The sequence below is a fragment of the Oculina patagonica genome, chromosome 2 (genome assembly GCF_052425735.1).
Source record: "Oculina patagonica isolate OP01 chromosome 2, crgOcupat, whole genome shotgun sequence".
Taxonomy (NCBI): Eukaryota; Metazoa; Cnidaria; class Anthozoa; order Scleractinia; family Oculinidae; genus Oculina; species Oculina patagonica.
In genome coordinates, this window is record NC_135759.1 from 39,489,884 (window position 1) to 39,555,873 (window position 65,990).

Consider the following 65,990-nt stretch of genomic DNA (forward strand, 5'->3'; position numbering starts at 1 on the left):
GTGTAGAGAAGCCATCTTGACTATGCCGGCACGTTTGATTCCGGCTCGGAGAAGCTGGACCCAAGCAGGAATAGTCGAATGGAACGGTATTTTCCGGTTGTTCCGATTTTCCGGAATTTAAGGACAACCTCGCGAGGTTGTCCCAAAATTCCGGACTTTATTCCGGGCAATTTCTGTTCCATTCGCTTCCCAACCCGGAATCCCCGGAATTTTTGGTTGAATGGAAAGTGCCCTACAACTTTTGGTCTCCAATCCTTTACTCGTCTGGCAACAAAAGAATGGAACTCTCTACCCAATTTTATAAGGTTATGTAACTTCTCAGACTTCAAAAAGCACATCAGCAAAGCCAATTCATGAAACATGTAAATAACAATTTTATAATAAGTTAATATAAGTCAATGTAAATATGTAAATAGCAATTTCTATTTTTTTAATTTTTTTGTTATCAAATATTTTGTTCTCGGAAGTATTAGCTTGTCAAGCTACTCTGAAATTCGAGCTTAAATAAAGTTTATGATGATGATATACCACTAGGAAAAAGGAAGCTTAGCAATGGTAAAAGACAGAGATTGTCGGCTCAGTACTCTGCCTGAGTGAGAGAGGAAGCTCACCGTTGTACTGTTAAATCATCGTGCACCTTTTCGTAGGAATGATTGCGTGATGAGCCAAAAGAGCATCTGTCTACACCGATGATATAAGTGAGTGAATTTTACAGAATAAATGACTCGCAGGCTATCATGAGTTAAGTAACTGTCTGGAACGCCAAGACGGGACAGGAAGATATTTGGCTCAAGCTAGATTATGGCATACAGACCGAGCGTTGGTCTAGTTTATCGTACCATCGTCATTAAAATTTAATTGTTAAAACAAACTTGAAAAAGTGTTTTGAATTACCCGCAGTCGTTAAATGAAATGTTGGTGTGAGCGGGGCAGGGTGGATTTTTCCGGAATGCTCACGCCAACCCCTCCAGGCTGACACATTTCATCCCGAGGGTAATACTCTCTGTAGGGTTATACCATGTTATGGAAGACAAGGTTTTTACATGAAGAAGATTAATGGCTTAGCAGAGGTACTAGGTCATTTCATGACAGCAAACTCAGATTCTGACCACTGTCATTTTCCTGGTAAAGTTTATATAACACACGACTTTGTCCAAAGCCGCAGCTAAAGCAATCTTCGTTGGTTTAATTTTAACTTTCAACTCGCAAAACCATTCGAAAGAGTTGTTCTTGTCGCGAGTCTTTCACTCTGTCATCAAATAGCATTTAAGAGGTAACTGAATTTACTGCGTACAGGCCTAGGACAGAGCAAACGGTCATAAGAAATACACTATAGGAAAGATACGAGCCCGCGTTACATCTGTCAGTTGTACAGCACGCGACACCACAATCTTCACCGCTTTCCTCGCACGCTTTCTTTGCCGCTTCACAAAGATCTTTGCTGGTGCACGAGGCCGTTACTGAGTGGATATCCAATCCCGTGCCATGTCTTCGTATGCAGGTATCAAGTGCGCATGTCTTTACGTACTTGGCTTCGTTTGTTTCCATTTTTGATTTTGAGCAAACGGTATTTTCTTCAGATGGTTTGCCAAATTCTAAACAGGAGTAGCACTTGAGACTGTAAACTGAAAATCAAAGAGAAAATTACCTGTTAGACACTGCGGTAACAGTGATAAAATTTGGATTACTAAACTTGGTTACACTCGTGACCAGAAGGCTTGATTTTGCTGGCTTTTGTTGTTGTTGGGGCAAAGCCCGCACATTGGCGTCGACTGAGGGATTTATTTCGCGAGTAGAAATTACTGCGGCTACTAAATTTGGCGATTTGCAAAAAATCGCAAAGATTATTTGCCGCAATAAATAGCAGCCTTAAGGTAATTGAATGTAATAAATGAATTCACAAAAAAGAAGAATCAAATTTGAAATTATCAAGCCCCCACACGTACGCATTGCGGACCTATTTTTTTTTTTGTTTGTTTGTTAGTTATTTCAAGGTTTTTATTTTCTGGAGCAGAAAAACGCGTAGTATGGCTTGTCTAAATCTCACCTAGGTCGTTGTGCATATTAATGAGGCCGTGCACGGTTAAGCTGTTCTCCGCAAAACCCAAAATGGTCCTGATATTGTTAGGCGGTGACACACATACAAAAACTATACAACAGTGAACATGAAAGGAATCCATATTTAGCGTTGTATTAATTAGCCCTCTTTAAATATTGAACTATAATTTCAATTTGTCAATAAACATATTTCCATTAAAAAATGTCATGAATCGAAATAGTCCTCTTTTTAGGTACATCCCTTCTGTTAAACTAGGTAACTATGTTACATGAACTGCTCGCTAACATTTTTAAACAAAGCTTCGCTGAAGTAGCTTGCCTGAGCTGCTCAAGTTGAGCAGCAGACAGTAGTAATGTACTACACTCTGAGGCAAATTTGCCTTAGAGATGTAGTACATCACTACTTCCAGTGCTGGATACAAAATATGGGACAAAAATGGATTCAAATATTGGAATCAAATATTAGAATCAAAAACTGAAATTCAAACCCTAGAAAACCAAGCCTGTTAAACCAAGCCTGAAAAACCAACCCTAACTCAACCTTAGGATCAAAATAAAAAAATCTCTTATACCTTTTTCAAAATTTTGGATACAGTGCGTTTAAACAAGCCTTGAAATCATAACTGAAATATGAATCTGGAAAAACCAAGCGAAGCAGATTTTAATGAGTCTGGCACCGCAGATCGTAAGATCGAGGAGGGGGATGGGACGAATGTTAAAAAATCACAAGGCCTTGGTGGGTAAAAAAGCTTCGTAAGAAGCTTTTCGGGCCTTGTTTTATGATGTTTTTGAAATTTATTTCAAAAATCACCTTATTTAAAAAATGCTCTTATACTCTTTTTTAAAAATCTTGCATCTTAGTGCGTTTAATCTGATTTTTTGTTGTAAATGATGCTGTTATTAATATGCTTTTGTGTCAAAAGATGTCTCCATTTACCGGATAATTTATAGTTATAATTATTGCAAATGACACAAAACCATTCCTTTTTAGATGCATATAAAGTCTTGGACCTTCTTTTTGCATCCATCTTGTCTTTTTCAGTAAAATATCTTCGAACTTCAACCATTTATATATATACTTTAGAAATTTTTATATATTTTTAACCGACAGTTATGGTAAATTTTTAATGTTATATATTTCTTGTGATTCGTTATTTTTTATATATATTTATGACTTTTTTAAAATTATGGTGATTAATATTTTATAGTTCAAGGTTAAACATCTGCATTATTGTCATGGTTTCATAATATTTGGTTCAATACAATAGATTCGAATGTTCTATTGTTTATATTAACTAACCAATCATATTACAATAAACTTTTATACAAACTTTTATATAAACGTTTGTCATAAAATAAACTTTTATTCTCAGAATTGATTCAAGATGCCAAAAATGGTAATAATTTCGATACCCGTGTTTCTAATCTCATTTGCTTATCATAAAAATAAAAATAGGTCTAATAAAAATGCTGATTAAAACGCACTATTAAAAGTTATATAAAATTATAATGTTTTATTATTATATAGAAAAGTTATGTTAGATAAATTTAATTATACTGAAATGTGGGATCTGATGACAACAAATCGTATGAGCGTTGAAAAATGGAATGAATTAGAACGTGAAATGAATAAAACATATAAAAAAAAACTGAATAATAACCTTTACCATATCAATAAAATAATTGATAAATTAAGCACTGAGAATAAAATTTTGATTAGTGATAATCAAAGGGAAAAAATAAATAAAATCTATCAATTAATTTTTGTAAATCGTAGTGCTATAAATAAATTTATAACAAAAGACAGAAATATGAAAAAAGAAAGACATAGGCTTATAAGTATTCGTTATTTGTTAAAGAGGATATTTCAACATCTAGATATACCAAGTGATTATATTGAAGTTAGTAAACAACAAAAAACACAAGAATTTAATCAAAGATACTGGTCTGATATATGGTTCATATTGGGCGAAAATATATGTGATATTACTGCCAACTAAATTCTTGTTTTTATATTTTGATTGATATATAAATATATTTAATATATATTTATATATTAAATCCTTCATAGAAATCCAGTTGTTAAATTCATTAGCTATTTCTTTTTATTAGTTTTCTTTACTTGACGGTTTTTTGTCCCAAGGCCAACTTTTCTTTTACCAGCTATCATAGCTTGAACAGCTGTAGTGCGTTTAAATATGTTGTAAATCCTTGATTGGTATCCAACTATTAAATTCATCACTATAACCTTTCCACTTCACTAAAGCTTGTTTCTTCTTATAGTTCCGCCGAATTACTTTATCAATACGAAATACTTCTTGTTTTGCTTTCAATAGTTCGGACTCGTAAAAGCTACCTTGTATTTCTTCATTATTCAAATCTTTTAATTTATAAGTTATTGGATTAGTGTATTGGATCTTATCAACGATGAATATCTCTTCTGACCAATTAGGAGTATAGCCTTTGTCGAACACCTTTCGTTTATATTTAGATATTCGGACCTTATCACCAACCTTAAATTTGGGTATTGCTGATAATGGCTCTATATCACCGTATAGGTTAAGATATACAATTCCTTGATTTTTTTCCTTTGAAGCTTCTGTTGGTGTCATCTTTATTGAACTGTGTTTTGTATTATTGTATTCTTTTACCAGTATGGGTAGCATTTCAAGATACTGTGTGTTACCTTGAATAGTAAACTGTTTGTACATTTTATTTTTCAAAGTTCTATTAAATCTCTCAATAACAACAGCTTTACCTTCATTAAAAGTGGAATACATCTTAATATCATTTTGCTTTAGCCATTCCTTGAATGTTTTGTTATAAAATTCAGATCCCTGATCGACCCAGAGAAATTCAGGTTTACGTTTGTCATTAATGACAATATTGTTGAATGCGTTAGTTATTGATGTACCTTTCTTATCTTTCAATTGTATAGCCCAAGCGAATTTACTGAATACGTCAATTATAGTCAATAGATATTTATAACCTTTATTCCATTTTGAAAGTTTATCCATAAAAACTAAATCTGCAGACCATATGTCGTCAATTCCATTTGATATTACTCTTCTAGTTTTAAATTTTCGTCTGATTGGTTTATGTAACTCATCGGCTAATTGTTGAGACCAATCATTTTTACTCAACGCCGTTTTCCGTTTTTTGTCTTCTTTTGTTTTACACCCATACCTACTTTAGCCTTGGTAGCAATAGTGTTCCTTGCAATAGCATGACCCCATTGTCTGTCTTTCCATGGGATAGCATCAAGGGCTTTTACCATCTTTTTATCAGCTTCGTTTTTGCATTTAACCTGATCTTTTGAGGGTTTATTTGCACAGACGCTGTAATCTACATCATGTTGCATCGATACAGCATCTGTTTTACCAGTTGGTGACTGATATATTTTTAGTATTTTACCTGTATTTGGATCCCATTTTACCTGTTTTTTAAGAGGATTACCCGGGCCGGTATATTTATGGCCGGGCATAACAAACCCTTCTTTTGGAGCTACTTTCAGAATAGCTTTGTGGATATCAAAACCTCTACCGCTTTTCTTTTTAATGAATTTGCTTTTATTTTTTCTGCATATTGAGCAAATACTTTTTTCCATCAGCTTGTTATTTTTACTTTTGACTGTCTTTGGATTGATTGAATTAGTTTTCATTTTACACGAAACACAGTATGACTGACACATATATATATATTGATTAGATATTAATCACAGTATTTATTCCTCCATTTCCCTGCTTTTTTATCCCAAACGGTTCCAGAGCATGACGGATCTTGATGCTCACTTGGAGATGTCCAGAATTTCTTTGAGAATAATCCGGTTTTCGTGTTGAAGGCACCTTTTGCGATGTCTCCACTCCAATACTTTTTGAACAGATCTTTATCACCTCCTGTAGCACCCATGATAAAGGATGCTACGTCTTGAGCCTGCTGAAACCCTGGGATCTTATTGCCGATTTTATTGTTGATCGATTCTCCGAGTCCTTTACCAGATTTGTTGCTTACAAAACGGGTTTTAGTGATTTTGCATTCAGCGCATATGCATTTCATCATAGTTCGGCCATTTTTGGTTTTTACATATCGCTCGCTATCAGGTATGCATTCAGTCTTTTTTTCTGTTTTACACAATACGATTTGACCATTATATATATTGATTATACAATTTCATCAAAATTTTTTTTACAGCTTCTCTTTTCTTTATCAATGAACAAAAATTCGAAGGGCATCAGTTTGTCAAATAAATTGGGATCTATTCTGTTTTCTTTGCCGATCAGATTGGAATGGTTTTTTGTGGCTGGTGGATATAATAACATATGTGAACTGTTCAGTCTTATTTTCTGAGGCACATCATAGTAACTTTGACTCAAATAAATGGGAGTTATATTATGATGTCTTCCGTCAGTGAAATGATTCGCTATTTTGGATTGAATTTTGTCACAACAATTTATCAAATCATCGAAGACCACTATTTTTCTGTTATTGTTGGGATATTCTTCAGTATCCATTATTTTATCAGCAGTCTTAATCTCTAACACATCATAACCAACCTTTTTTGATATGTCATCCATCAATGATTCGAGATCTTTTATTTTGTCTTGATGTCTATTCGGAGTATAAAATATTATCTTGTCATAAAACACGAGCGGTTTTCTCAATATGTGCATCAGAAGGTTTGTTTTACCAGAATTGCTTTGACCGCAAATGAGCATTCTGAATTCTTCATTCAAGAAGTTATTTAAGCTTCGTTTTTGGGCTTCTTTTTTGATGTTGTCATAGTTTGGAATCTTCATCAATATATATATTGTGTACATTAAAATATCTGTCTTCCAGCATTTATGTCAATTGATATATTAATTTTGTCATTTATCTAAACTATTATATATGGATATCGAAAAATTCAGAGAGAATCAGAAGAAGCATTATGAGAATAATCTTTTGAAAAGACAAATCAGAAAACAAATAAAAGACACACTGGATGAAAAACAATCAAGACAATTTGAAAGCAAGGAATTATTCAAACCCGTTATAACATCTCAGAAAGAGGTGAAAGAAACCATCGATAAAAAACAAGATAAATTAATTGAAAACTTGAATGAAAAACAAGAAAAATTAATTTCAGCTGTTGATATGTTGAATGAAACAATATCATCATCTGGTTCACAAAGTGGGGTTCAAAGTTGGTTAAGTGATTTACCATCAAAATTTGATCCTTTAGACATAGTACCTGAAGAAAATGAAGAAGAAGATGAAGATGAAGAAGTACCAAAAAAAGAAGTCGTTGAAGAACATATCTTCAACCAAGGTGAAAAAAACATCATAAGAAAATATGGATTTGATCCTGATTTGAATGATATTCCAGATGTAAAAGAAGTTAGATCAGCAATATCTCATCTTACTGGAAAAAGACGATCTTCAAATCGGATTATTAAAAATAACGCAAGGAAAGATCAAGAGATATTGAGTAAATATCGCACTGTTATAAAAGGAATCAATTTGAGGGAAAAAAAAGGTGAAGGTATCAGGTCTTACAAACAGCCGAAGCGGAATGCTTACAAGATAAACAATGGACAGTATGGTGGTTTACTCATAAATATGCCAAGATTAATCAATGAAATGGTCATCGAAGCCGTGAAAGATGGCAAAATGGTTTATGAAGACATTGCTGACAAATCACTCGTTGATCTCATCACAAAGAGGTTTAATCCGAAGAAAAAGTATTCATCAAAAGCAATCAAAATATTCAATAATCTCAATATGTTATCAAACATCCCAAAACACAGATCATCAGGGAAATCAAAACTGATTGGAGGTGCAATCATATACTCAAACCCAAACGATTTGATGAAAAGATTGACTTTGTTGACTGGAAGCAAAAGGGCTGGTAATACAAGTATTGCTCTCAGAAATGAAATGTGGCAGATCATTGATTATTTACTCAAACAAGGTGTGATAGCTAAAACACAATACGATAAATTTGTCAGGACTCAATTAATGTAATCTAATGATATAATGGAAATCCCGATGTTTTTGGATAGCAATGATGGAATAAGAGATTCAATGTCTCATGATTTCACCATCAATCATGTGCCTGAAATAGTCTTGGACAGGAATAAAACATATTATTTGGCTCTTTACAGTGCTGAAATGACTTATAGCTGGTTCAATGTGTCTTCAAAGTATGGAAATAACAAAATAAAATACAGCAAAGATTCTGGAGCAAATTGGGTTGAAATCGTTTTCCATGATGGAAATTATAGTTATACAGACATTAATGCTTATATTTCACAAATACTCGAAGTGAATGGTGATTTAAACGATAAGGGAAGAGGTATTTCACTGAAATTTTCATCATCATTATTGAAAGTGTATATCGAATTGGAAGATGGATATAGATTAGATCTCAGAGAAGGTGATTTCTCAAAACTGATTGGTTTCAATAAAGAAATCATCACATCATCAAAATATGGACACAATGCTCCTAACATAACGAGAAATGTAGATAACATTTTCATTCATTGTAATCTTCTGAGTGACTCGCTTGTTTCAGGGATGCAAGGTGATGTACTTTATCGTTTCAGTGTTGCCAATTTGCAGATATCTTATCCATTTGAAATAAAAGAAACAATACCTCGACCCCTTTTCAACAAAATCAATACCAACATCATCAAAGAATTGAGGATATATATCACTGATGGATTGAACAACCCTATCCATCTCAATAATATACCAATTAACTTGACTTTGCTGTTGAAAGAAGTGTGATATTATATATCGTATTCGTATATGAGCAGAATCAGAAAAGTGAGAGATATGAATACCGGTATGTCATACTACATCGACATTGAAACCGGTGACCCAGTTGATGATCACAAAAAAGGAGGTGGTATTATGAACAGTTTGATTTCCACTGCAAAAAAATCATTGACAAGTAAAACCAACAAAGATTTGGCAAAAAAAGCCGGTAAAAAAGGAGTACAACATGTTGCACATAAAACTGGCAACATCATCAAAAATAGACTGAATAAAGCAACCAAGAAAGAAACAGAAAAACTGAAAAAATACAGTGAATCAGAAAATAAGGGAGATATGATCGTCAGCTTATTACAATCACATCCTGAAAACAAAAAATTCCAACCAGAAAGAACGAAAAAGACGGAAGAACAATTGAGGAATGATATTCTCAGTCTGGAATTCGACAAATTAACCAACATGTAAAATAATGTAAACCATTATTATATAATGTCTTTCAGAAGTTCGAAATATTGCAAACGATATGAATATGTCTCATTTGAATTACAAAATCCAATAACATTACCTGCAAACAATCAATTTCAAAAGAAGAGTGGATACCGTTTCGTCATTGACAGTAGCAGTGAAACTCATCCTTTTGACTTGTATAATTCATACCTTTCTGTCGATTTTAAAATCACAAAAATGGATAACACTGGTTATGATGTTGCTGATCGGGTTGCAACCGTCAATTCCGGTTATTCACTTATCAATCAGTTGAAGGTTGAATTCAACGGAGTGAATGCTCTGGATACACCAGGGGTTAATCATGCTATCAATGTGAAAAATCTGACTGAATTATCATCAAGTTACACTAAAACAGTCGGACCAAGCATGTTTAATTACCCTGATACAGCCGTCGGAGCTGTGATTCAAAAATATACAATGAGAGCAGTACAACACGGTGCAAACAACGCTGGTAATGCTTATGAAGTAAGAAATTTCGTTGATGGAGATAATGTAAACTACAATGAGGGTTTCGCAAAAAGAAAAGCATTACTCACGCAAGCTGCTGAAAATAACATCATACTACCATTGAACAGATATGGTTTTTTCAACTCTTTTGAGACAGAAATAGCACCCAATGGTAAAGTAACCATTGATGTCAATCTTGAAACTGATAACAATGTGATATTTCGAAATGGAGGTGATCCTGGTAGGTTTATTGTCACTAGGCTTGTTTTATGGGTACCGAAAATGATATTCAATGCTGAGGGTGAGCAGATATTTCTTCAAAAATATCTGAAGCCACACACATGGTCATATAACAAAGAAAGGATAGAGATTTCTCCGTCAACAACAGCACGTCAAGGTACATTCAGGATTACTTCTTCTATTCGTAAACCGAGACATGTTTTCGTGTGGGCTCTTAATGATGCAAAAATGAATGATCAAACACAGAATCCGTTTCTATTTAATACATATAACATTGCCAATGCAAGAACATTTTCAAGTGCAAGGCTTGAGTTGAGTAACGGAGTGTTTTATCCAAATGAGGAATTAAAACCAGATACAGAGATCGTACAAGCATACAGGACATTGATGGAATATCAAAAAGATTTCAATGCTTATTATACTTCCCCAACAATCACACTGAAATCATTTCAAGAGTTGTATGGGCTCATCTATTTTGATCTTAGAAACCAAGAGGAAGAAATCAAAAGTGGTTCAACCAAGATCCAATTAATTTACAATTTATCTGGGAATCCAAATGCAAATTACAGCCTCTATGCTTTGATTCTCCATGAAGAAGAGCTTAGTGTTGATATCGTCAATGGTAAAGTTCTCCTCAAAGCTTGATTCGTTAATCAAATGTATTTTATATAATGTTTATATATATGACTGAATACAAACCATACACTGTATCACTCAGCGGAAACCAGAAATTGAAGCTCACAAAAGCCATCATGAACAAATCTCCAATAACACTGAGGTTGTCGTCTAATGAGTTGTCTGGAAGCGACAAAATGTTTCTGACAAAAACACAGATCAATAAGATCAAAAAATCGAAAACCCTCAATAAAGGTGTTGATATAAAAATTTCAAAAACACAAATTTCTCATATTAAACCAATGATACAATCGGGTATGGGTCTTCAAAATAGACCGTATCCACCTTCAATAAAAAGCCAAGGACAAGGATTGCGTAACAGACCATTTAATATCCACGATTATGCCCAGTACAAAAGCCCCCCTTTCATTGGTACTTGGGATCAGAAAGGTTCAGGAATAAAAAAAAGAACCATGAAGAAAAAAGTAACACAAACAACCATTCCAATAATTGGATTGAGATTGTAAATAAACCAAAATTCATTAATAAAGCTTTGAGCGATAGAGATTTGATTAATTGGTGTGATTATTTAAAAATTGATATTACCGGCATATATAGCAGAAACCAACATATGCCTAAAAATCATAGTCCATGTATTATCAATTTAGATGATTTGAATAATGCTGGAACTCATTGGACTTGTTGTATAAAAGGTAAAAATGACAAAACATTATGGTATTTCGACAGTTTCGGAATGCATTACCCCCAAGAATTTGAAATGAGAGCAAAGAGAGATGGTATCACCAATATTCTTTTTAATAATTCTCAATATCAAGACCTCAAGTCTGTTTTATGTGGTTATTATTGTCTTTATTTTTTACACCAAGCACTTGTATTCAAAAAAGGATATTTTGACATCTTGAAACCATTATCAATGACAAACACCAATCACAATGAAAAATTCATCAAGAACTATTTTGAAAATATATAACATAATTACATATGGGATTTTTTGACGGCAATCATACTGCGAATGCAATAACTGGTAGTGTTGGAAAAGAAGGACCAGCTGGGGTTGGTTTTAAACTGACGGACGATGGCAATTATGATATGGATAAAAAGAAAATATTTGGGTTAAAGACTCAAGATGACGTAGCATTTGATGCTGATCTTGATACATATGCAAAAGACTTGAGTAGTGCTGTTAACAAGAGATATGTCAACCAATTTTTAATGAAAAAAAACAGTGATGAAACCCATTTTGATTGTGTTGGACTTTCACTTCAGAACACTGAAGCTTACTATGATGGGTTGTATAACGACTTATCAATACCGAATGTTGAATATGTAAAATTAGAAGACAATAAAGTCAAAACAGAACTAAACAACAAACTCACTGATAAAGCCGATCTTAGTACCAATAACGAACAAACGTTTAACAGCATAATAAACGTACCGAAATTCGATTCAGGATATAGTAATATGTCAAATGTGATGAATAAAGAATATATTGACTCCAGAAACGCGCTTAAAGCTGATAAAACATATGCCGACAATACTTTTCTAACGAAGAAAACAGGTGCTATTTTGGCTAATACCCTTCAGAGCAAGGTTTCCAAAATATATGCCGACAGTACTTTTTTAACGAAGGCTGTTGGTAATGGCTTAGCTCAGAGCATACAAAATAGGCTCAATATTCACGGTAGTAACATGATGGAGGCAAATCTCGATATGGGTGGGTATAATATAACCCATCTAAAAACCCCAAGCAATAATACAGACGCTGTAAACAAAAAATACATGCTTGATTATGTTGGTGAAAGTCATGTTCAATCAGCTAATGGTGAAAATAAATTCAAATATATAATGGATGATCCCAATGCACAAGTGAGTGAAGAAGATGATGTCGAATTGGGGAATGTTGTAACCTTTCAAAATTCACCACATAAGGTAAATAAAAAGGTTGTTGACATGAAATTATTGCTTGACAGTTCTAAAGGCTATTACAGTTCAAGAATTGGACTAAATCTGTATTTATTGACCAATGATCAATATACTGCTGTTCTTGAGATTATGTGGGTTAGTGATGATATTGACCCTGACAGTTTGGAAATATATGGCACATCATCCATAGAAACTATTCATAACGTTAGCAGAAAAACGTTTAAAACACAAAAATATGTCAGATTGATATGCCAATTCACAAAAAGTCAAAGCATCGGAAACAATTACTTGTATCTCGATTTAGTCATGAAAAATAAAACAGGAAGCTCTTATGACCCTAAACTACAGACATATTTCACTGTTTATGGAATATCTGGTCATCAATCCAATGTCGAACCAAGTATTTATGATCAAATATATTATATAGCTAATGACCAAATTAATTTCAACACAGCGATCAATATGGATAATAAAGCTATTTATGGTATTGAAGAGGGAAATAGTGATAGCCAAGCCGTCAATTATAAACAACTGAATAGCTTCAATGATAATCTTAAGGCCTATCTTGAAACAAAAATATTATCACTCCAACCCAAAAGTTATTATAATGAAGTGTTTGAATACTTTTTTGATTTATTAGATGTATCGAATTTTACTATGTCAGATAGCAACGGCAGTGTTGTTTCTGGCTTAGGTAGTAATCTCGTTTTTCAAACTACTAAATTGTTAACAGAATTTGAACCAAAAGGGGGCTTTATAGGTGTTTTCGTAATTAATTTAAATGAAAATATCACTGAATCAAATGACTACACTATATATATATCATTCAAAAATGACTATAAACTCGGTGATAATAAAAGAATTAAAATAGAATTAGGCAACGAGGGTAGCTTTCATTTCCCATGGATTAAAGTAGAGAATAATAAATTAGCACTTGAATATGATTTAGATTCATATACAGAGCAAATCAGAGATGTTTATATAACTAAATTTTTAAACCTCTGGTATACTAAAATAGGGAATCAATTTAGAATCGCTGTTTGCAATAATGTTATGAGTATTGATCAAACATTGTCTGGGTTTAATATCAATGCATCCAACATTAAAATCAGTTCAGATTACTATGTACAAAGAATCGCTTTTAGTAAAACTGCATATCCGATAAATGGTAGAGAGTATCATAAAATCCAATTTTTAGATAAAACAGGGGGTGTATTCTTCGAATAAATTATCTAACTCACTATTTTATGAAAATCAATTAATTGTATAAACAATATATATATATGAAAGCTGTAGATTTAATACATGAGATACTAAAAAGTATTGAACGATTGATCCAAAATATCAGGAAATTATATAACAGAATAAAAAATAGAAAATCGAATGAACGAAACATTGTATAATCATATAACATATGAGAAGATATATGATGAATTTTAATCACATATCCAACAAATTATCAGAAGATAGAGTGAAGGAATTGAAGGACCTGTATAATAATTACCACCGATTACAGACATGTTATAAATGGAAGTATAAGAAATTGAAACGTGTTTATCTGTCTCTGCAGATGTCCTCCATTGGCTTGACTGTCATAGGTACTGTTGTTGGTAGTATCACTCTTAATCCTATTGTTATAGGTTGTTTAACAGGATCGGGTGTTTTGATTCATGGTTATATAACAAAGAGTAACATATCTGACAAAGTGAATAAATGCAAATTTGCATACACAAGTTATGAGAAAGTTTGTATACAGATAAAATGCTTCTTGAGAGGCTTACCATCAGACGAAAATGCTTTTCTGACCGATCTAAAAGTGCTTGACGACATAGTAATTGATCAATGCCCCACTGTAGATGAATATGTTAAAAAATATTATAAAAAATTCACTTCAGAATAATCTTCATAATCTCATCAAATTTCAACAATAAAATCTCACCCCAATACCGATCATTAAACGCTAGTGTTTTTTTTGATTCAGAAATCTGTATAAAATCGCAGGGTATACCGAGCATTTTAAACAGCTGTCTTATAATATATTTCGTTGAGATCATCCTCTTTCTTCTTTTATTTATAGATGGAAGAATAGTATCGATCTCATGAAACACTTTGTAAATCTTATCGCGCTGATTATGAGACAATTGAACTCCATTTTTAATACATAAATCGTTTAAAACATTCTCAATGTGGTATTTACGATGATATACCGATTCTCGCCGTATTCTATGCATATTTTCATAAAAATCAATGTACTCACTGACATAATCATAACTATTAACCAAACCGCAATTTAGACAGACATCCATACCATTTATATTTTCTATATCCTGCTTACTACAGCATTGCTCAGCATCCTTGATACCTTTTATCAATAGTTGATCACAGAAAGGGCATATAGGTTCTTTTAAATTTTTTAATTCATCGTGGATTTCAGAATTACAAACCATTATATATATAACACACATAACTTCACGGCACAGCTGTGTTTGGCAGTAAATTTCAGAATAAACTTTTTGAGTAAACTTTTGAGTAAACTTTTGTGTAAACTTTTGTGTAAACTTTTGTGTAAACTTTTGAGTAAACTTTTTGAGTAAAATTTGTTGAAATATGATTGGTCAATAGAAATCACGTCATTAAAAACATTGTACTCATTAATCATTTATAACTTATGGCTAAAACCGTAAACTGAATAATTATGTATTTAATGTTGATCCTTACGAGGCCTTCCCCGTCGTCGTTTCTGGTCTTCAGGTATACACTTTAAACGTACATGATTTTTGTCTTCATTTGATATGTCTGAAGATAGCATTTTAATAATACAAATATTTGTTTTAAGGATGCTCTGAATACAATACATTTTATTAATGAAGGCTATATCATTCGAGCTTTGATCAGATTCTAAAAGGTGTTTGATATTTAATGTTATATCAGTCATTATATATATATATTAAAGAAAATAATTATCTGTTTATATCTAAACGCACTATAAAAAACTGAGGGAAATCCCCATCTCTTTTTTTAATTGTTAGAATCTTCTCAAAGGTTTTCAAAAAGCATTTTAAATATTAATCATGTCACTACCTGTGGGATACCATACTTGATTTTCATATTTCAGAATAATAATCATATCGCAGTTGTTTTGATGAAAATAGACTGAATTTAGAACTATTATTGATATAAAGAATAATTATGTATCTTATATTGAGGAAGGCCTTTGAGAGGCTGATTGCACAGCATATTAATAGCTGTTATTGTTACTTGTACTATCGGTAACCAAATATATAATTATATCTGGTTATTTAAAAATAAGAATTACTATAAACTGATATAAAGAAATATTTTATAATATAAAATAAAGAGAAAATGGCTGGGAAATGCAAATACGATAATGACGATGATCGGATAAAAGCTATTCGAAATTCAAAAACCAAATACATGCTTAATAAACAGTGGAGATGCGACGTTTGCGATTACGATAGCAATCTAGCATCCAAATGGATGCATATGAGAACTAAAAAACACATCACAAATAGTATATTAGATGGTCTACGAGAGGATGATCGGTTTGAAATAATCGATGAAGAATGATACATATAATCAACACATCATGCACTTTTACAATGACTAAATATATAATATATCTAGTTATTTAAAAAAATGAAAAATCAAAAAAATTATTTTACTATAAAAACACTTAAAGAAAAATTAATTTACTATAAATATGAAAATGGAAAAAAAAAATTTTAAAAACCCGCTAAAAACTCAAGATGTGATCTCATCAGTACTCACATCTAAAAACGCTATTAAAAATAATATCTCTAATTATAATATGGAACAAAATACCATTAATCATAATGATAAACAATTTTTTATAAATAGTGTTGATAACACTCTTGGTGCTACTTCGGATGGAGATATACTCAATATTCCAAAAATGAAAGTAGTTAAACCGGCTATTGATAAAGATGGATATCCTTATTTATATATCGCAGAAAAAGACTATGATAACCCTTATGATCTCAAGAAAAAGATATTAGTTAAAGATTTCGTATTTAGGACATTTTATAATGAGATTCCTGATGATAAAGTCGTTGTAAATGAAAATGGTGACAAAAATAATAACAGTATTGGTAATTTAGTGTTGATTGATAGCATCACAAAGGCTGAACCCAAACTCGTAACCAAACCAAAACCCCAAAACAAACCAATAGTTGAACCAATAAAGAAAGCAACAAACAAACCCAAACCCAAAACTAAAACAATAAGCTTTATAAAAAAATTATCCAATGATTACCTTGCTGATGCTAAAAAAATGGGCTTTTCATGGATGGATTTGGTGAAAAAGATTAGCCGACAAACAGTGATTAACAAAGTACATAAATATCGAAACGATAAGACTTTGGATAAGGCTATACGGGACAAAAACGATAGTTTAATACGTGATGCACAACTCAGTCAAATGGAAGATTCAATTAGAGAAGCTCACTTTAAACAGATGATGAACAAAATTAAACAACAACACAAGAAGCTGATTAGCAGTCAAAATCCAATTTCAAGAACTAAACTCACAAATGAATTTAATTTCGATGACAGCATTTATGATACAACATCCAATGACCAGCCTCTATTTAAAATAACTGAAATTGGAAATACCGAAAATAAAAAATTCAATGCTTACACTAATGAGTTCAAAATAAATGTACGTAAAAATGCTATAAGCAATAAAAATGAAATTTTTAGTGTTTTTGAAAAAAATAGTTGAAATGGCAATAAAGAAAAGACAGTTAAAAGGTAATGACAGACTCAGATTGGTAATTTTAAATGATGAATTAAATAATCCTATATCAACAAAAATGATAAAAATTTCTGATTTCAAGTTAAATCAACTCTCAGACATAATCAATACTTTAGAATATAAAGAGATAGATTTAGAAAATTGCATAATAATTATTCAATCTGTCAAAATACCCAGTGGTAAAGGAAGATTGTATTTATCAATACAAACAGTGAATAGAAAGCAATGTATTATCACCATAAAAAACACCGACTCAATATGCCTTGCTAGGGCCATTGTAACAGCTTATGCTAATTTACACCCTGAGAATTACACCACAACTCAGTTGAAAGATGGGTTCAATAAAAGCAGAAAACTACAAGAAATTCAAGCCAAAGAACTTCATAATAATGCTAATGTTGAAATTAACGATTATGGAAATTCTTTAGAAGATGTAAATAGCTTTGCATCACATTTAGATATTGAGATTAACATTATCGATTCTGAGCAGTTTAATGAAATCATATATACAGCTAATAATGGTAAAATTAACAAAATTTATTTATACAAAACACGGAATCATTTTGATGTCATAAAATCAATGACAGCTTTTCTAAATGTAGCATATTACTGTCATAGTTGCAAAAAAGCTTATACAAGACGTGATAAACATAAATGCCCCCAAAAATGCCTTTCTTGCTTTAAATATTTCCCAGACGATAATAAATGCAATGGTAAAGACGTTACCTGTAAACACTGCAATCGTGTTTTTCATGGTAAAAGTTGCTTTAAAAACCATACAAGAAATCGATCGAAAAAAGATGATGATGATTCAGTGTGTAGCAGTGTAGCAAAATGTTTAAAATGCAATCAAATCATCCTAAAACCATATATTAAAATACATAAATGTGGTTACAAAATGTGTAATAATTGTAATAGCTATTGTGAAAGCAAACATAAATGTTTCATGAAAAAGATCAAGTGTAAGGGTGGAAATTGCATCAAAGATAACAAAAATCCTTGCAGATTAAATAAAAACATAAAACGAAAAGATTATTGCTACTCATGTAGAACGTATAATGAAAAATATTTATTTTTCGATTTCGAATGTACACAAAACACTGGAACACATGAAGTTAATTTAGCTATCGGCCATGATTTCAATGGTAATGAATCAATCTTCAATGATATTAATAGTTTTTGTAGTGGTATTCTTAATGAAAAATATAAAGGATACACACTTCTGGCTCACAATTCCAAAAGGTACGACACCCATTTTATTCTTAAATGGTGTATTGATAATGGTTTTAAACCTTACTGTATTTACAATGGTGCAAAAATTATGATGATGGAAATTCCACAATTAAGAATCAAGATAATCGACAGCTTAAATTTTATTCAGCAACCATTATCATCGTTTCCTAAAACGTTTGGTTTAAACGAGCTGAAAAAAGGATATTTCCCACATTATTTCAACAAAATTTGTAATCAAAACTATATAGGAAAAATACCTTCTAAAAAGCATTATGGGTATAATCAAATGAAAACCCATGATAGACAAAAATTTTTACAATGGTATAATGATCGTGTTAATGAAAATTATGTTTTCGATTTCAAAAAAGAATTAATTGAATACTGTAGGTCAGATGTTGATATATTAAGAAGATGTATGTTAAAATTCAGGCAAGATTTCATTAAAGAGGAAAATATTGACCCACTAAAATACATTACAATAGCCGGTGTTTGTATGGCTATTTATAGAGGTAATTATATGCCAAAAAATACCGTAGCTGTGGTTGATAATGTTGTTCAAACAGAAAACCATAGTGCAGTCAGTATTGCATGGCTTGATTACATAAGTAAGAAAAATAAAATTAAAATTCAACATGCCTTGGAAGGTGGTGAAAAAGTTATCAAATGCAACTATAACAAATTAAAAGTAGATGGTTTTTGTGCATCTACAAATACTATTTATGAATTTCAAGGTTGCTTCTGGCATGGATGCCCAGATTGCTACAAGGCCGATGTTATCAATAATAAGAATCAAAGTGATATGGGTACTTTGTATAATAAAACACAAGATAAAAACAAAAAAATAACAACTGCTGGTTACAATCTTATTGAAATGTGGGAATGTAAATTAAAAAAGGATAAAAGTTTTCAGAAATATTATAAAAATGATTGGTATAGAGAAGTGGTTGGGCAACTAAACCCTAGAGATGCTTTCTACGGGGGGCGTACAAATGCTACCAAATTATTGTACAAATTCAAAGAAGGCGAATGTGGTAAATACGTTGACTTTTGCTCCTTATATCCTACGGTTCAGTTCTACAAAAAATATCCCATTGGTCATCCTAAAAAAATAATATCACCAGAAAAATACGATACAAAATGGTATGGATTCATAAAATGTAAAATTTTAGCTCCAAGAGAATTATACCATGCTGTTCTACCTCAGAGAATCAAATGTGAAAAGGCTGAAAAGCTAATGTTCCCTCTGTGTATATCATGTGCTAAATCAAAACAACAAGAAAGATGCCAACATAGTGAAAATGAACGAGCATTTATTGGTACATGGACAACAGATGAGGTCAATAAGGCCATTGAAAAAGGCTATAAAATTATAAAAATATATGAGGTTTGGCATTTTGAGAACTCATCTGATGATCTATTCAAAGGTTATATAAAAAAATTCATGAAGCTAAAACTTGAATCAACAAAATATAATTTTAAAAATAACAATGACGAGATGATTTTTAGAAATAAAGTTAAAAAGAATTTAGACATTGAATTAGGTGAATTACATGAAAATTCAGGTTTACGAGCAATTGCAAAAATGTGTTTAAACTCACTTTGGGGAAAATTTGGCCAACGAAATAACATGAATCAATGTAAATACGTGACTGATATAAATGAATTTTATCAAGTAGTTCTCGATGATACAATAGATAATTTAAACATAAACTTCATAAATGAAGAAATGGTACAGATGAGTTATACTTATAAAGATCAGTTTGTTGACAATAGCTATAATACAAATATCTATGTAGCATGTTTTACGACTAGCAGTGCACGGCTAATGTTGTATGAAAAACTAGACTATTTAGATAAACAGGTATTATATTTTGATACAGATAGTATTGTGTATATCGAATCCAAAAATGGTAAGACAATAGAAACAGGTGATATGTTAGGTGATTTAACAGATGAGTTAGACGGCGAATCTATAAATAATACATTCGTTTCAGGAGGACCAAAGAATTATAGTTTCATATATGGTAATAATAAGCAGAAATGCGTTATCAAAGGTTTCAGCCTTAACCACGAAAATTCCCAAATACTAAATCACACAAATATGATTAAAATTGTAAAAAACGAGATCAAAGAACTCACATTAGTAAATGAAAATAAAATAACCAGACAGAATAAACAAATTGTAAACAAATATGAAGAAAAGGTATACAGCTTTGGATATGACAAGCGCGCAATAAAATACATATCGGAAAGATGTATTGAAACATATCCTTATGGATATTAAAGACAAACTCATATGTTTATCCTTGGTTATGATCCTAGGTTTTGATCCAAGTTTTGTTTAAACGCACTAAGATGCAAGATTTTTAAAAAAGAGTATAAGAGCATTTTTTTAAATAAGGTGATTTTTGAAATAAATTTCAAAAACATCATAAAACAAGGCCCGAAAAGCTTCTTACGAAGCTTTTTTACCCACCAAGGCCTTGTGATTTTTTAACATTCGTCCCATCCCCCTCCTCGATCTTACGATCTGCGGTGCCGGACTCATTAAAATCTGCTTCGCTTGGTTTTTCCAGATTCATATTTCAGTTATGATTTCAAGGCTTGTTTAAACGCACTGTATCCAAAATTTTGAAAAAGGTATAAGAGATTTTTTTATTTTGATCCTAAGGTTGAGTTAGGGTTGGTTTTTCAGGCTTGGTTTTACAGGCTTGGTTTTCTAGGGTTTGAATTTCAGTTTTTGATTCTAATATTTGATTCCAATATTTGAATCCATTTTTGTCCCATATTTTGTATCCAGCACTGGAAGTAGTGATGTACTACATCTCTAAGGCAAATTTGCCTCAGAGTGTAGTACATTACTACTGCAGACGAAGTTGAGACTCCGTCTTAAGAAACAAAAATATAACTTACCAGCCGTGATAACTGCACAGAAAATGGAAATAATCAGTACGAATCCCTTCATTTTTTATGCTTCTCAATATCGGCTTTTTAATGCAGCCTTACCACAGCAGCGCGAACAATTTCGAATCTGTCACCTTTTCAGTGAAGTGACGATTTAAGTCGCAGTCGGCTTTAGCCCATAAGATTCTGTAGTTACAAACAATCGGGTAACCATTCAAAAACGCAACGCAACAAAATAAAAAGCCGCCACAATGAAGCTTTTTAATCCCAAACAAAGTAAACAGAAACGTAAGTAATTATTAAAAACATATAGGCACTTCCAGACCTCATTCTCAAAAATCTTATTATCCGCGCCAAGAAAAATTGCTTTCTTCTATACATGTATTAGTTTTGGTTTACTATTAGGTCACCGTACCTTCAAACCCCAAAAAATCAAGATCTTTCCCGAGTTTTGATTTCAGGAAGGATCCAGTAGTCGATTTTTCACCATTTAAACCGTCGATGGTCAATGTTAAATTTGAATAATTTGTTCTACTTGGCGTGAAACCACAAGTTATATGGTACCAGTCGTTTTTCACAAAGTCGTATTTGTGTTCTCATATCACACCTACTAATTAATGGCCATATTCCAAATCTCAGTCGTACATTAAGTATGCAGATGAACCAAAAAGCATTGCTCGTCTTCTTTGTGAATACTGTTTTGACAGTAGGATGTCAAATCAATTAAATATTACCGCCAAAGAACAAATTCAGGTTTTATGGTATAGGGGGGATTTTGACGCGAATATCGGCTAACAAAACATTGTGTTAAGGTCTGATTCCCTGTTGGCCAACGTTGCCAGCAGTGTTGCCAAGAAACATCTGAGGTTGGTCAGGTTGGGTGACGCTACCACCGGTGTTGCCGGACAGCATCTCTGGATGTCGGTCATAATTGTATTGACTTCCAACAGCCAGGTTCCCTGAGTTGATTCCTTGTTGGATCCTGAAATTGTCACCGTTGTTGCCAGACGACTTCTCAGGACGTCGGCCTGTATGGTGTTTAGGTTTAGTACCGATGTTGGGTTTTACCGAGTTGGTTTCTTGTTGGAAATGTCGGCCTTTCTTGTGTTTGGGTTTGATAGCAATCTCAACATTTCCTGTGTTGATTCCTTGGTGTCCTACACTGCCAGAGACATTACCAAACGAGTCGGTACCATGGTACCATGGGTTGTTCCGTCGGGTTTCTGAAAAACAAAATAGTATGTTTCAACTGAATCACATTTGAAGTTTGTCTTAAACATCGGGGACTCGTTATACGGCTTTTAACCCTTTGACCCCCAAATTTTCCTCAAAAACGCGTTTTTTTAGCCGCTAAACTGAAATTTTGGTGCTATGGTCTGGAATTTACCTCAACTTTGCTAAAGAAGCACTTTTTTACACTCCAGCAACATTTTCATACAGATTCTGTGTAAAAATGTACAATATTTTACTTTGGTGCATGCGCATAAGCCAAAATTTGGACTTGCTGAACCGTTGCAAATTTTTTTTTTGCCCCTTTTGCTTCCTTTTTTTTTTTCGCTTTCTTATTCTCGTTACTTTCTACTCTTCATATCCTATCTTTTGGCCAAAAAAGTTTTGACATTATCAATGGAAAACCCTGACAAGGGGACCTTGACCAATTACAGGTGTGCTGGCCTGTTTAGCAACGATTTTGCACCAAAAATGGATTTTGTTTTTCTTTGATTAGCTCTGTCAGAATGCAACTGATATTCAAAATGAACAGTCCTGTAGAACGGTCGATTTAAGCTCTATCAGATTCTTATCACGAAATTCCACTGACGTGCTAATTAATGACGTCACAAGTGAATCAATGACTGCACCTCCAAATAGCGCCTGAATGCGCGTTTAGGAGTGAAAGGGTTTAAGTTCTTCCACATATTAGTCCAATACGAGACCCCTTTACTGAGGACAGCCTGAGAAAATGATATATGAACTCACGTTGTATGATATCAAGAGAAAATCATTTTCTCTTGATGATATTGAGTCCTTCGTTACAAAAAGAAGCAGTTTTTAAAGGGAATCTTGGCTGAAACACAGTTTTAGCTTCAAGTATGACTTTTTAACATTTTTATTGTGATTACAAAACAGATTATTTACAAACACGCTTCTAACACTAATTAATCGGGCGTGGCCGATTTATATGTTACCCTTTGGTCGTCCTAGACGATAGTCTCCTGTTTGCTAAAAATAACGGGGATAGCCTGGGCCAATCGGTTTCACTTCAGTTTTGACAGTAAATCGTTGTAGGAACACTGGGTCGACTTTTGGGCTAATCTGCAATCTGGTTCTCTTCTTTGCTTCGGCGGGAAGACATAGAAAATAGCTTAAGGGGTAAAGTACTAATAATCACCATTGTGAAACTGTAGTTGCTTTGACAAGTTGAAGCTATTTTTGTAAATAAAAGGCGTAACGTCATTCATGTCACGCAATGTTTTTGTGGGAAACTTTGAAACTAGACGCTTTGCTGGTTTCTACAAATAGCAGTGTGATCTGGCGGTACATTTTTTTGAGGCGGACTCCACTTTAAAACTATTTTTTATATATTTAGCAAGAAGTATGTCGATTTTCATTTCCCCACAGTTGGGCGTCAAAGACGCCTGTCACAAAGAGTAGAATGTTTGCACAACTTGGTCTTGGAAATATTTTAGATTTGACTAGAGACGTTAGTAAGACACTTCTCAAGACGTCAGCAAAACATTGGCAATGTACAGTATTGGTGTGAACTTGAATGGAATTTTTTACGAAATCAGTAAAGCTATCGAATAAAAAGATGACTTGAAAATGAAAACTTCGAATAATTATAATTAAATACCAATTGAATTTTAGATGAGAAATTCCGGAAGTGACATCTGTGTTCAAAATAGGAATTTTTGTACAACTTAAAGTTCCGAAAAAAAAGACCACATGTTTTGTAAAAATCACAGACAACCATGATCAGGAAAACAAAACAGGCCAATGGGTTTTATTCACGAAAATACAACTTTCTTTAGAAAGATTTGTAAACAAGACAATGGAATCGAATTATATTTCACACGAAATTTGCATACATTTGAACTTGGAAAAAAGAAGTATCTCTGCCGAGACATAATAGCGAGACCTTACATTAATAATTATTGTATTCTGATCTGATTGTTATTTTTTATGCATTAACTATTTAAAGAGGGTCCTGATGGGGTAAAATGGAAACTGGGATTTGCTTATTTTTACTGGGATTTGCATATGTTTTTACTGGGAAAATGGGATTTGGGTCAATGGGACTGGGATTCACAACCAGAAAATGGGAATGGGAAGCACGTCAGTACATGGAAAAAAACATATATTTCAGGCTCAATAATATTCCTCAAGGCATAGTTACAATGTTGAAAACTCTGAAACAAAACTAACGCCTGCACGTAAGTGTCTTTCAAGTGGCGGTCAATTTTCCTGTCAATGATTTAGTTACTCAGCGGAATAGCTATGACTGAGCATGCTCAAACTAGTGTAATCTAATATGGGCGAAACACATCCTCGTACCCAGGGTCTTCGTTCCCTTTGAACAGCGGTCTGGAAACGATCGTAGAATTGTATAAAAAGATAAGAACCATATTGATAAAGGAAATTTTAAAACTTTATTTTGGCTCATTTTGACGAAATTCAGGATTTTCAAAGACTGCCAGTAAACGGCTGTATCTTGTCTGTCTAACGATTTTGCTACGGTTTCGAACGAGCTAATTTTTCAACATGATATCATGGTAGCGGGCAGAAGTCGGTTCGTTCTGAATTTTTCAATACGGTATACAAGTTACAGGTCAATATACAGACCCTCTGTACAGTAAAAAACGCTTTGGGAACAAACCATTGTGAACTTATTTTCTATGTTGATCAGTAAAAGTCCTTAGTACGACATGGGGTTTGTTATCAAGTTCGTTAGTACGTTAATACTGCAAGGTGTATAACCTCAGAGAATTATTATCAAGTGTGTTTTGTTTTATTAACGGTTTATACTCTAAGGTCTTGGTATGGGAGATCAAAATTAAGGCAAATTTCTGTTATTATCTGATTGCTTGGCACAGATTAGTACGATACTGAATTGTTTAGGAAATGTAAACAAACATTAAATTGAATGAGAGTAGAAAGGGAGGGACAGGTGGGGTTGAAAGGCTAAGGAGATGAAAAGGGAGGGAGAATTAAAATCCATGCTTGGTTATATCATGCAACCTTTGACTTCTGTTGTTTTCTCACAAGAACAAAACTTAAGGTGGGGTTCTACCTGAATTTGAATGGAACTTTAAGAGATTTAAAGAAGGGATTGAAGAAAAGAATGGAAACACCTCCAAACAGTTGACCCCCTCGCAAGAGCACTCCGGGTTGTCAGGAGACTGTTTGGTGTCCGTCCACCAATTTTTAACTTCAAATTCAAATTTTAAAATCACATCAAATCTCCAATATTTCTAATTTGTCTAAATTTTACTAATCCTTTGAGAAAAACTATCGCCTCCCAGACATCCCCCAAAATCGTCCAAAATTTAACAAAATACTGCAAAACAAATATATATGGGATAAGTAAAGCTTTTTGGATTTCTTGAAACGCGGCTGAAATGGTTTTCAGTGTTTTCCAGCCCTTATACTTTGGGTCAGTACTACTATTCTTTCCCCAGTTGCTATTACAGTAATGGTATGAAACAAATACCTAATCATTGGTCAATAAATTGTGATCATTTTCTTGACAATAGTAGTTACCTGATTAGGAGTTGTATACTGTTCCATTAAAGTGTAAGGGCTGGAAAATACTGAAATGCGTCAGCCACCTAAAGCGTTGGAAAAATTGGTCTTCAGGTAAAAACCCCGCCTTTATTAAGTATTGCGAAAAGGCTGCACTTTGCTAAGTGTTACAAATTTATATTTTCAAGACGTCTAGTTCAATCGTTTATTTGTATTGTGCGAAATATATTTTTATAAATTGAGATCATTATGTCATTAAGTAATAATGCAATCTTGAAAACATTCCAGATTTTCATTTTTAAATAGAAACACAAAAAAATTCAAATTTGGGAAAACAAGCCTGTCAAAATGACGTTGCCGTGGTGATTTCAAGTTACTGGCACAATAACTAATCCTACCAAATTATTGCGAGATAAATTTTAGATAAACGCGCAAAGTTTGGCAGCGTTTGGTTGAATCTTGAAAAAGTAATAAGCGTCCAAAGTCAGCGCGGGCTTCAAAAGCCCCCCCCCCGCCCCCCCCCGTCCTGAATAAGTTTAAGTGACTGTTTTTCCAGTGATTTTTACTGTACTGTACCCTGCCTTTCAAGTCAAAACAGATAGCTAGTTATTAAGCGCCCGATTTTAAGCTTCTCAAGCTTCTCAAACTTCTTGTTACTAATAACAACAGACGTATTACCTTTAACTAAAACTAATTACAAGTCACATTTCACAGACCTTATTGATTTTAACCTTAGTGAATTTAACCTACTAGAGTAGCACCTAGAACTTATTTTGACTGTATCTCCCTCTGCTTATTAACTTAAAGTGCCTATGAAGTAAAAAATATTTTGTGTTTTTTGTAGCTTATTATGCCTACTTTTCGGAAAGCCAAAAAAAAAACTGCCTACTGCGCCTTATACACTATTACCATGAAATGTCGTTTCACATGACCCAATAAGATTAATATATTGCGCTGCTGACTTTTTCATTGACGCAAAACAAAGCACAAACGAGCTTCCCCATTCCTCTGGATTATTCCTCGTTTTTACACGAACGAAACCGCCAGCTACACAGGCTACTCATATAAGAAACAACAATCACTTGCGCTTTTTTGATAAAAACCGAGCAGGGATAGACCACTAGCCAACAGTCGCTCCCATCAGAATAAATATCTTGAGTTGTACTTAAAGGGACTGTGTCGCGGCTAAGTTGATTTTATATTATTAAATTGTGTCCTATATTCGCTATGAAACTAAATTTATGAAAAGAAATTAATTCTATGATTCTAAATGACAAAACCGTAGCTTCATTGCAACCAAATGTGTCTCCCGGGCATTATAATTAATCGGGCGTGGCCGATTTATAGTTTACCCTTTGGTCGTCCTAGACGATAGTCTCCTGTCGGCTAAAAATGACGGGGATAGCCTGGGTCAATCGGTTTCATTTCAGTTTTGACAGTAAATCGTTGTAGGAACACTGGGTCGACTTTTGGGCTAATCAGCAATCTGTTTCTCTTCTTTGTACAACTTAAAGTTCCGAAAAAAAAGACCACATGTTTTGTAAAAATCACAGACAAACATGACCAGGAAAACAAAACAGGCCAATGGGTTTTATTCACGAAAATACAACTTTCTTAAGAAAGAGTTTGTAAACAAGACAATGGAATCGAATTACATTTCACACGAAATTTGCATACATTTGAACTTGCAAAAAAGAAGTATCTCTGCCGAGACATAATAGCGAGACCTTACATTAATAATTATTGTATTCTGATCTGATTGTTATTTTTTATGCATTAACTATTTGAAAGTGGTTCTCATCGATGAAAACAAAACGGTTTTTCGTTCACTGCTTAAAGTATTTATAGACGTGAAAACATTCGCTTAATCAAATTACATTCTGCACGAAATATTTTGTATCCATTTGTCCCGAAACTTTGAGGAAATTGAAATCTTTGTGGACTTCAGTACTGCATAAAAGCAGTTCATAGAATTGAATAAAAAGATAAGAACCATATTGATAAAGGAAATTTTAAAACTTTATTTTGGCTCATTTTGACGAAATTCAGGATTTTCAAAGACTGCCAGTAAACGGCTGTATCTTGTCTGTCTAACGATTTTGCTACGGTTTCGAACGAGCTAATTTTTCAACATGATATCATGGTAGCGGGCAAAAGTCGGTTCGTTCTGAATTTTTCAATACGGTATACAAGTTACAGGTCAATATACAGACCCTCTGTACAGTAAAAAACGTTTTGGGAACAAACCATTGTGAACTTATTTTCTATGTTGATCAGTAAAAATCCTTAGTACGACATGGGGTTTGTTATCAAGTTCGTTAGTACGTTAATACTGCAAGGTGTTTAACCTCAGAGAATTATTATCAAGTGTGTTTTGTTTTATTAGCGGTTTATACTCTAAGGTCTTGGTATGGGAGATCGAAATTAAGGCAAATTTCTGTTATTATCTGATTGCTTGGTACAGATTAGTACGATACTGAATTGGTTAGGAAATGTAAACAAACATTAAATTGAATGAGAGTAGAAAGGGAGGGACAAGTGGGGGTGAAATGCTAAGGAGATGGAAAGGGAGGGAGAATTAAAATCCATGCTTGGTTATATCACGCAACCTTTGACTTCTGTTGTTTTCTCACAAGAACAAAACTTAAGGTGGGGTTCTACCTGAATTTGAATGGAACTTTAAGAGATTTAAAGAAGGGATTGAAGAAAAGAATGGAAACACCTCCAAACAGTTGACCCCTCGCAAGAGCACTCCGGGTTGTCAGGAGACTGTTTGGTGTCCGTCCACCAATTTTTAACTTCAAATTCAAATTTTAAAATCACATTAAATCTCCAATATTTCTTATTTGTCTAAATTTTACTAATCCTTTGAGAAAAACTATGGCCTCCCAGACATCCCCAAAAATCGTCCAAAAATTAACAAAATACTGTAAAGCAAATATATATGGGATAAAGCTTTTTTGGATTCCTTGAAACGCGGCTGAAATGGTTTTCAGTGTTTTCCAGGCCTTATACTTTGGGTCAGTACTACTATTCTTCACCAGTTGCTATTACAGTAATGGTATGAAACAAATACCTAATCATTGGTCAATAAGTTGTGATCATTTTCTTGACAATAGTAGTTACCTGATTAGGAGTTGTATACTGTTCCATTAAAGTGTAAGGGCTGGAAAATACTGAAATGCGTCAGCCACCTAAAGCGTTGGAAAAATTGGTCTTCAGGTAAAAACTCCGCCTTTATTAAGTATTGCGAAAAGGCTGCACTTTGCTAAGTTTTACAAATTTATATTTTCTAGACGTCTAGTTCAATCGTTTATTTGTATTGTGCGAAATATATTTTTATAAATTGAGACCATTATGTCATTAAGTAATAATGCAATTTTGAAAACATTCCAGATTTTCATTATTAAATAGAAACACGAAAAATTCAAATTTGGGAAAACAAGCCTGTCAAAATGACGTTGCCATGGTGATTTCAAGTTACTGGCACAATAACTAATCCTACCAAATTATTGCGAGATAAATTTTAGATAAACGCGCAAAGTTTGGCAGCGTTTGGTTGAATCTTGAAAAAGTTATAAGCGTCCATAGTCAGCGCGGGCCTCAAAGGCCCCCTCCCCCCGGCCTGAATAGGTTCAAGTGACTGTTTTTCCAGTGATTTTTACTGTACTGTACCCTGCCTTTCAAGTCAAAACAGATAGCTAGTTATTAAGCGCCCGATTTTAAGCTTCTCAAGCTTCTCAAGCTTCTTGTTTAAAGTAACAAGCAGACAAGATTTACTTTGAAAACTGTTCCGCCGGACCATATTTCAAAAACCCATATCGCAATCCGTTGCAATCTTCGACACTTTTGGCCATCCGTACCTTCTTTTGCATTTGGTGTGTTATTTAAATATTCTTGTCACTGTTTTAAGAGGTTATTTTATATATTTGAACGAATTTGATGGTCATTTTTTATGCCCAAGTTTGGCTAAAATCCGTGACACGGTCCCTTTAAACGAAACTCAACACCAGTAGTTCTCGTCTACCAAAAATGCAACTTTGTGTGCCGTTTTGATAAGAATCTAATCGTACCTTCATTGGATACACCTGGCGAGGAAAGCACAAAGAGATATTTAATCGGGGCAATCTGCCTAGCGCCGTGTCGTCGATGAACGCGTGCTGCACGATGAAGAAATCAGTACAAACATTATGAGCATCTGAATGTAAAACTTCTGCAGAAAACTGCCGCTTATAAATCATGAAATTAACCTTCAATTGCTACGTTGTTGGAATGTTTTTAATCGTCCAATTTGGTAAGTATTGTACTGCATTGGAATTAAAATTTGATTCAAAGTTGGATTTTTAAGCCTAGACAGTGCTACGTTATGATACAACTAAATTGTTGCCGAAAGCATATTATTCGTTATATCTGATCTCGATCTTCTCGTTATGAAGGTAAACTTGGATACAACAAACTTACTGGATAAATCCATTTATTAAACATTTTAAAGCAAAGGCTATGCTAACATTTGCATGTGTTTTCCCTTTCCAAAATAAAGCATAAGGCCGTAATTCGCATCAGTGATTTTTTCGTACTCTTGTTTACGCCAGGAAAACAACGCTTCAGTGTTCGTGATTTATATTCCAATGAATTAAATAATAAATAGGGTTTGGTTGAAGAAGACACTGTAAATTGGATGTAAAAGGCCGGCTTCGTTACATCTTGGTTTATGTACATTGACCATTTCATTCGGTGATTTTTATACGAGCGATTTCCATAACTGAAAAAAGGCTTTTAGATTATTACTTAACCGGGAGCTTCGTTATATAACGAGTTTCGGATATAAAGTTCAGCTACGCTCTTCTTTTAGTTAAAATTTTAATTTAATGAACACTTTTTTTAAAAAAAATTATGTCATCAAATAAGAAATGCACAAAAATGCCGTTTTCCACGAGCTAACAAAGATGAAATTCAGTTGAGAACAAATACCACAAAAATTCAGTTTGACATCATAATTTGTTTTCGTTGTGAAACCTCAACGGTTAAAAGATAAAATTTATATTTTGGAAAGTTAGTCATTAAGTCTTGCGTGAAGACGTCGAAGGTAAGCACCGGCTATATAAAAAGCGATTTAGGCGAAGCGAAGTGAACTTTTTAACATCTCCAGAATAACTGATTTATCAAGTCGAAGCTTGAATATATATTGAATGATAATTCTAAACGTTCAATACACGCCAGAATATTATTGCCGCCTTCCATATCCTTAGTTGATTTTTTTAATGTTTAAGTGTAAATTTTTCTGCCAGTAGATGGTCATCATATTGTTTCTGGAAGTAATTTTTTTTTCGCTTTTCGCAATAATTGCGCAAATTTCCAGTTCTTTTATTTTTTATACACATTCTACATAATTATCGAAACTACGAGATGTTTCTGAGAATCTAAACCAAAAGGTTTATTAGTAAATTTGTACTAGCCGAAATGCGATGTGATGTGTTGTCCCTTGCTAGCTTTCCGGAAGAAATAAGAGCCCAAAAGACCGGATGCTCTCGCAGGCTATTTTCAAAATTGTAGCAGATTACAACACCTGGGCAGCCTAGTTTGTAAATGATCTGTATTTACTTAAAATCTTGTTTTGAAATGATTCAACTTATTATTAGCCAGGGAAAGACAATAAGAACTAAAAGCATTTACGAAGACAGATTTGACTGGTGAACAGGTTTTTATCTTTTAAAATTTAATTGCCGCCAAAAATCCGCACGTAAAGTAAATACAATTACATAAAAAGATTTTGCAAATTGATTGCTTAATAGCTGATCGACCATTCAAATATTATTCATAAAAATGTCAGCTGCTTAGAGAGTGTCCAATAACAGTAATCGATGACCAGACGAAATCTGATTAACATGAATGGATTGCGCGTCGTATCATCGAGTATCATACACCAAATCCAGCAGATGCCACTCTTCTGCAATCTATTGTAAACAAAAAGTTATTGCTAGTTATACATCGTTGGAATTCTTTATCCACGAAAAGCACAAGAACTCGCGTTACATTATTTGTTTTCTCTGTCGTTTCAATTTATTTTATTAAAACGGTCTACAAAGGCTGAAGTACGATCGTATCATAAAAAGGGCATTGCATTCTTCAACTACATCGCCCGTTCTAAATTTGTACATGCTTAGCGGCCCGCGCAAAAGAAAGGACATACAGGCCAAGTGACTAGTCTGTCAAGTAATTCACAAACTTAATTCTCAATAAATGCAAAGCTTTGTCAACTGATGGACCGGATGTTTGCGATATTTGCACACTGAATTACACTGTGACCGATTGGAGTACAAGAGATTATTGAAGTGCAATGTATGGTTTATTTCAGTTGAGGGAATTTTTTGGTCAGCGTGGGGTCCCTGTTCCAAGACTTGTAGCGGTGGAATGCAAACACGAACACTCAACTGCAGCAGTAGTGAACAAGCGTCTAAAGAATGGCGGGATTGCATCAACAACAAAGCGACTCAAACGAGAAACTGTATCAATAGGCCCTGTTCAGGTAAGAGCGTTAATATTTAACTTCTAATCATACGGTTGTCATGTAACACTGACGATCTTAATGGGCTAGTCTCTGCCAAGTAAAAAAAAGCTCCTGTTGGACTTTCCAATTGCCTCTGTCCTGATACACAACCTTCTTATGAAAGTGAGTTTTACAGCGTGTTTCAGTTTCATTCAAATTAGAATCGTTCAGTTCATGTAAAAGCATTTGCACCTAGCCTCACTTGGAAACTGAGGCAAAATTCAACCAAGATGGGACTCTATACGTTTTCACCTCACATTTTTTATTTTCTTTGGGCGGTTGGTAAAGCACAGCTGAAGCTAATAGGGAAGAGTTGCTCACAGCGCTACTACTAGTACAGTATACAGCCTTATAAGACTCCAGCTAAGAAAGGAAGGCTCTTACTCTCCGCTTACTATTCCCTGGTCGGAAGATATTATTTGTTGTTGTTGTTGTTGTTGTTGTTAATGATGATGATTTGCCGATAGCGGTGAGACAAAATATGTTAAGTCAAGACTTACATTTTTACGGTGTTCATTGTTTAGATTTCGCCTTAAAGTGTTACCAGTGTCAGGGTCCAGAGGTGTTTTGCCACCACAGCAAGCTCAGACGAAATCAAACTTACGATGCTTGCAACAAACATCACAACAGATGCATTACAAAAAAAGTTCGAGTTTGATGCTGGTGTAAAAGAAGTTTCCATGGGCTGTGGAAGAGAAGTGGAATGTAGAACAGCCAAAAAGAAGTGCAAAAGGAAGGCTTTTCCTCACTACAAGTGTCATGTCAGCTGCTGTGAAGAAGATTACTGTAACAGTGGTAATCTGTTGTTAAGTGGACTGGTTGGTGTCCTGTGCAGTGTATTTCTGCCCTTAGCAATATATTTGCATTAAACTTTTTAACAATGTAAAATTTCTCTTTAATGCGTAAACCACCGTTCGGCTGGTGGCAGTTAACCTGCTATCAGGCGTTCTTTTTTTTCTCGCGAAAAAAAAGAACGCCAGTTAAAGGGGTGACCGCCTTTGGTGTATTTTTACACTAGAACTCTGTGAAAAAAGCAAGTGTATATTTCCTGATATATTTTGTTGGCCGTTTCATAGTGTAGTGGCATCGCTATGCATTTTTACGACTCTTGTAGAATTTAGCGAGTCCGTAGAACGAGTCGGAAAACAAATGTAAAACAAGTCGATGAACGAACAGCTTTTTGAATGTGCAATGAAGCCTTTTTTCACGTAACTAGCTTGAAATGACAAAAATCAACAAGATAAATAACAAGAAATGACAAGATAAATTGCACAAACCCCGCTTCGTTCCTCAAAAATATAAATAAAAAAATACATCGCAGGTCCCACCGAGATTTGAACTCGGATCGCTGGATTCAGAGTCCAGAGTGCTAACCATTACACCATGGGACCTCTCACTGTTAGGGGACTAAATTATCATTGTTGAAGCTTCGTTTAACTGGGTTTCCAGTGTATGTGTTGTGGTCTAATTTTATCTTTGGTTTAAATTCTTCAAACCAGTTTAAATTTTATTTTTTATTGTCTCAAGTTCATTATCATAATCTGAAACGAAGGGAAATAAAAAACAAAAGTGATTTGAAAAAAATAAAACCAAAGATAAATTTAAACCACAAAATTTGCGTGCAACCCACGAAACAATATGGAAGAGAGACTTGGAGAACGCGAGAGGAACAAAAAGTCGCTACTAGAGACGTGAGCAATTTCCTGAACTCGATTATTTTATTTCATTTCATTTTATGCTATTTATTAGCCACATGCAATATAAGAGTACAAGTAATACAAGTACGGTTTCAAAAGTAGTTAGGACGCCTAAAAGAAACTAACAACTTTATATTAATTAGGCCTACTTAGCTTGGATCTTAAGCTTCTTCATATAACATTTGAAGATTACGTGGAATAAAGTTTTCTCTTAAGGTGTTTCTTCCAAATGGGCGCAAAAACAAAATACGCCTTCCGGCATTCGCGATGTATACTCCCTTTTAAAATTGGATTGGTAAGATACTGCAAAATGCTTCAGGCACAGAAGGAAAAATGACATATAAAAGTAGAGGTCCCACCGAGATTTGAACTCGGATCGCTGGATTCAAAGTCCAGAGTGCTAACCATTACACCATGGGACCACGCGTGCTTTGAAGCGAAACAAACCCAGCTAAATCACCAGTTATCATAAGGTTGAATTCATAAAAATGAAGGATCGTGTCCGTTATCTATCCCCCCATCAGTGGCATCTTATTCTTCTCCTTCTCTATGAGTTCCTGTCCATATTAGTTCTGTACAGAATTTCCAAAGTGTTTGGATGTTGAATTTTGGACAAAACCAAGTGTCCGAAAAATTTCCGAACAAGTGTCATGTCAGCTGCTGTGAAGAAGATTACTGTAACAGTGGTAATCTGTTCAGTGGCCTGTGCAGTGTATTTCTGTCCTTAACAATACACTTGCATTAAACTTTTTGACTTTTTAAGGTAGCGAGTTTGAAAAGCTACGTTTCAAGCGTCAGCCCTTCCTTTGCATTACTGTACTATAACTTCACAAGTTAAGAGGAAGGAAAGACCGAGGGAGGCTTTTCCAAATTTCGTATTCCGGGGGAGCATTTTATGGATGGTAGGGAGAGAGAGGAAATTATATGGAAATATATATATATATTATTTATTTCTACCAAGAGAGGATAATCCTCTCTTGTTTCTACTCACCCTACTTTAAACGGTTTATCATTCACAGTTTCCTGAAGGGTATTTTTCCGTCAGCCGTTACTAAGAGAAATGCTGTATCATTGTTGATCAAGTTATTTTACAACAGATCCGGAACATATAGTTACTTGATCATGAGATGTGATATTCGACTTTAGACCTTTTTTCTCTGACGGCTTCTAAAATACCGACAGAAATGACCTTGAGGGTTTACTGCTTAAGTGATTGTTATGAAATATGGGCGCGTAATTGTTATGACAGCAGGGCAATATCCGTTAGCAACAAAAAGGTACATACCTGCTATTCAAAGAGCGAAAAGGCAAACAATATACGCTTAAGTGTGTTGTACTGAAGTTTTACGAAGCTCACAGATTCACCAGCCAACTTTTACGGCTACATTACCGGGCTACATTACCGGGCTTGTGTTGAGAAAAGTTATCCTGACTTAACATGACGAAGCTTACGTTAGTAGTCATTTTCGTTTTGTTTGCTTTCGTAAGACTTGGTAAGTAGATCGAAACAAACTGTTTGAATGTTATTAAGCTGCGTTAAACTCAAGATGCTTTGATCACGTATTCATTGTTGTTCCAACTTAACGAGGCAATTCTGCGGGAATAGACAGCATGTGAAGTCAGTTGTATTCCTTAGTTTCATTCAGAAGTCAATTAAAATACCAATTGAACAAACGTAAAATGAAAATTGAGTTAATGCCAACAGGTGAAGCCATGCAATAACGCTCTACGCAGCGCAGCTACGAAGTTTATTATGTGGACTGTACATGTCAGCCAGTAGTTTTAGTTATAGCCCCTTGAGAAGTTCCATAACACCGAGCGAGTAAATCAGTAAGCTTGGCACAGAAAAAGTAAGAAAACTGAGTAAGTCGTGAGAAAGTTGTATTTTCTAATACCGCATGCAGTCACATGAAGTTATAGATTTTGAACAACAAATGTCGTAAAATTCGTGTATGATCTCTTCGTTTGAGAAGGATTAGTTTGTGGTTACATAAGATCAATTTACAATGAAACCGTCGATGTACCCACCAAAAGCGTTTTATTCCAAAGCTATTTTTGTAATTAAAGCATCAAGATGTGTTGAACAATGGAATATAAAAGATTAATCTACAGTTGAAAGCTTCCTTCCTCGTTCCCAGGGTCTACTCCGCTTTTAAAATGGCGACTGGGGGAAGACCCTGGTTTACAGTGATCTAACAACCGCTCTGATTGGTCTTTAGATCCAGCCATTCTTATACATTAGTTGTGATTGGCCGAAATAGTCTTCCTCGCAAAATGGCGGACATGCGAAGTTGTATTTTGTTCTTTCTTGGGTACTTGAAACGAGAGTATTGCCAGTGAAATATTCCTCGTGTTGTCCCAATTATTCACGGCAACCAAGGAAGAGCTGAAGTTGATGTTGGACCGTTAAGCAATTTGAAATTCTTCAACGTTCACGATCAAGAAGTGGAATGAAGGTGATAGATTCGATTGATAAACACCCTGAGCTTTGAGATCTTCAGTCAGCCGGAAGTTGTAGTTTATTGATGTATATATGTTATTATCCGAAGTTCGAAATAGTAACGGAATCCTTATTAATGTATAAATTGCTCACACAAAGGATGACTTTTTCAATCAATCAATCAATCAATCAATCAATCAATCAATTTATTAATGTCATGGCGCGGGATAAGGTTGCCCTCTATATCCGAGCCAGAAGCTCATGTTAAAAGCGCATGGCAAGAATTAAAATACATTATAAAAACAAAAGAAACTAGTATAAGTAAAAAATAATACAAATTTAAAAATAGCTAGATAACAATATCTTATGAGTAAAAAATTTTAAAATGTAAAAATGCTTTAACCCACCCACACTAAATGTTACACCCAGAATTAAAAACTTGAAAAATGATAATTATGCTAAAAATAAGCCGCTAAAATCTATGAAATATAATAGCATAGTTAGTAGAGGTCACCTCTACTAACTATGATAATAGTTACATTTGCAACTAGCCTTTAAATTAAAAAAGTCAAATGTTTTCAAGTGTTTTCGAAAGTCTCTCAAGTTACTAGATTGTTTACCGCAAGAAGGGAGCTGGTTCCATAAGTGAGTTAATTTGTAGGCGAAAGTGTTGTGGTAGAAGCAATTGTTGTAGGATGGTTGAACAAGATTTAAGCCACTGATTTGTAGGTTGTAATGAGAATTGCGATGTTGAAATAAGTCGGAGATGTAACTCGGTCCATTACCATTAATACATCTAAAAAGCAAGGTGAGTGATTGATCGTACCTTCTATGTTCGAGTAATTGCATGTTTGCTACAGACAAAATGGAATTAAATTCTAAGCTATTTCCAGCATTCAGAAGGGTTCTCAAAGAATAATGGTTAGAAGATTCAAGTTTATTGATTAACGTTTTGTTAATTCCCAATAAAAGCACTGAAATGTGGGCTGCAGTGTTCCATGTGGGGTAGGATGTAAGCTTTATACAGCAAAAGTGCAACATCGGCAGGCACCAATCTTTTTAGTCGCCTCAGAGCTCCAATTTTGGCATACACTTTCGTTAGAACGGCTGATATGTGTTCCTTAAAGGACAGTTTATTGTCGATGAGAACACCAAGAATCTTTAGGGAGTCCTTTATATCAATAGGAGAACCGCCAAGATGAAAAACAGGCTGGTCTGAGGATTTTCCCAAAAGCATGGTTTGTGTTTTGTTATGATTGATTGACAAGTGGTTTGAAGAAAACCAAGATGAAAGCTTCTGCAGATCTTGGTTAAGAGACAGCTCTAAAGCTGCAGTGTTCGTATCTGATGCATACGTTGTCGTGTCATCAACATAAAGCCGCAATGAAGCTCCTTGAACAACAAAATTCAGGTCATTAATGAATATGTTGAACAATAGTGGCCCCAAGAGACTGCCTTGAGGAACACCACAATGTAAGGGTAAAAAGTCTCTTAAAATTCAATATGTGCAAAAATTATATATGATTTGAGCGATGTATTTTCACAGTGATGTACTGGCAAGATGCAATCAAACATGTTTCCTAAAGCTATTGGGCTGCATATTTTTTTCTAATTAGGTTTAAGTTAGTCCGTGGTCTTAGAGAATTTTAAGCGTCTAAATGCAATTATATATTAGCAGGTTAGTCAAAGTGTCAAATTGCTTTCTTTTAGCTTACACCTTCTAAACAGGGTTACTGTAAATTCCAATCTAGCACATAATTTTATGTTGGCCACCCCCCCTCCCATAAGGTTTTTTCCAATTTTTGAGAAAGCGATTTACTCTACAGTACTGAAACTTTCAGTAGCTGTTCATTCATCCTTTGCCGCAATTTTGATATGTCAACCATGTGTCCATGATATTTGACGTTGTCATGGCAACGTCATAAATACAGGCAGGTCTCGCCAAAAATCGTCATTTTTAACATTTTTCTTTATTCTTTCCAGTTTTTTTAAACAGAATTACGCGATTTGCTTATTTTAACATTCCATAAGCATTCTGACTTGATTTTGCATCAATTTCCGTTATTTTGTGACTTTCTAAGAAAATGTTGAAATCCAAGATGGTGGATCCAAGATGGCGGCTCTAATGACGTCACAACCAATTAAAATTATGCCATCTTGTAGAGTAAGCTACGGGCTTTCTTCTGAGAGAAAAATAATTTCGCTACGCCTTAATATAACGAAAACTCCGGGGAGGGGTTCCATCCACCCCCCCCCCCCCCCTTGTACGATGGTGGGGTATGAGTTTGCTTGTACGTCCGAGGGTTAAATCACCTGGTTAAAAGCATATTTTAGTCTGATGTTTGGATTTATTTCGAAAGCCCCATTTAGGTACATTTTTGTGGGATTTCAATTATTTTGGTGCACTGTGGGGTATTTTTAACAGGTCAATTTTTCACTTTTTTGTTCCTCCAACTAAAAGAACCTCAGTTTTTGGTCGCATCATAACTATGTGGATTGAGTTTGATGTTGGTTTTTTTTTCCTTGCTCTGACGATGATTTTTCCCCAGGTTGTCTGGTTTTCCTCTCTCCCAAAAAAAATCAACACTTCCAAATTCCAATTAAATTGGGAACAGTGGTTGAAGAGCCACTCTGTGGAAATACCACTGCAAATTCCCATTTATTATTTATTTGTTATCATAAATTATTTGCCCTGGATCATGTGTCACCTTAACTCTATGCTTATTAGTTTTATGTTGCTAATGCTTTTGTTTATATCAGTACACCATTAATTAAAGTGTGCTTTGCACGGGCTCCTGTTATTGCATATTAAATTGGTTCCAAATATTGGCTATTTTTGGTCTAATGTCTACTAGAAATAGAAAAGTAGACCAATTAAAAAGTTTTACAAGCAGTGGAGAATATTTGAAACTTTGCAACAGGGCAAGACTAATGACATTTTTTGTCTCTGTAAAAACCAAGAATTTTTCAGTTTTTAGATTGCGAGACTGATCAAGACTCCAAAATGGCTTTGTAAAAAGACAAGAGTATGAGATGTACAGAACCCCTAAAAGAGCAAAACCCGTGAAGTTTACTAAAAATTTTACATGGCCCATATTTAAAAAAAACATTCACCACCCAATAAACTAGTTCCCAAAACGAAAAGTTTAATTAACCATAATACCTTTTACATCTGGGGGGTCCAGACTCAAAAAGTTATTGTTTAGATATATATAAAAAAGTCAAGAAATAATCTTAGAAGTTTCCCTTTCTCTATTTTCACACTTTCTCTATTTCTTTATTTCCACAAAGTCATGAAATTTTACAGATGCTTTGGACACAACCTTATTGCCCACAACACACAGATATTTTTGAAATTATGTATCACTCTTAAACTTGGCCATTTTACTTATTATCATTTCAAGGTGCTCTTTCCAGCAGTGTCAATAGATTTTTGAAAAACCATGGAAGAGCATACACAAATGGTTCTTTTAACAACCAAACACAAACGGCGCCTCTAGCGGCCACATAGTCTGAAAAGTAAAAAAAAAAAAATTATTATTTTTGAATGATATGTTTGTTATGTCTTGTATTTAAATAGGCAGATGTTAAATGAGATGCAATGAACATGAGCAGGAATCTCATAACATACGTTTGAGACATTAACAAAGCCCGGACTAAATCTGAAAGTTCCATTTCTTGTTTTTTATTTACATGTTTATGAAACAGCCATTTATTATAAGGTAAAGGCATCAACTTGTACTTACGAACGAAAACAAAATCGATCTAACGAAATAAAGTCAAATACATTTAAAATTAAACCTTCCATAAAATATCCGATTATATATTATACTTCAGTCAACTGTTCTGATTTTACTTATCTTCTGGTATTTAATAGGTCGTCTGTACCTAAGATTTGAAGCAGCTATATTAAACAAAGATACCAAAATTTGCATCAACTCTTACGTTAAACAAAACGAAACACTCAAACCTCACGCGTCTGGGTAGTAGAAATCATAAGAAATCTATCTGGAAATTTAACAATAAGTAAAATAAGGGAAAATAAAGGCGCGGTAGAGTGCTCCTTTGGTCTTACAAGGTAGAATATTTTTTAGCCTATTCAGGGCATTCACTTGTCCTCCTACTTTACGACAAATATCCGCGATGTGGGCATCAAACTTGAGCCTGTTATCTAGTGTAACACCTAATAATTTGATTTCTTTAGAAATGGGAATTCTTTTATCCACACATTTAATGTTCATATCATAATCACTGTTTCCCAGCACAAGAGCCTGGTACTTTTCAGGATTCGCTTTCATCCCACTTTGCTGGAACCAATGCAGCGTGTTTGCTAAGTCCCTATTGATATCCTCCTCGACAACTTGTGGGCTTGGATCCGAGGTGTGAATCTTCGTATCATCTGCGTAATTCATGAACTTGCACCTTTCAATAGCAAAGTTTAAATCATTCATAAAAATGTTAAATAACAGTGGTCCCAGAATAGATCCCTGCGGGACCCCAGCCGCCACACCTGTCCAGTCTGAAAAGGTGTCGCCCAGCTTCACTCGCTGATACCTGGATGATAGATAGCTGTACAAAAGGGCAACTGCTTTGTCTTCCATGCCATAGAACTTAAGCTTCTCCAAGATCAGTTCATGTGGCAGGCAGTCAAATGCCTTGCTTAGATCAATTGCTATCGCAGCAATCGCATTGCGTTTATCCAGTTCCTCTTTCCAATGCTCTGTTAGCGTTAATAGTGCTGGAGGACATCCGTGATATTTGCGATAAGCAAAAACAGAATCGTGAAAAATGGGCTCAAAGTGTTCCGTCATTTGCATGTGTATTAGCCTCTCAAACACTTTACCAAAAACAGGTAAGACAGTCACCGGTCTAAAGTTCTTTTTATCCAAGACGCTGTCTTTCTTGTGGAGTGGCGTGATTTGACCGTGCTTCCAGGTGTGAGGTACTTGCGACCTACTAATGATAGTATTAATTAGTTTGCAGAAGGGCATTGCAATAGACCTAGAAGATGCCTTAACCGCTCTCGGAGGAATCAGGTCGTATCCTTGAGCTTTGTTCGGCTTAATATTGTCCAACACTGCTTTCACTGTGTGGTAATTCGTCGGCTTGAATGAGAACGTGCTTGTTGTCTTACCATTCTTGCTCAATGGAAATCTGCATACATGTACGTGCGATTGTTCTTTGAAAGCAGTATGCTTGTTTTCGATCAAGTCCCCTGTGATATTACTGAAATATGCATTAAATGTTTGTGCCACCTGATTTTGATCTTTGATAACTCCTTGTTCTTCTTTGAGAGTAATTAGCTCATTTGGCGAGCGATGCCTCGAATTCATAAAAGGCCGCAATGAACTCCAGAAATCCCTCGGGTTTCCCGCGCTCAGGTTACACAGGCGTTTGAAGTGTTCGATGATGGATTTACGACGCATGGCAACCACGCGGTTCCTAAGACACCTGTACGCCTCCCAGTCAACGGCTGCCCTTGTTTTGTAGTATTTTCGTTTAAGAGCATTTCTTTTACGCATAGCTGATCTTATTTCTGGTGTAATGAACTTTGATTGTTCAGAGGCACCTCTCAGCTTTGTCTTCCTAAGAGGTGCGTGGTCATCCAACACGTTTGTATACATTTTCTCAAAAGCCCAGCAAATATCACTCACGTCGTCAAAAAGGTATGCAACGTCAAACGGCACGCGCTCTAGGTCATTGTTAAAAGCCTCCTCGTCGAAGTTCTTGAAACACCTGCTCTTTGTGAAAGCTACCTTCGGCTTCATCACCTTCTTATTAAGCACTGCGTAGACCAATTTGTGATCGCTCAGGCCTAACTCCAGTGTGCCCGCATGTAATGCAAATACAGGAGCATTCGTTGCAATAACGTCTAAACATGACTCCTTGGTACGAGAAATTCTGGTCGGTTCCTTAATCAAATTCTCCAGATCGTAAACATCGCATATGTCTAGCCAAGCTCGTCCCTCTTTTCCATTGTCTGAAGGGTGAAGAATGTCGCAGTTCAAATCACCCAAACAAAACACGTTTGTTTGGTTCGACATCGCTACATCTAGAAACGCATGCATTTCGTTTGTGAAATTAACATTGCATACTGACGGTGGTTTATAGGCACATAGTAGCGAAATATGTTGTTTACCCGCCTGGATATCCACAAGAATACCCTCTACTTCAAAAACGAAGCGACTCGGAGTGTTTGCTTCTATTTCTATTCTCGACCCCAGAGCACTTCTCTTTTGCGCATGACTGACTGAGATAAGAGCTCTGGGAAACTCCACGCAAGCGCAATCTCGTTCCCAGAGCATGTGTTCCCCTTGACCAACGGACGGGAAACTCAACGGCTCTGGACGAATCCAAAGCGGAACCAGAAAATCCTGGTTCCGGTTTGATAGTGCGCGTGCGCCGGAAATTGTGGTGAAACAAACAAGTTTTTCAACAGCCAATCAGATTCAGACGCCTTTGTGGCGGTAGGATTTGAGGAGCGCTAATATTTAACCTAAGGCACTAAATTTCGTGACAATTGATTGCGTGGCTCACGCTAAACACGAGTAAAATATTACTGCACTTTTTCGCGTTCTTCCAGACACACACATTCCAGAATGTCTGGGACTCGGGGACAATTGCACGTCTTCATGAATTTTCTGTCGTGCATAACCCTTATCGGAAACCTTGCATTAAACCGAGTAGAAATCATTCTTACTCGAAAGGAAACAACTTAGAAAAACGGCAATCGACAAGTTTACTCAGTTTTTAACCAATCCACAGTGTAAACAAAAGCGCTCCTGTAATGATAAGTTGGAAGAACAATGCACAGGATAAACGTTCGACTCATCCTTCATGCAAAATAGTCGATATCTCGAAGAGATCTTTGATTAATAATTCCGGATATATTTTGTTAGACATTTTATAGTGTAGTGGCATCGCTATGCATTTTTACCACTCTTGTAGAATTTAGCGAGTCCGTAGAGCGAGTCGGAAAACAAATATAAAACAAGTCGATGAACGAACATCTATTTAAATGTGCAATGAAGCCTTTTTTCACATAACTAAATTAGAATGACAAAAAATCAACAAGATAAATGACAAGAAATGACAGGATAAGTTGCACAATCCTTCGTTGCTCAAAAAAATAAATAAAATTTACAGATCGTAGGTCCCACCGAGATTTGAACTCGGATCGCTGGATTCAGAGTCCAGAGTGCTAACCATTACACCATGGGACCTCTCACTGTTAAAGGCACTAAATTATTATTGTTCAACGTAAGTTTTAATATATAGATTGAGGCAACCCCAAAAGCGGACCTCTTCAGTTAATTATTTTGCCCTTTATTTACTCTAAATTTTGGCGATTGTTCAATTTTATGCTAAGAATTTTTTATTCGTTTCATTTTTTTATAAATAGTTTTTCCTTAGTTGTAAAAGTAGCAAGGATGCCTAAAAGGAACTAACCTGGAAACTAAAAACTTTACACTAATTAGGCCTACTTGAATCTTAAACTAATTCAAATACCATTTGAAGATAATACGTCGACTAAAGTTGTCTCTTGAGATGTTTCTTCTTTTATCAGTCAGCGCTTCCTTCCTCGTTCAGGCGCCATCTTGTTGAGGGCGCAAAAATATAGTAGTAGTAGTAGAAGTCTTTATTAAGAAGCTAGTCACAACAAACGTGTGGCTTTACAATATAAATAACTAAAAAATCACGCAGTCCGGTATTCTCGACGTGTTCTCGCGTTTTAATTCGGATTGGTAAGTTACTGCAGAAAGCTTCAGGTATAGTAGGAAAAATGACATATAAAAGTAAAGGTCCCACCGAGATTTGAACTCGGATCGCTGGATTCAAAGTCCAGAGTGCTAACCATTACACCATGGGACCACACGTGCTCTGAAGCGAAACCAAACCAGCTTAAGTAGAAATCACCAGTTATGAGAGGGTTGAATTCATTATTAAATATTCATTTGTTTTTGTTGTTGATGGGGTTTTACAAACGAAGGATCGTGTCCTTTATCTACCCCCTCCCCTCATGTTTTGACATCTTCTTCTTCTTCCCCAAGAGTTCCTGTTCATATTAGTCCTGTACAGAATTTCGAAGGTGCCCGGATGTTGAATCCGCCAAATTAAAACATTACAAGGGCGTAGCTAGCCTATAGGCCAGTAGACCCGGGCCTTTTTTTAGCCCGCTCGTATTTGTAAAATGTATAATAGAGAGAAATTCAGGCTGAAGTACAGGCCTACAACTCTTCAATAATCGATCGTTTTAAGGTGGGAAATCAACTGAGTAATTTCTGAACTGGTTACTTAAAAATGTATTCATATTCAGTTTCCTTAAAATGGAGCAAATAAAGTTAAATAAGAACACTTAAGATATTTAACGTTATTTGAACCACGGATAAAGGATAGAGGCAGCGTGGCCCAGCAGGTAGGGCGCTGGACTTGAAATCTGGTGGCCCCGGGTATTCGGTATTCCTGACAGTTGGGATTTTTAATAACTTTCTGTTCGTTTTACAATATTTGTTCCGTTTGTTTGTTTGTTTCTTTGTTTACAGTGTCCCTTATTAGCACAACAGTGCTACAGACATCAACACTTAGATTAAGACATTTTTTGGTAACATAGTACAGGTTTTGGTTTGAAAATGGTAAACTTAATTTTGCTTTTGTGCTTTTCTAGTCTCACGGCACGACGGTTACATATATAGATTGTATTCCATTCTTCCCTGAGAATGTCTCCTGCGAAGGAACATGAAGCACTTCCGGTGCCCTTGATCACTGGTTACGAAGAACGAAGGTATTGGTTACGTTAAGGTTCGCGCGTTAGCGGATTGTTCTCACGTACAGAGTTAACGCCTTCCTACCACAATAAGATACTATATCAAATAGAATTTAGATACATCTTAGCATTAAGGACGACATCTTAACTGGTATAATGCCGCTCAACCTTCATATTGGACTACGAGTACGAGATTGAGTACGAGTACGAGTTTTTAAACCAAATTCGTGTGCCTCCTATAATCACTTATCACACCAATCTTATCCCTAACGTTTATTTATGAGTTAGTCAGCAACAGGGAAGAGTTATAGTTTGGGGGATACAGTCGTGTCAAAATTCCAAAGTCGTACTCGTACTCGATCTCGTACTCGTAGTCAAATATGAAGGTCGCCAGTACTGTACAGACCCCATGGTCCCTCCCCCCCCTCCCCCCTACCCCAACTACTCTTGATGACTTGACGAATACAATGGCAGGCACCCAAACCTGTATGGACATGTAGAGAAGTCAGTTCAATCAAGTATATTTTTTTTAATCGATCATATAAAATTGGCTTCAAATGGAGGAATTATTTAATTTATTTTAATCTGGCTGTAGACAATTTTCCTCAAGCTACTCAATGGGAAACGTTTTTTCGAACAAAAACAAAGAGCGGTTTATTTTTTAAAACTGCATTTCACAAGAAAAAAGAAAAGAAAGATGCTCGCATTACGGTAATTTATTGCGTCAATGATTTTCGATCATTTGGGAAATTACTAATTGCTGAATCATTCTTTGTCACACGCAACTGAGACTACAACTATTCCAAAGTGATTTCCCGAAATGCGTCAAAACTCGTTGAAAAAAAAAAAAAAAACATATTACGTATTTATCTATTTCCTCTTTTTAAATAACAATCCGAGTGAATATATATCCTTGAAGTCATAAATCAGGAAAAACGTATATAAAATAATGACCATTTCTGACACAAGCTTGGCCAGGTTTACGCCAACTACCAGGCAAACAGAGCTCAGCCAATGAGTCCAATGCTATGCACTACTATTGAATATTCAGAGTTTTAAGAAACAGAGCATGTTATGTAATTAGCAAAAGCAACGACGAATCGGTGTTAGGGTTGACCTCTGCGAGACAAATAGTTTGAGTTTTCTTGCTGCGTGCGGCATAAAGCAGTATTTGAGCCTTAAAGTAGCAACGGGATTCAATTCTAGCTGTCAAATCAATTTTATCCATCGCTGTGGAGGGCGCGTCGGCACAGAAGCTGTTATTGCACGGTGGTGAACAAGAACAAAGAAAAGCTGATATTGAGTATTCAAAACCGACATAATCATTATCGAGTGTGTGAATTTACTCTGCGTCATTGTCAACCACAAGAAGTCGGGAACGTGTAGGTAAAGAACAATCGCGAACTTAGATCAAACAGTTCACAATTAGCGCTGAACAACAATTTCATCAAAGTACATTCAAGATGGAGTCAAAGCAGATCCTGTTAACTGTTTTGATGCTGGTTTGCTGCGCAAACCTAGGTAAGTGTCGAGTAAACAACAAGTGATTTTAATAGTTTTAATAATGTCCATCGGCACGGAATACTAAAATGATGGTAAGAAACTTCTTGACAAATGATTTCGCTTTCAAGTCTTCCAATAGTTATACACTTAGTAACATAACGTTTCAGTTTCGTGGGCCCGTCGTTAAACATACAGCAACTACGAAAGTCATAGTTTTCAGAAAAACATTAAAGTACAAAGAACGGCAAAATTTGAATACAGATTATTCATAACAAAAGGTTAAGCATTCTTTTCGCATCGTAATTTTAAAACAGCTAACGTGAAATTGGGAAACATGATCCCACATCACAATTTTGGCGGCAAAACCATTTAAAACATGCGTTTTAAAATATAAGGACAGCAGCAAAACATCATGAAATGTAAGACGAATAAAGAAAAGATTGTTTCTGCTTCGTGGCTTCCTAAAGCCTGGTTCTCATATGATCGTCCCGATCGTCTCTGTCGCTTCTGTCGCTTCAAAAAGTTTGCTTGCTCCAATACTCTTTTCGTCCAATCACCTCAGACTTTGCAAACGACAGAAGCGACAGAGACGATCGGGGCGATCATATGAGAACCAGCCTTAAGAGCTCCAGTTGTGCACAGTCATAATTTTGTTGGGAGCTTTCCAAGCGCAATAATTTAACTTACGATATGATCATACTAAGCACTTTTCTCTTTAAATAAGTTATCCTACGTGAAAAGTCACTCGGTTTTTCTGATCAAAACGAGGAAAGCTACGAGAAAAAGCGTACGCGAGGTATAAATAATTTGGTGTTAAGGCATGCATGAAAACATAACGGGTTGGCATAAACGAAACGTTCGAACAAGACACGTATCTGCTGCGTATGTATGTAACTAGGAAATTTCCGGTTTCCTTACAGGAAGTTAATTTCATTTCAACTTTGCTGCTACTTGCGTCGTCTCCATAACATAGCTATCCCATGACCTCATCGATGTAAACCACCACCACCACCTCCTCCTTCTCCTCCTCATCACCCCCCCCCCCCCCCCCCCGGACATAGCTTTTTGAGATGCTTAACTGCCAACAAAACAAACAGAAACCGAAATCGTGACAAGGTTGTTCTATTTTCTTTTTAAGTCTCAACTTCAGCTGTTTTTCCTGAAAAAAAAAAAACGATTTGCGATTTGTACATTTAGCCACATTTTTGTTCAAAGTCTGATTTTTTCAGTTTAAAAGATTGTTATATACTCTAGCATACTCCACTAACTATGACTGTAGTATACAATAGCGGTTGCATTGACCTCCTGTATGATGAAATTACGTGAAATTGTGGCCTTTTAGACGGTGAAAAGAGCAGGAAAAGTGTAAAAGGTCAGCATTTTCTCGGATGCACAACCGGTTGTTATTATGAAGTGAAAACTCGGATTTTTTAAATCATTACATCCGCAAGGGCTTCTGTATATCAAATTGCGCGAGAAATACACTTGCATGAATATTTGAAATTTCAGTTTATCTCAGACTCAAGTGAGTCATCGTAGCAGCTGTTTGACAACGTTTTATCGAGCCCCAGACATTGTTATTTATTAACGCAGTTGTTGAAAAGATTGAGTGAGTAACTACGTGAGTGCGCGCACGAGCGAGGAGTTGAGTGAGTGAGTGAGTGGGTGGGTGGGTGAGACCACTGAGTTGATTGTCCATACTGCTATCACAGGTTTTTCTTTGGACTGTTATCAGTGCTCCGGCAACGTCGATAAATGCAACAATGTAACAGCTAAGACTCAGACCTGCCTGGCCGGACAGGACAGATGCAGCAAGGTGATGATCACAAAAGATGGCGAGGAAACTGCCATTCTTGGATGTGCAACTCAAGACGATTGCGAAGCCGGCATCAAATCATGTGTAGATGCTGAAAAGCAAGTAAGGACAACTTGTGAAGCCACATGCTGCATGACAGGAAAATGCAACACACCGCCAGCAAAAGGTAAATTAAACTTGAATTATTATTTCGAGTTTAAAATAGCTATTTTTTTTACTACGTGTCACTTTGACGTCGCCTGTAGTATCTGGTATTGTACCCATAGATTATGGTTATTTCGTTTTCTTTTTTTTTTCTCACCATCTAACTGCCTGTAAGGAAAATTGGATGTAGTTCATTCACAGAAATTAACGGGACTGTTTCGTGGATTTCAATGTGTCGCAGGAAGCCTAAAAGTAATGGTCCATTTTTATTAAAAATTGCTATATTAGAGCACGGAAACTGTTTTAAAAAGAGCATCTTTGTCTGCGGATGGCCGTCTGATGGAAACGGATTGCAATTTGAAAAAGTTAGGCAAACGTTTTCAAGTTGTTTCCGCGCGTCTTCAAAATATCGATATTTGTAGCCGTAGCTCGATTTCTAACCGCATATAAGGTTATATATTCCTTTAGAAGTTCAAAGGTAACGTTTTCTATGGGCAATGTTGCCTACCACTAATTTCAGAACAGTTTAGACCAAAAATCTGCGAAATCCCCGTGACAAAGTCCCTTTAAATGAGTAATGAAAAAGAAGGAAATGTGAAATGTGCAAAGTTGGAAGAAAATATATTGTAATTCAAGAGATGGCTTTAAAAATGACTCACTAAGTTTGTTTTGTTGGAGAGGGTGCTTATTACTGGTATGAATTTTGCTTTGGACAGAGGCTGATTTTTAAGAGGGGAGGGGGGGGGAGGGATTTGGACGTTTACAGTAGTTAACAAGCGATCTTTTGAAATTGTTCACAGTGACAAACCTGAAGTGCTTTGAGTGTCAGAGTGCTATGTCTATGGAACACTGCATTCAGAATAGTAAAGCTGTAACCTGCCTCAGCGGCGAAGACATGTGCGCCAAATTCACGTCAGAGCTGGTCTTGGGCGACAAGAAAATCAACGTGTACAGAAAGGGATGCCGAGTAGCAGATGCCTGCAAGGAGAAAGACAAGGACTTTTTCATGCAGGAATGCGGGGATGACGACACCTGCGAAAACCTGTGCTGTGAAAACAATCTGTGTAATGCAGGCTCGTTTTCTGCTGTCAGCGTCACATTAATGTTTATAAGCGCGCTTATGGCTGTCGCTTCTATGTAAAGGAACTGTTTGTGCCAAATTTAGTTTTAACTACAACAGCACGTGGCATGAATTTTTTTTACTTATTTTGTAACAGTGTAAAATTTTTCAATCTTTTTCACATATAGGGCTTGGACTAGAGAGACTAATGTATTCTCTGTGGATTTTGAAACGAAATGTCATAAAGTTTAAACTCTATGAGGTGTACAGGTGTATTGCATGAAGTATTGTTAAACGTCAGGCGAAGTATTGTAACCCGTATGAAGGCGCCACTGTTTTCTTTTTTTACTGAAGACTACATAACAATTAAATGGTATCTCTAGAAAAAGTGAAAAGAATCTTCCGTACATTTATGCTACTGGGCAGGCCTTCAAAAGGACCAGAACAATACCTCGACTCAAAACTTTGCTCTTGTTTACTGTATAGGAAATGTCTTCAAACTGAAATGAGAATTTGTAATACTTATATCGGGACTTGACAGGACAAAGTAGACTACATGAAACTATTGTCTTTTCAAGTGTCATTTTATTTGACGAAATTTCTGATTCTTAAGCAAATTTAGATATTTCTTTCGCATCAAGAACGATTTTCGATTGAGTGTCGTAAACCAAAGACCAAAATAATCACTTGATCACTCTAGTCAATTACAAAGGACGAAGACAATCCACTCAAACAATCAAAAACTTAAAGCAACTACACGAAGCTAGCAAAAAGCGCGGGAAAACGTGCGCGAGCGAGTCGCCACTTGTTTTGGTTTTACTTTTGATTGGTCGAGAAGGTGACGTGAGTTTTTTAAATCAATCACTTGGCGTAGTAAAAAAAAAACAATCGCGAATTACTTTCGATACTCAAGTGAAAATCGATCTATCCATCACATTTTACAAAGGGGTTTTCTTACTGAATCCTGTACCTATATGGTCTGGGCGCGGATTTTCAAAGGGTGGATGACGCTATCCACCGATGAATAGTCTTAACACACAAACTAGGCCACGCACTAGATAGTGGTTTATCCAGTAGATAGAGCTATTCATCTTAATCAGTAATAACCTTAAATACCAGCTTCTGCAATTAATAAACACAATGTTGCTGAAACACTTTTTTCGCAGTTTTGTCCGTGTCCGTGCTTTGTTCCGTCCTTGGAGACCCTTGGGGAAATTACCCGGATGAGCGAAAACGGGAAACAAAATCTTTTGCTCGACCCGGTTTAACTATGATAATAATATAAAATATTTAATGAGGAGGCCTTCAATAACTATATAAATGGTTTTCAGGAGGGGCTCTCACATAAAAATTGACCAATAAAAACTAAAATGAAAAAAAAAAAAAACTCGGCAATCTAAAATGTTAAAAATGATGAAATATCTATCCCTGTGCGATGTCTTAGCTTGAAACCTAGCTCCTGGAAAACCATCTCAGGCCTTTCTGAGAAACATTCTTTTGTTCCACAAAACCCAGTTTTCCGGCTTTTCGGACTCTTGTTTAGAAAATATTTCTCACCCGGACCGTACAAAGGTATTAATTTCATCAATAAAACAGCAACCGCTGGACAATTTACCTTTTAGCTGGCAAAATGAAGAGGGCCAATTTTGATCAAAGGAAAACGCAGTCCTAACCAGTCTAGTTTACGTTTAGTTTGATAAATTCGCCACTACAATAACTGAATGATGAGAAGTGGTTCACATATTCATGTCCTTCCAGGGGAACACAAACATCTAGTCTGTGGGTAGCAACACCGTTGTTATGGTAAACCTATTAAACCGAAGCTATAAAAACGGCTTCGAGCTAAGGCAGTTGTCTCAGCAACGGAATGATAGCACCAACCCTTAATTCATAGACTCTTTCGAACTAAGTTAAATATAAAATTCAAGTTGGTAAAGGTGACGAGTTTGAAAGGCCACGTTTCGAGCGTTACCATTTTCTTCGCATTCAGTGTACTATTTGCTTAACAAGAGGAAGGTGGGGACTTTGTTCAACGGGGGAGGGGGGAGGGGGCTTTTCCAAGTTTCGTATTCCGGGGGGAGCATTTTATGGATGATATCGTGAAGGGAGGGAGAGAGAGGAGGTTTATGGAAATATATTTAAATACGATCGTGTCCCTCGCTTGTTCAGTGACGTTTGAAACCAAGCATTTTATTTATTTCCACTCACCCTAATTTAAAGTATCATTCGCAGTTTCCTGAAGAGTTTTGTTTTCTGTCCGCAGTTACTAAGAGAAATGCTGTATCATTGTTGATCAAGTTATTTTACAACAGATCCGGAACATATACTTATCATTTGATATTCGACTTAAGACTCTCAAACGGCTCCTAAAATACCAACAGGAATGACCTTGAGGGTTTACTGCTTAAGTGACTGTTATGAAATATGGGCGCGTAATTGTTATGACAGCAGGGCGCTATCCGTTAGGAACAAAAAGGGACATACCTTGTATTCAAAGAGCGAGACGGAAAACAATATACGTTGGTGCGCTTATTAAGTGGGTTGTACTGAAGTTTCACGAAGCTCACAGATTCACCAGCCAACATTTACGGCCCGTTACATTACCAGGCTTGTGTTGAGCGGAAAAGTTATCCTGACTAAACATGACGAAGCTAACGTTGGTGGTCATTTTCGTTTTGTTTGCTTTCGTGAGATTTGGTAAGTAGATCGAAACAAACTGTTTGAATGTTGTTAAGCTGCTTTAAACTCAAGATGCTTTGATCACGTATTCATTGTTGTTCTAACTGAACGAGGCAATTCTGGAATAGAAAACATGTGAAAGCAGTTGTATTCCTAAGTTTCATTCAAAAGATGTTTGGAGTTAATTATTTGAAGTCAATTTAAATACAAATTGAACAAACGTAAACTGAGAATTGAGTTAATCCCACCAGGTGAAGCCATGCAACGCTCTACGCAGCCTAGCTACGTAGATTATTATGCGGACTGCACATGCCAGCTTTTATTTGCTATAGCGCCTTGAGAGGTTCCATAAAACCAAGTAAACTTAATGTCTTAGATTTGGCAAAGAAAAAGTTACAAAACTTTCAAGTCGTCAGAAAGTTTTATCATTTTCTTTATACCGAACAATCTACACTGCCAAACAGTGACGAGAAGTTACAGATTTTGCACCACAAACAAACATCGTAAAATTCGTGGTCTCTTCGTTTGAGAATGTTTAGTTTGTGGTTACATAAGGTCAGTTAACAATGAAATCGTCGATGTACTTACCAAAAGCGTTTTATTTCGAAGCTTTTTATGCAATTAAAGCAGCAAAATGTATTAAACAATGGAATATATAAGATTAAACTACAGCTTGTAGGCTTCAGATTTGCATATATGCGCATACATTGAAAAACGACTGTATCGTTTGGCTTTTTCTTTTAGAACTTTGGATTTTATCCATACAAATGTAGCCTGATAGAGCAAACCTATTTTCTTCAAAAGTAAAGGAAACCAGTAAATGTCTTGTTCACTTCTTTAAAACAAAAGTTTAACACCTTTCCCGCACTTTGATTACTCAAATACAGTGAACAGCAATATATGGTTTGATATGGTTGAGTTCTCTTACAAGCAGAACCGGCGAAGGGCCTGAAAACGACTTGAAGTACTTTACCATACCAGAGAGAACATGACAAAATTGACATTAACTACTGATTTCGGAAAAGTATTTTCAGAAAAGTTTTATCGTGCATGGTGCATGCCGGGAAATATCTCTCACAACGGCGTAAGAATACACAAATACCGTAAAATACACAAATGCGTTTTAGTTTATAAATGTTTGCATAACTTAGTTCCTCAGTATTTAAGTAACTATTTCATTAGGAACTACAATGTACATGGCTACAACACTCGAAGGAAGGCTGACCTCCATCTACCTAAACCCAAGCTTAGCCTTGGCAAGCGTACTTTTAGATTTTCTGGCACAGCCCTTTTTAATTCACTACCTTTAAAAATCCAACAAGCTGTATCACTCTCCTCTTTTAAAAATCTTGTCAAAGCCCACTTTATTCATAGCACCTAATATACGATTTTTATCTTTTTTATATACCAGTTCATGCTTGTAATTCGCTTTAGTTTTTTAAACTCTTTTATATAACTATTTCAATTACTAAACATTAGCTTTTAACTCTATTTTTACAACTATTTTAAACAATTAGATAGAAGGGCCCCTCTGGAGACCAGCCACTGCGCTGAATGGGCCACCCTGCATAAATAAAGTTTTACCTTACCTTACCTTACGGCTTCTCAAATATCGCCTACAGTATCATGTTTCCTTTTCAATGAAGTTCGAGTTTGACCAAAACGTCATCAAATTTACGAAATCTACATTGCTAGTCCTGCAACTTTCACAAAAATGAATATCGTGATAAAAAAATTAAAAGGGATATCTACAAAGCTTTCTGATAAAAGCAAGTGATATCGATGGAAGACTATACTTCGGCACTTTTTGTATTGAAAACATTACAATGACATAATTTGAGTGAAGCTTCTTCTCTGCCTGCTCTGCAACCTGCACTGTTAGTTTTCTTGTAATAAAAACGTCAACAACAGCAACAGTGGAGAGTGCATGTTTCACTGTGAGATCGCCGGCCATATAACACTGATACAGTCGAAGCTCTCTTAACGGACACTCGCGTAAGCGGACAGCTCTACTTGCTGCCGCCTTGTTTGAAACCCCATTTTAACTTCCATACAAACTCTGTATTTTTACATTCCCGTAAGCGGACATTCCTGTAAGCGGCCGCGGACACTATCAGAGATTACGAGTTTTTTTTAAGCTCCCCCAGTAAGCGGACAACCCAGAGAAAATCCTATTTACAACCTCTTCATCTTATTTTTATCAATGAACTTCACATCGCCGTTCGTCACAATGACTTTACAGTAATTACAGTACCATATTTCAGTGCTTGTTTTGTCGTCATCCACGTCCGTCCGGTTATTGTTAGCTGGGCAAGCTCCCTTAAGCGGCCATTTATCCCCCACACATCTAGTGGCCGCTTGCGAGAACCATTCTAGTAAGCGGCCAGCTCCAGTAACGGACACTTTTTCCGCGTCCCGAGGGTGTCCGCTTACGAGAGCTTCGACTGTATAACGATTTGATCTTTTCTTGTGTTCACACAGGATCCTCTCAGCGGTGTTATCAATGCTCAGGAGATTTGAAGCAATGTAACAGCGGTGCAGCGGATGTGAAGTGTCCTGACGGATTCACTAACTGTGCGTCCATGGTGTTAAACAGTGCCGATAGCATGCATTTCCTTTTTGGTTGTGCAAAGCCACAAGACTGTCAAGCTGCTAAATCTGCTTGTGATGAAATGGCGAAAGATGAGGAATCTCAGGTCTCGTGCAATGCCACATGCTGTTCTGGGCCACTCTGCGCCAAACCGTATTCTGAAAGTAGGTCCCAGATCTGGCAGCTTGCCGAAATTGATTAGGAAATTTACTTGTTTATATTATGAAATATCAGGAGTCAATGGACTCCTGGGTACATGTCAGATCGCGCACTGCTATGGAGTAGTTATAGTTAAAGTTGACAGGTGTGGTTTTTTGCTTCTTTTTTTCTCTCTCTGGTATATTTAATGTTTTGTTCGTGTGTGTGTTTGTGTGTGCGCGTGTCCGATCAAAACCTGTTATGATTAAGGGAATGATATAATTCGTGTAGGAATCTCCCCTAGCTATGTGGTTTTGAAACTCTGATAAAGTTTTTCATTTATTCATTCATTCCTACAAGGCGTACGTCACCTTTCAATAATCCTTTATCATGATCAGTCAATTTAATTTATTTCGTCCTTTTACAGATAAAAAGTTCAGAAAGTGCTACCAATGCACTTCAATGGAAGAGTGCGGAATGGCCAAACCCAAAGTATGCGACAATGTAGATGATCGCTGTTACATGGTATCCACTGATGTCACCCACAAAGATTCTAATGTCCAACTGAAGACGTACAGCAAAGGGTGTGCTACAAAAAGCCAGTGCGACAAGAAAGACGCCCATCTCTTCCATCAGACATGCACAGGCGACTCTACTTGTGATATGACCTGTTGTGAAGATGATATGTGTAATGCTGGCGCCAATGCTGTGGCCAGCGCTTTCATTTTGTTCGCATGCGCACTTTTTGCTGTTGTTCGTTTGTAGTTAATTAAGAGGTGTGATCAGTCTGTTGACTGATTCGTGATTTTGTTATCTTTTCTTCTTGTTAATGTTTTAATTTTCTGTAAATTAATGATTCACCTTAAATATAGTTTAGCCTGACTTAATAAGTGTACTCAAGGCTCATGTGAGCCTCTTTATGGGTACTTCCGAAGAAATCGAAGACGCGAAGATCACCGCGAAACTGAAAAAAAAAAGATGTCAAGAATGAAGCGAAGTTCTCAAATTGACCAAAATTCGCGTGATCAAATTGAACACTCAGGTATAAAACTGTCAAAATTCGTACACACTACAGAAAAATCTGTAATTTCTGAATGCTAATTTGATCACATTTCACGAAAAAAACGAACGAAGATAAAGCGAAGATCTGCTTAAAAAAACAAAGATTTGCAAAAAAAATTGCAAAGAAAACGAAGACCGTGGGTACCCATAGAGACTGCTCTCATGTGTTTGTTAACATGTATTTGTTTGGTAGTGTGTTAGAAAGGAGACAAATACCTCTTTGATGTTGCACCATTACACGATTTTGGATAACATATTTTTACAAGCGTTAAGCAATTTTTTGTAGCATTATCGAATAAAATAATTATACTTTTCTTGTACAGTGGTTTTTTAACTGAGTGCTTTACTAAACTCCGCCAGCTGGTCGCTACCCTTCGAAACACAAATTATAGAACAAACAACAGGAACAATGCCCCTAGCCCTCCAAAGAACAACAGCAACTGCTGCACTAGAGGACCAGTAGAATTACAAGCCTAGCTTCAGGGACGGCAGAGCAGTTTTCCAGGTGGGTGGACTAGTGACTTTAAGTGGGGGGGGGGGGGGGGGGGGGGGGCTTAAGAGACTCTTCTCTCAAAAAGTCTTTATTTTTTTCGGAAAAAGTGGGGGGGGGGGGCTAAAGCCCCCCCAGCCCCCCCGGCTCCGCCGTCCCTGAGCTTACGAGAGCTGTCACCACTGCCTGGTCTGGCCCGTGCACACTGCACAGACCTCGTCTGCTTTTTCGTCTGCAGGCAGGCTATTAGTGATTTTCGCCATCAGCGCTACCAAAACTGCTTGGTTGATGAACAAAATCAGAAAACTAACAAGATATAAAGCAGACAGAAAAAACATTTTGTCCAAATTATCATTGTCATAGCGTTTTCCGTAACTTGTCATGTAAATGAGTTCTTGGGAAAATAATTTTCTGAAAATTATAATGTAGCCACCATTTGGGTGTCCCTGTTTATGGCACCAATAAAGCGGCCATAAAATTGAATGATCAATAAAGTAAATATCACCATAATCAAATATATCACCTTTGACTTCAGAGCGATTTATAGCTCAGGACCTTAACTAGCAACAGGCAATACGAGGCACTTTCTAGTAGTCCGGCGGCATAGCTGAAAAATTGTGTCATTTTTGTTACTTCTCTCATATTTTGCAGAACAATAGAGATATGCATGCTGATTAACTTCTGCTATAGAACCACTCTCAGTTTTCACCGTATTGCCTGTAAATGGCTTTCAAGTTTTTCCTCGCTGAGACCCCCCGCGAAGACATACGTCCTCTTTTAGTAACTCAGGAATGATTTGATCATTTGCGCAAAAAAGTGAAACTTACGTATGAATTTAAACATTTGCTTCCAAAAAATTAAATTTTGTTTCATTAATGAGCCATTCATGCAAACAAATACAAAAAAATAGTGTATAATTATCCGTTCAAAAAATTGCATAAATGCAATACTTGCTGTTGATTGTCCTCCCTTGCCCGTGTTTTGGCAATATTATTTTCGCAGTGGCAACTTAGCACAGGCATAAGGGAAAATTATTAACCTGGCATTACTAGGCCGTAATTTAAGCTTTTTAGTTCAGCAAAGTCTTCCAATAAAAAAAAAGTATGAAGGAATCATCAGACCAAAAAGCTGAAGCAAATGCGTATATCATGCCAAGAACATACAAGCGAGGAGAGTGAATGCCTAGCAGACTCGAAACGGAGCAACTGTGCTGCTGGTATTTCACCCTCAAAAAGGATTTACAGAGTTTTTATGATTCAGGAGAGAGAATTGCTGAGACGCGTTTGAGGCACAATGCCTCATGGGATAGACTATGCCATGTACCATATTGCGGGAACTTAATTTCGCGAAAATGGAACAGGTATATTTCGATTCGCGGAACTTAATATTCGCACTTTGGCCAAAAAATACGTTAAAAACATAAAAAAATACAATAAAAATTTTTAAAAATAATATTTTGCGGTTCTTTAATTTCGCGATTTTTTGAAAATCGCAAAAAAAGTCCTGCGAAAATAAGTAACAATAATGTAGTAAAGTACTACCAAACTGAAAACGCTTGAGTAAGAAAGAAAGCAAAGTGACGGAAATGCATCAAAGCAACCAGATAATATTGAAAAGCCCGTGAGATGTGGTATAGCTGGTACGACTGTAGGACTAGAAAATCTGTTTCTTTTAGATGGGACCAGCCGCTTAGGGGAACCGAATATTTCGTGCAGGCACCATAGAGCTAGTATCCCCTAAGTATAAAAAGTTGGTGTAAAAGCTCTCTACTGCCTTTTTTGGATTGCACTCATTGCGAGGCGATGATAAGTCACGCTAAAACTGCTATTGGCAAAAACGTAGAGTACATAAATCCGGGACAAACTGTGATTATTGCTTGCGATCAGCCGCTCTTTGCTTTAGCAAAAACAGTCGAGTGGGCTCAGAAGGATCGTACATGCATGGGAAGATAAGCTGGAAGCCATGCTTGGTGGTCTCCACATCGAGCAGGCGGCACTAAAGGCTTTCAGGACCTGGTTTGCTGGCAGTGGATGGGTTGACGGAAGTTCTGTCACAAGCTAAGATAACTACAGCAGGAAGTGAGCGGAATCACTTATCAACTGTGCACGTATTACGCGCACTAGGTACCCTCAACAGGAAACTGCAGCAAGTTTGTTTATTCTTCAGAAACAGGAATACAGGAAGTATGTAATATCTGTTTAAATTAGGGAGAAGAAGCTGATTCGATTTCCACGTGAAGATAGGCCTGACAGAGAATCCAAGTGTGTTACAAGGGTGGATGGTATCTGGGCCTGAACTACCGAGGTTGGTTAGACAGTTTGAAAATAGTTATGAACACAAGCACGTGCATGCTGCCCCATCACGAGTACTTTCAATGCAAGTAAAACAAAGTTCAAAGATCGTGTCAGACCCCTGGTACCAACAATATAATAGAGGAGCTGAGCAATCCATTTGCGGAGACCTGTCAATTTGATCTAGAAAAGGAACAGCCGAAATTATATTCGTCCCGAACAAATTGTCCATTGTTTTCCAAACGCAATAGTGGTTGCCAGAATCGCGGAGGCAACCTCGATAAACAACATCTTTATCTGATAGAGGAACCAAGGTATCGCACCCAGTAGAATAGGACTGGACGTTCAGCGAGGAAACATGGCGACCAATATGGTGCACACTGTCTGACACTGCAATGTCCTGTCAAGAGTTCGTCCTATGTGGCTGCAAGACCGGCTGTGTGTAGCAACAATAGATGCGAGCGAGTGCTATAGAGCTTATTTGCCTTGCACGTTACTGTGTGTGTGCGTGCCATGGAAGATGTCTAAGATAATAGTTTCCAGACAGCATTTTGATCTAGAAAAACACAATAGCTATAGCTATGTGTATGTCACTAGAGCCGCTAGCTTAGCTATATCAACTCAGCAGTTATCTAGGTTGTCATATTAACACATGGCAAATTTCAACATTGTACCTCTAAAGAGAAGTATTAAACACAATACACAACACAACAACAAAACACAACACTTTATTTGCACCCTAGATTAAATTAAATTTACAATACAAGGAGAATACAAATATATTGAGTGTATGGCTGCCCAAAATAACCACCATTGGCTAAGGAGATTGGGCAGCGATCCTAAGTGTTTAATACAATAATTTCTAAAATGGGTCAGGTACTTAGGACTTTAATAGACAAAAAAATACACCAACACACAGACAAAAAAATAAGAAGTTTACTTAAATAATTTAGTAAAAACAAGCTGGAAAATATAGTTTAATTATGGACAGATTAACTAACAGAACAAAGGAATTAAAATGTGAATGATGAGTGTTTTGTTTTTCAATTTCCTGATCTGAACCTGCAAACAATGCATAAAGTGCATAAATTAAGTTGCGGTTACTATGGCGATAGCATTTTATTCCGTTGTTCATCTCGGCAGGGAAGCTCCGGGCCATCCCTATACGCCGTCATATCCATATCTCCTGTTAAAACATGAAGAAAAACGCTTTCCACATGTAGCTCATTTAAATGCAGTTTCCATGGAAACAGCGTCTCTGTCGAGATGGTTCTTTTGCTTAAAATGTTTATTATATCGATAGTCTTTCTCTGTGTGCCAAATTTCAGGCTGGTAACAAAAAGTGCACAATTCAGCCGAAATTTTGAGCTATGCCGCCGGACTATAGATTTTAACCCAAAATTAAAATAAAACGCTAGCTATCAGTTCTAACTTATTAACAGGTTTTAAAATTTGCAAGACAATAAAATATCCGTTTTGTGCATAAAATATGCGAATAACACTTATTCTAAAATTGAGAAAATACATTATTCTTTTGTTTTCATGTTAATTGGCTCTCGTGGCCTCGATCGTAGAGACACGTCAAAAGAGCATCTGTGGAGGCTGAAAGGTGATTTCCACTGCACTAACGCGTAATTTTTTACGTACGTGAAAAAATTTAGAGAAAATGTATGAACGACTTGCAGAAACGTTTACGCAAGACGTTCATACATTGTTCACGCAGGTAAACGTACGTAAAAAAATACGCGTCAGTGGAAATCCGCCTTAAAAGTATACCTAATAACCTTACCTAACCAAGAAACCGGAGGCTCTGTGGTCGAAAGTGGACAGGCCCTGGGTTCTACCAGGGCGGGAGAAGGCTGGGCGATGAAACGAGCGGTCCGCGCTTGCACGTGTGCCGTTGTGGTTCTGTCCTATCTGGCGAACCAGTCCTATGACGTAATGTGATATCATGAGCCAATCAAATCACGCGTTCTATCTAGTAACACGCAGCATAAGACTGGTAACTAAACTCTGTTGCAGTTCGGTCTTTGAGCGAAGTTGTTTTTTCGACGGGTAGGGGCAGGGAAGCAATATTTGACTTTGATTTGACTCTGTACGAAAATATGCAGCGGCCATTTGCAATAATTGCGTTTACCCTCACAAGATTTCTATCACAAATCGACAGCTTACTGTACTTTCTGTTTTTCAAATTCAACAAAAATGTTCGAGTGGATCGAAGATTTATAAGTAGTAATGTACTACACTCTGAGGCAAATTTGCCTTAGAGATGTAGTACATCACTACTACCAGTGCTGGATACAAAATATGGGACAAAAATGGATTCAAATATTGGAATCAAATATTAGAATCAAAAACTGAAATTCAAACCCTAGAAAACCAAGCCTGTAAAACCAAGCCTTAAAACCATCCCTAACTCAACCCTAGGTTCAAAATAAAAAAAACTTCTTATACTCTTTTTCAAACTTTTTTTATAGTGCTTTCGAATGGGATTGTCTTATATGGGTCCACTTGCTACCCAGACTGTACTCTTTTTTACATTGCTCACAAAACCATCGTGTATTTCGCATATAACGGGCTTTTGTGCGCCTTATAGCTTTCATTTTGTCTTCTTTGGTAAACCATCTCTGGTATCGGCCATTAACAATATTATCATTCCAAAACATCAATTGTTATATATTAATGACACAATATATTAATTTCTTATATCATTAATAGTGCGTTTAAGGGAAAAACACATATAAAAATAAAATCTCTTTGTAATATATATATATGAATAATAAAAGATTTATAATCGGTTTAACCTCGGATAAAAATAATAGATCGAATGATATTAAAATAATTGCTAAAATCTTAGAAGATGAATTTAATTTCAAGCACATGGTATTTAATCAGCCAAAGAGTGTAGTTGTTATGGATGGCGGGGCTAACCCATGGGCCGATTATATTGAAGCATATTTTGATAATTATAAAGATACTAATTACGTAATATCAAATTTGTTTAATTTAGATATTGTCGAAATGCTTTTTGATAACGGCTGTAGTATTATAAATATTGATACCTTTTTTTATAATGAAAACCAATTAGATGAAAAATTAGTTGTTGATAAATTCAATGTTTTTTTAAAATGAATGTATGTCCTAAAATATTTTTTGTAATCAAATACTGATTTATAAAAATATTATACTTAATATTTTTATTTGCATGTGTAATACTTGATAATTGATTTTAAGGCACTCTTAACATATACTCCATAAATAAAATTAAAAATTGTTTATATATCTTTCAAATCCTTGATTGGAATCCAACTGTTGAAGTCATCACTGTATCCTTTCCACTTAACTAAAGCTTGTTTCTTCTTATAATCTCTACGGATCACTTTATCAATTCTGAATACATCCTGTTTTGCTTTTAACAATTCAGGCTCATAAAAGCTTCCTTTTATTTCTTCATCATTGAGATCTTTTATTTTGTATGTAATGGGATTAGTATGTTGGATCTTAGTAATTACGAACATTTCTTCAGTCCAATTCGGTGTATAACCCTTATCGAAAACAATTCTTTTATACTTAGATATTCGGACCTTATCACCAACCTTGAATTTCGGTTTCGGTTTGATACTTGCTCCATATCACCGTATAGGTTAAAATATACTAAGTTCCTTCATTCTTTTTCTTTGAAGCCTCTGTTGGTGTCATCTTTAATGTTGAACTGTGTTTTGTATTATTATATTCTTTTAACAGCTTGGGTAGCATATCTAGATACTGTCGTGTTACCTTGAACAGTGAATTGTTTCCACATTTTGGATTTTTCAAAGTTCTATTAAATCTCTCAATAACAGACAACTTTACCTTCATTATAAGTGGAATACAGTGTTAATATCATTCTTTGCTTTAGCATTCCTTGTACGTGTTTGTTATAAAATTCAGATCCCTGATCGACCCAGAGATATTGGGGTTTACGCCCGTCATTAATGATAATATTGTTTGAAAGCGTTAGTTACTGATGCACCTTTCTTATCTTTTAATTGTATAGCCCAAGCGAATTTACTGAATACGTCAATTATAGTCCAATAGAAGGTATTTATAACCTTTATTCCATTTCTGAAAGTTTATCCATAAAAACTAAATCACTGCAGACCATATGTCGTCAATTCCATGGTTGATATTACTCTTCTAGTTTAGTAAATTTTCGTCTGATTGGTTTATGTAACTCATCAGCTAATTGTTGAGACCAATCATTTTTACTCAACGCCGTTTTCCGTTTTTTGGCTTCTTTTTTTTATACCCAATCCGATTTTTCTTTTACTAGCGATTAAAGCTTGTACCCCTGTTGTTCCCCATGGACGGTCTTTAAATGGTATTTTTGATATTCTCTTAAGCATAAGATCATCTGCCTTATGTTTATCAGCTAGTGATTTTGAATTACTGTAGTCAATATCATGCTGTTGGCATATGCTATCTAGATTGTTTATTGGATCTCTATATTTAGGATCGTTAGATGCTAATCTTTTTTCTAATTTAGTTCCAGGTCCACAATAATTATACTTTTTGCCTGTAGGTGTTCTCATGTGTAGTTCTCCAAGTTTTGATAAGTGTTTTTGAATATCAAGAGCCCCGCCATAATGCTCTTTGATGAATTTGCTTTTATTCTTTTTGCATATAGAACAAATCGATTTCTCCACGAGCCGGTTATTTTTGCTTCTGACTTTTTTAGGATTTATTGAATCGGTATATCTTTTGCATGAAACGCAGTATGATTGGCACATTATATATATTGATTAGATATTAATCGCAATAATGATTAATCCATTTGCCGTTTTTATATTCTGTGTAATTACATGATGGATTAAATTTTTCATGTGCATATGCACCAGCGGGCTTCCAAAAATTAGATGTCTGAATCCCGCTTTTTTTATTAAATATACCTTTAGCAAAGTCACCGCGCCAATATTTTTTAAATAGATCTTTATCACCTCCGGTAACTGCCATGATAGCCGATGCTAAGTCTTGAGCCTGTTGAAACCCTGGAATCTTTTCGCCGACCTTTTTGTTAATCGTTTCACCTACTCCACGCCCTTTTTTCTCACTAACAAAACGGGTTTTAGTAATACCACAAGAAGCGCATTTTGATTTGAGCAATAAACGATTGTTTTTTGTTCTCACATATTTTTCAGAACTAGGAACTGAATTAGTTTGTCTTTTTTCACGTACGCAATACGTTTTAGTCATTGTATATATATGAGTTATATATTTCTGAAATAATGTTGAATGAATTTTTCATTATTCATTGTGTCATATATGTCAAACACTTTTAATAAATTATAATACGAATTTCCCTTATTCATTTCGTTGAGAAAGTATAAAGAGAAGTATCCGCATGTGGTTGTATTTATATTCTGTATCTGATTGTTTTGATGTATCAATGTTAAATTCTTCTTTTTTTGCGTGATCGACTATTTCTTGAAATGGAGGCATACCAAAACTATCAAAATAATTGATTACCATATCTTTTACATAAGTTGCAACCCAATGGCTACCGCTCATATAAGATGGTTCAAGATTGTAAATAAATAATGCTTGTTTATGGTTATGTGGTACTCTTTTATCCCTTGACAAAACATCACTAATTGGGATGCTTAAATATCTGCACCATTTTATTAGATCAAAATTACTCATCGGTATATTCTTATGGAATGTTGGCTTTATTACTTTCTTTTCGGTTTTAAGATTTTTTTTTTTGGAAGCACTAATCCACCTGTTCTAAGAAATTTATCATATTCACCCCATGATCCTATTACTGGAGGAGATCTGTAAGATAATACATCTTTCTTACTTGGTAGTTTGATTTTGCCACCATTTTTTGGTCTTTGCTTCCTAATGATTTGTGGTGAATAATAAGGGTATTCTATTTGCATTCCTGTCCCTCCTTGAGGGGGAGTGACTTGAATTCCTTTTCCAATCATATCCCTTCGCATTTTACTTATTTGGGCTTTAGATAAAGTCAGTGTAATGCCTTTTCCTTCACTTTTTACTTTATTGTGCCGTGTTATTTGTCTTTTTGTAAGGTATAACTCAGTATTACCCTTCTTTTTGATCTGATGCTTATCAATCAATAAACTCACTTCACTTGAATTTTTGATTGCTCTGGCTAGCTTTTTCATTTGGCCTTCTGTTAAATGAATATATGCTGAAATATATTTTGTGCTCATAGTCTTGCTCTATATATAATAGTGTTAGATTAAATATTACATAAAAATAAGTTCATTCCCAATTTTGTCAATTACAATTTTTTCTTCATAAAGAACTACAGCGTATATCATATAATCGTCAGTAGCTTGTACATTCAATCTGTAATGAAACAATAACTGTTTTGGATCATCAGTAACCGATTCCTTATGATTTCTTAAATCGAAATAGATAACAGGAAATAATTCAGAATAATTTTGTAAATTTAACTGAGTTCCTGTATTGTAGTCGTTGGTTCTGAATGCATATTCTTGAATGTCATTATATAATCTTGGTTTAAA

General features: G+C 35.6%; 2 protein-coding genes, 1 long non-coding RNA gene, 4 other non-coding genes and 1 pseudogene across 9 annotated transcripts; 3 read left to right on the forward strand and 5 right to left on the reverse strand.

Annotated features, from left to right (window-relative positions):
• Positions 1 to 1,246: 1,246 nt before the first annotated feature.
• On the reverse strand, positions 1,247 to 21,549 carry LOC144642429 (uncharacterized). Its single transcript, XR_013568732.1, has 2 exons — positions 21,509 to 21,549; positions 1,247 to 1,625 (listed from the first exon to the last, which is right to left on the reverse strand). It is a non-coding gene; the product is annotated as an uncharacterized LOC144642429 (long non-coding RNA).
• Positions 21,550 to 30,399: 8,850 nt separating this feature from the next.
• LOC144642071 (uncharacterized) lies at positions 30,400 to 35,354 on the forward strand (annotated as a pseudogene). Its single transcript, XR_013568690.1, has 3 exons — positions 30,400 to 30,533; positions 32,595 to 32,765; positions 33,311 to 35,354. The product of XR_013568690.1 is annotated as an uncharacterized LOC144642071 (transcript).
• Positions 34,106 to 34,177, reverse strand: Trnaq-cug (transfer RNA glutamine (anticodon CUG)). The gene has a single exon. It is a non-coding gene; the product is annotated as a tRNA-Gln (tRNA).
• Positions 34,834 to 34,905, reverse strand: Trnaq-uug (transfer RNA glutamine (anticodon UUG)). The gene has a single exon. It is a non-coding gene; the product is annotated as a tRNA-Gln (tRNA).
• Positions 35,355 to 44,074: 8,720 nt separating the features above from the next.
• Positions 44,075 to 44,146, reverse strand: Trnaq-cug (transfer RNA glutamine (anticodon CUG)). Its single transcript has one exon. It is a non-coding gene; the product is annotated as a tRNA-Gln (tRNA).
• Positions 44,147 to 44,723: 577 nt separating this feature from the next.
• Trnaq-uug (transfer RNA glutamine (anticodon UUG)) lies at positions 44,724 to 44,795 on the reverse strand. Its single transcript has one exon. It is a non-coding gene; the product is annotated as a tRNA-Gln (tRNA).
• Positions 44,796 to 46,888: 2,093 nt separating this feature from the next.
• LOC144641589 (uncharacterized) lies at positions 46,889 to 51,362 on the forward strand. Its single transcript, XM_078500627.1, has 3 exons — positions 46,889 to 47,208; positions 48,903 to 49,172; positions 49,951 to 51,362. Exons 1-3 carry the CDS (start codon positions 47,151 to 47,153, stop codon positions 50,289 to 50,291), a joined length of 669 nt encoding a protein of 222 aa, XP_078356753.1. The 5' UTR covers positions 46,889 to 47,150; the 3' UTR covers positions 50,292 to 51,362.
• Positions 51,363 to 52,698: 1,336 nt separating this feature from the next.
• On the forward strand, positions 52,699 to 56,999 carry LOC144641590 (uncharacterized). Of its 2 annotated transcripts, XR_013568580.1 has the most exons (4): positions 52,699 to 52,907; positions 55,371 to 55,643; positions 56,045 to 56,820; positions 56,873 to 56,999. XR_013568580.1 is itself a non-coding variant. In XM_078500628.1 (3 exons), exons 1-3 carry the CDS (start codon positions 52,853 to 52,855, stop codon positions 56,380 to 56,382), a joined length of 666 nt encoding a protein of 221 aa, XP_078356754.1. In that variant the 5' UTR covers positions 52,699 to 52,852; the 3' UTR covers positions 56,383 to 56,999. The 2 variants fall into 2 exon arrangements, 1 of the variants encoding a protein (XP_078356754.1); XM_078500628.1 differs by having other exon boundaries at positions 56,045 to 56,999.
• Positions 57,000 to 65,990: the final 8,991 nt, after the last annotated feature.

Coding starts and splice junctions, on each gene's coding strand:
- LOC144641589 (XM_078500627.1), top strand. CDS start 47,151: ATGGAGTCAAAGCAGATCCTGTTAACTGTTTTGATGCTGGTTTGCTGC. Junction 47,209..48,902: donor GGTTTGCTGCGCAAACCTAG/GTAAGTGTCGAG, acceptor CTGCTATCACAG/GTTTTTCTTTGGACTGTTAT. Junction 49,173..49,950: donor CAACACACCGCCAGCAAAAG/GTAAATTAAACT, acceptor AATTGTTCACAG/TGACAAACCTGAAGTGCTTT.
- LOC144641590 (XM_078500628.1), top strand. CDS start 52,853: ATGACGAAGCTAACGTTGGTGGTCATTTTCGTTTTGTTTGCTTTCGTG. Junction 52,908..55,370: donor GTTTGCTTTCGTGAGATTTG/GTAAGTAGATCG, acceptor GTGTTCACACAG/GATCCTCTCAGCGGTGTTAT. Junction 55,644..56,044: donor CGCCAAACCGTATTCTGAAA/GTAGGTCCCAGA, acceptor GTCCTTTTACAG/ATAAAAAGTTCAGAAAGTGC.